Here is a 72089-nt window from a genome sequence, read left to right as displayed (position 1 = left end):
TGCCTTTTCCAGAATTCATATAATAGTAATCATGTATCTTGAAGCATTTTTCAGATTGGCTTCTTTCATTTAAGTCTCCTCCATGTCTTCCCATAGCTTAATATCTCTTTTTTTTTTTAGCGTGAATAATACACCATTGTCCGTAGGAATCACAGTTTATCTACTCACCTACCGAAGGACAGCCTGGCTGTTTTGGCAGTTATGAATAACACTGTTATAAATAACTGTGTGCAGGTTTTTGTATAGACATAAGTTTTCAATGTGTTTGGGTAAATTCCAAAGAGTGTGATTGCAGAATCATACAGTAAAAGCACGCTTACTTACTTTTCTATGAAATTCCTAAACTGTCTTCCAAAGTGGCTGCACTATTTTGCATTTCCACCAGCAAGGAATCAGAATTCCTGTTCTGCACATCCTTGCCAGCACTAGGTGTTCTCAGTGTTTTGGATTTTGGTCATTCTAACAGGTAGCTCATTATTTTAACTTGTAATTTCCTAACAACATATGCTGATGAACATCTTCTCATATGCTGAATTTCAATCCATGTATCTACTTTGATTTGGTGTTTGTTCAGGCCTTTTGTCTACTTGTTAAATTGAGTTTCTCATTTCCTTATTGTTGAATTCTAAGAATTCTTTGTGTATTTTGGATAGCAGTCTTTATCAAATATACCTTTTTAAAATATTGTCTCCCAATCTGTGGCTTGTCTTCCTTATTTTCTTGACATTATATTTACTACTTTGTCTCATCTACAACATTATAAGCTTCATCCAGAAGTCACGTATATTTTATTAATCTATGTATAGACAGCCCCTATTACCGTATTTGGAATTTAATGGGTGCTCAATTTATAACCTTTTGAAAAAAATTCTGAACTTTTTTTTATATTGTGGAGGCTTCAAAATTTTGATTTTTTTACTTTGCTTCCAAATATTTCAACATAGAAATGAATAATAATGTATCTAGTTGTTTATTATTAAATATTTACTTTTTGCAGTTCTTCAAATAAGAATGCTAATGTACTGAAATATTTTTTATTTTTTAAATTTAATTTTATTGTAAGAAGAGATCTACCCTCTTAAAAATTTTAAGTGTGCTGTGTAGTATTATTGACTATTGGTACAGTGTTACACTTCATATCTCTAGAGTTTATTTGTCTTATTTAACTGAAAGTTTATGCCCATTGATTACCAATTGCCCATTTCTCCCTTCCCCCAGCACCTGGCAACCGTGTCTATGAGTCTGACTATTTTAGAAAACTCACATAAGAAGAATCATGCAGTATTTGTCTTTCTGTGGCTGTCATATTTACCTTAGCATAAGGCCCTTTAAGTCATCATGATTTTCTTCTTTTTAAATGCTGAGTAGTATTCCATTGTATGTATATAACACATTTTCTTCACCATTCATCTGTTGATGAACAATTAGGTTGTTTTAACTTTTTGACTAATACGAATTGTGGAGCAGCTAACAACATCGTGCTATATCTCTTCAAGATCCTTATTTCTATTCCTTTGGATAAATATCCGAAAGTGGGATTGCTGGATTATATGGTTGCTCTACTTTTAATTTTTTTTAGGAAATCCCACACTATTTTTCATTGCAGCTGCACTGTTTTGCATTCCTATTAACAGTGTGCAAGGATTCCTCACCAATACTTGTCTTTTGTTTTCTTCATAGTAGCTAACTTGACAGGTGTGAGTTGATATCTCACGTTGTGGTTTTAACTGACGTTGCCCTGATGATTATAGTGTTGAGCAATTTTCATATATTCATTGGCCATTTGCATGTCTTTTTTTGGAGAAATATCTATTCAAGTCTCTAGACCATTTTAAAATCAGGTTATTAGTTTTTTTCTATTGAATTGTAGAAGTTTCTCATATATTTTGGAGATACATAGTTTGCAAATATATTCTCCCATTCTGTAAATTGCCTTTCCACTCTTTTGATTGTTTCCTTTCCTTTGCCGAGCTTTTTAGTTAGATGTTGTCCCACTTGTCTAGTTTTGCCCTTGTTGCCTGTGCTTTTGGTTTCATGTTAATGAAGTCATTGGCAAGACCAGTGTTATGAAGCTTTTCTCCTATGTTTTCTTTTTGGAATTCTACAGATTAGGTCATATGTTTAAGTCCCTAATCCATTTTGAGTTGATTTTTAGGTATGATGTAAGATGCAGGTCCAATTATTATTTTGCATGTGGATATCCAGTTTTCCTAGCACATTTGTTGAAGAGGCTATCCTTTTTGTGCATTTCTGGCACCCTTCTCAAAAATCACATTTATTTCTGGACTCTCTATTCTGTTTCATTGGTCTATGTGTCTGTCTCATGCTAGTACCATACTCTTTTGATTACCATAGCTTTGTAAAATAATTTGAAATCGGAAAGTGTGATGTCTCCAGCTTTGTAATATACTTTGAAATCAGGAAATCAGGAACTGTGGTTTTTCCAGCTTTATTATCCTTTCTCAGGATTGATTTGGCTCTTCATGGTTTTTTGTAATCCCATATGAATTGTAGAATTATTTTGTCTACTTTTTATTTAAAAATGGCATTGAGATTTGGATAGAGATAGGTAGGGGTTGAATTGAATTTCTAGATCTCTTTGAGTAGTATATGTATTTTAACAGTATTAATTTTTCTAATCCATAAACATGGGGTGTCTTTTTATTTGTTTGTGTCTTAATTTCTTCTTTCATTAATGTTTTGTAGTTCTCAGTATATGTCTTTCACCTCTTTAGCTAAGTTTCTTCCTCAGTATTTTTTTTGATGCTATTATAAATGGAATTATCTTTATAATTTTCTTTTTAGATAGTTCATTATTATGATATGGAAACACAACTGATTTTTGTATGTCGATTTTGTATCCTGCAACTTTACTGATTCATTTGTTAGTTCTAACAATTTCTTGATGGAGTCTTTAGGGTTTTCTGTATGGAGGTCATGTCATCTGTAAACAGGGACATTTTTTACTTCTTCCTTTCCAATTTGGATGCCTTTAATTTTTTTTTCTTGCCTCATTGCTCTGGCTAGGACTTACAGTACCATGTGGAATAGAAGTGGTGAAGTGCTCATTCTTGTCTTATTCCTGATCTTAGAAGAAAAGCTTTCAATTTTTCATCATCAGTATAATGTTAACTGTGGGCTTGTCATGTATGGTCTTTATTATGTTGAAGTACTTTCCTTCCGTTCTGAATTTGAGATTTTTCATCATGAAAGGGGTTGAATTTTGCCAAATGCTTTTTTTGCATCTTTTGAATGATCATGTGATTTTTATCCATTATTGATGTGGTATATCATGTTAATTGATTTTTGTAGGTTGAGTCATTCTTACATCCCAAGGATAAATCCCACTTGGCAATGGTATATGATCCTTTTCGTGTGGCATTGGATTTGGTTTGCTAGTATTTTGTTGAGGATTTTTGCAATTATATTTATCAGGGGTATTATCCTGTAGATTTCTGTTCTTATGGTATCTTTGTCTGGTTTTGGTATCAGGGTAATGCTGGCCTTATAAAATGAGTTTGGAAGTGTTCCCTCTTCAAATTTTTGGAGGAGTTTGTAAAGATTGGTATTAATTATTCTTTAAAAGTTTGATAGAATTCAACTGGTGAAGCCATCTGGTCCTGTGTTTTTCTTAATTGGGAGGTTTTTGATTACTAATTTAATCTCCATACTAGTTATAGGTCTGTTCAGACTTTCTATTTCTTCATAATTTAGTCTTGGTATATTGTATGTTTTTAGGACTCTATCCATTGCTTTTAAGTTATACAGTTTCCTGGCATATAATTATTCGTAATATTTTATGTTCCTTTTTATTTCTGTAGCATTTGTTTAATTTCTGATTTTATTTTAATATTTTCTCAATCTAGGTAAGGATTTGTTATGTATTTAAATATTCTCAACTTTGACCATATTTAAAATTTTTTCTTACAATAAATGGCTAAAAGTGGGAACTGGGTAAAGTATATAAACATTTAAATAGAGAGATAGAGTATTCTTCAGACTGGTAAATTTGGCTATTTTGCTATATCAGTTTGGGCCAAAACGATTAATTAGCTGAGCTAAATTTTCCAAGATAGATTCCAGTGGGGGCTCTCTATTGCCAGTTACAATAGTAAAAGCTTTGAAAGACCGTTGCTTTTATCCTAACAATGAGAATTAAGTGGCAAGATTTTAGTTTTGTCTAAAAAAATCAGAGCTGAAGGTATAAAGGTATCTAAATGAACTAAATTTTAAATGCAGTGGCCCCATCCTAGGAGAAAAAGATCTATGGATGTTTTCAAATTTGCTGGAACAGTGGAAGGAGAAGAAATATAGTGCAGACCAAGGAATAAACCTGCTAAAATTTTAATTAACATTTAATGCCTCATGAGTAGACAAGGTGGATTATAATACCAAGGATCCCCAGCCATAGAAGAAATCTGCATTTACCCAATAATTCTTTCCTAAAGGCCTAAGCAAGTGCATGGGAGGAGTATGTTGAAGCTTGTTTGTGGAAAAGGAGAGTTAAGAGAAATTCTTCCCCATCACTCTGGGAATTCACTGCCATGGCCTGCTGAAGGTAGGATGTAGGCATGAGAACCAAGAGAGGTCCCCAGACATTCACAAAGTGCCCGGCAGTGGCCTCCTAGAGGCTGAGAGAAGGGCAGAGGAAGTAAAATCCCTCAAAGGCACACTGAACTTTATTGATGGGAAGGTAGCAGATTCTGAATGCTTGGGGCAGAGGAGCAGGGTTGATCGAAGTCTTTCAAAGGCCAGAAAGCCAGGAAGAACTGGAGAGGAAAAATAAATTCCCTACTGAGCCACAAAGCTGTCAGCTATGTTGTAAAACAGAGAAAAGATCTGGCATTTAGGATGTAAAACATAAATAGATATATAAAATCTACCTAGTGCTCAGATCCCATGCACTGCTAAAGTAAAAGTTCTTATTTCTCCCTCAAACCATTTTAAGTCGACATACTAAATTTATATAAAGCTGTAATATAACCCAACCACACTCAGCTACATGTTAGTTGGATGTATCCCTCCACACTAGCAGCATGACAGAAGAAGGCGTATGCCCTTTTCGGGAGGTCAGTAGTATTCATGGGCCAGCATATGATCAAAATGTACCATAAATTGGATAAATAAAGCCAATATCAACACAATACTATTTTTAAATATTACACATACTATTTAAAGACAGAAAATTTGAAAGTAAAACATTTGAGAAAAGGTATACCATTTAAATTCAAAACATAAAAAGGGTATTATTGATAATTTAATATTAGATAATATAAGCTTCTAGACAAAAAGGATAATATGATATAATTAGGAATATTTTATAATAATAATAGGTCAATTTATCAACAATCTATTACAATCTTACAGTATGTACCTCATCCTGAGCTTCAAATTAGCTGGGGAAAAAGACAGAAAAAAAGGAGGAAATAGACAAATGTCCAGTTATAGCTGTAGATTTTGTCACTCCCTCTGAGTAATTGATAAAACAAATAGATAAAAATTGGTATAGATGCAGACTATTTGAAACCCTACAGCTGAAATTATACTTAATTGTGAAATACGGAATACTTTGAAATTGAAATTGGAAACAAAACAAAAACCAGCCTTACAATGTCAGCATTACACTGGGAGTCCTAAGAACAGAATGACAGGAAAAGGAAAGAAAAGGCTTAAAGATGAGAAAGAAAGAGGTAAAATGTCTTATCACAGGTATCATGATTATGTATTCAGAGAACCCTATAAAACCAACACACACAGGAAAACCAATAGAAATATTAAGTGAACTTATCAAGGTCATACTACATAAGTCAGTATACAAAATTCTATTTTATTTCTGAATATTAGCAACAAACTGGAAAATGAAATTGAGAAAACAGTATAATTTACAATAGCATCATAACATTAATCACATAGCAGCAAATTGCCAATATATGTATAACTTTTTTACACTGAAAAGTAATACAATATTGCTGAGAGAAATTAAAGGCATAAGTGAGACACATACCATACCAATGAAGTAGAATACTCAATATTAAGATGTCCATTATCCCAAAATTAACCTATAAGTCAACACTAATCAAAGCGCAGCAGATTTTTAAAAGAAGTTGATTAGCTGATTCTAAAAATTATAAGGAAATAAAAGGTAGTTAAAATAGTCAAAATCTTAAAGAGTAGAACAAAATCATAGGATTTATTTTAACTAATTTGAAGATTAACTATAAAGTTATAAATAATCAAGACAGTGGAAGCTTTGACTTAAGGATAGAGATGTAGATGAATAGAACGGAACTGAGGCAGGGAGTAGATCTACCTACAAATATACAGTAAACTTATTTTTCCATCAAGGCACCAAGTCAGAACAGTGGGGAAAAGAAATTCATTTAAACAGAGAATTATTTTTTGTTTAGCTGTAATAGTTGTATATATTTACAGAGAAAAAAATGAATCTCTACCTACCATACTTTATATCAAAATGTAACTCAAGGTGAATCCTAGGCCTATACATAAAAGCAAGAACTATAAAGTTTCTAGAAGAAAACATAGAATAATACCTATAAGACATTGGAATAGGCAAAGTTTTCACAGAATAAGAGGAAAAAATAAATGAATGACAGTGGTTTAAAATGTTGGTCTTCTGATCCAATCATTTTACTTCTAGTAATGTATATTAAGGAAATTATCAAGATGTGGATAAAAATGCAGATGTATTTTCTGCATTTATAAGATATAAAAAACAGTATTTTGATAGTAGAATCTCTCAAAAAATGCTAATTTTCTAAAACTAGAATTATTAAAGTATAGAATATCCATAAGGTAAAATATCATATGAACTTTTATGTTTTATGGACTTAATTGCATCCTCAACAAAAATCATATGTTGAATGAAGCTCTAACCCCCCCAGGAAATAATATTTGGAGATAGGGCCTTTAAAGAGGTAATTAAGACATGCAGCCATTAAAGTGGGCCATAATCAAATACAACTGATAGTCTTATGAGGCAAGAAAGAGACACTAGGAATACGCACATACAGAGAAAAGGCCATGTGAGGACACAGTTAGAAGGTGGCTGTCCCCAAGCCAAGGAGAGGCCTTAGGAGGAACTAAACCTGCCAACACCTTGATCTTGGACTTCCAGCTTACAGAACTGTGAGAAATATATTTCTGTTGTTTAAGCAAGTCAGTCTCTGCATTTTGTTATGGCAGCCCTAGCAAACTAATATATCATGTGTTCAAAAAGTATGTAAAGTCATAAGAAAAAATATATATTTTTTGCGATATAGACAATATAGAAAACCAAATCTCTGTGAGTATCGCTCATATATGTACATAGACATACATACATATACACATAAACACCAGAGAGATTTATGCCCTAAGTTTACTTTGTTTGTTTTGGTAGGTGTGGTTTTTATTGTCTTCCTCAGTTATGTTTAAATTTTTTCCCAATGAATATACTTTTTAATAATTATAAACAAATTAAACACTTATAAATCATTCAAGTTCAAATTCTTAATTCCTGCAAATTTTAGAACCCTCATGGAAAATGAAACATCCTGTTGATGACAAAGAGAACTTTTTACTACAAAGCTACTTCGTCATTAATAGCTTTTTGCTTCCTCAAACACAATCATTCCCATAAGGCAAGAGTCCTATCTCTGCAATTTTTTTTTAAATAATAAAAGGTGAAATAATGATTGGAAATAATTAGTATAGATGAAAAAGACGTGAAAGCAAAGCTATGATGCCAAAATAGCTATTCTAAACATTTGTGCTTGCTATGGCTTGCAGTTAAAATTTAAAAATAGCACTTAAATATGCGTGTTAATAACATCCAGAAGGCATTTCTTTCAAGCCTGTTTGGGCTGTTGAAGGGTTTAATTTAACCACAGCATTCATTTATGTCTAGCAGTTAAATTTTTCCTTTTAAGCTCAAAGGAACTGTGAGTTGTAACTATGATCTAATTGGTAAGGAATGAAGAATGTTTTTCATGTTTTATAGACAACATGAATCCCGATCATTTTACAGCAGTAAATTATGAAGCAATCCACTTGCTGTGTCTCCCCATGGAAGCCAGGGCCTAGCTCATTAAACTATAAAAATAACTTGCTGGGTTCGGCAGCTCCTAGAAAGGCGCTCTGACAAGGTGGGTTATTTTTATTTCACTAATGCACATTTGCTAGGCAGTCCAGAGCCAGTGAGATTCTTTACGGTCCCCAACTAAATCAATTTATAACTACATCTACATGTTAGAGGGGACGTGCAAAGAGCCGAAACTGCTGTATAGGATGATAATTTATTATTGATTTTTTTCAACTCTTTTTTAAAAGCAGCTACAATTCACTGGTCCCTTGGTTCCTTTCTGAAGCTCAAAAAATCTATACAACACTTGTGATGCATCCAACCAGGTTTCTGTGGCGAAGTTAAAGGATACAGGAGTCAGGAGTGCCTAGCTTCCTGATGACTTAGAGAAAAATAAAGAGTGACAGCGCAGTCATTTAAAACCAAGGAACAAAAACTCATCTGTCAGCTCTGCCCCATTGTGGAAGATCTTACAAAATTAAGTGCTAAGGATCTGTTGTTGTTTAAATATGTGTGTTAAATTACTTCTTGCCTAATAAGTCAGGTACTTAATTTTACTGGAAGAAAAAACTATCATAAATTTTACATTTTTCTTTTGGCCTTAAAAAGTCAAATATCCAATCGCAAGTAATTTTTTTTTTTTTTTTTAAATATATCTTCATTGATTTCAGAGAGAGGAAGGAAAAGGGAGAGAGACAGAGACAGAAACATCAATGATGAGAGTCACTGATGGGCTGCCTCCTGCACACCTCCCACTGGGGATCGAACCCGCAACCCAGGCATGCGCCCTGACCCAGAATCGAACCTCGATCTCCTGGATCCTAGGTCGATGCTCAACCGCTGAGCCACGCCCGGCTGGGCCAATTGCAAGTAATCTGAGACCATGTCCACAGCTCAGGACTGAGGGAAGTTAGAAAATGACTATGACACAAAATCCGTATCCTGCAGAGCTTTCCGTCGAGCCCTGTAAGGACTGATTCTGATCACTTTACGCTGGCGCTGCAGTGAACACACTGTTGTGAGGAATTCACATTTCGGGAGCAATTTCAACAGAACGTGCTTTCTTTCCTATGGTTAGAATGAGGGCAGTGCACTAAGACTGCACTTCTAAGGACCACCTACCACAGAGCTGCTTTACATCTATTCTTTACATTAATAAAAACAATCTTTGCCATCAGAACACTATTCAGATTTAGTGGTAAAATATTAAACAGCATGATGCCATTACTGAGGGCTGTTGTAATATCCTATAATGATTGCGATACGGTGAAACTCAAATACTTATAGACACACCGCAACAAGTTTGGGAAGAGTATCTGCCAAACTTTACCACCATTCCCACTCCCACTCACACTGCCATTCTCATACCCCTTGCCCCCCCACCCCCACTGTCAGTGTTTTTGTTTTACAGATTTTTGGTAAACTTGTTAAAGGCTAAAACTTACCCTTACAAATAAATTGTACACTTTTTTCCTTAAGTTAGAAAACTTTTATACCATGTATAATGCTTACACAAGTAAACGGGGATTATGGTGTAGTATATTCAGCATATCTGGGTTTGAATCCTGGATTTCCAGGTTCTTTTTCTTTTTTTATTCTAGGATATCCCTCTTTATTTCAGTTTCCTAATGTGTGAAATAGCAATAATAAAAAATACTATTTTTATATATCATTCAAATATTTTTTGAAAATTAAATAAGGTAAAATACAGTGGTCCCTTGGTTTTCAAATGTGATCCGTTCCTGAAGACCATTCGAGTTCTGAAATGTTCGCAAACCGAGGGATCCACAGATGAAAGCGAGGCCTCAGGGTCTTGCCCTCAGCAGAAGCCGTGTAGCCTGTTCGACTTCTGAGGCATCTTCGAAAACTGAAGCATTTCCTTCTGGGTTTACAACGTTTGTAACTCGAAATGTTCATCAACGGAGATGTTGGAAAACCGAGGGACCACTGTATATGAAAATGTTGGTATCTCACAGCACTATGCACATATCAGCAGTTATTAATATGTTGGCCCTTGTCTTATTCTACTTATTAGATGGCCATCTTTGGCTAACCAAACCGTCTGAAAAATTGTAAGAAACCTGTGAACAAAGACTGTTGTACTCATATGGCTCATAGAAAAAATGTGAGTAAACCCAGAGTCTATTGATGAAAGAAGATGGCATAGAATAGCTACTATGCTTTCTGAAGACAGTATTACTAGTATTAGTCAAGAGAGAAAACATAGGATTTTTATGATCTATAAAAGTGATCACTGTCCCACAGGATGGAGACAAAAGAATTATGAAAGGCTAACAAAAAAAGCTGTCCATCCTGCCAACCTCTGCACCTGCACACTCCTGTAAGTGTGGCTGGAGTGTCCCTCCTCTTGCCCAGACCAATCCAAAAATTGTGGACCTCCCATCCTCTCTCTCTCATTAAAGAGAGTGGCTGCAGCAATCATTAGGTTTTTTTTCCTCTTTAATGAGGAAATATTACCAATAGCAATAAAATACGTTACTATTTTCCCATTTAAAAAAAATCTCTTTTTAAACCATACTCCCCACCCACTGTCAGCTATCACTCCATTTCTCTTTTTACCTTTACATAAAACCTGAAATATTTCTTCATACTGGATATCTCCAATTTATATTTTTCTTTGTTTTTGAGGTATAGTTGAAATATTAGTTTCAGATGTACAATACAATAATTTGGTATGTGTATACATTGTCTCATTAACATTCATCACCATATACAGTTATAAAAATTTTTTTTCCTGTGATGAATTTTAAGATGTACTTTCTTAGCAGCTTTCAAATATGCACTACAAAAGTATAATTAACTATAGTCACTATGCTGTACGTTTTACCCCCAGGACTTATTTATTCTATAGTGAGAAATTAATACCTTTGACATTCTTCACCCATTTCACTTAACTCTGACACCCAGCCTCTGGCAACTAACAATCTATTCTCTGTATCTGTGAGCGTGGTTTTTGTAATTTAGTTTGTTTTTTAGATTTTACATATAAGAGATCATATGGTATTTGTTTTTTCTCTGTCTACTTATTTCACTTAGTATAATGCTGTTAAGGCACTTCCATGTTGTTGCAAATGGCAAGATTTCATTTTTTATCTGTGACTAGTATTCCATGGTATACATACACCACAACTTCTTTTTAATTTTTTGAGGCACCTCCACATACTGTTTTCCATAGTTGATTGTACCAGTTTACATTTCCATCAACAGGGTTCCCTTTTCTCCACATTCTGGTCAGCACTTGATGTTTCTTGTATTTTGATGATAGCCATTCTAACAAGTGTGAGGTGATATCTTGTTTTGATCTGCATTTTCCCGATGATTAGTGATTTGAGCATCTTTTAATGTACCTGTAGGCCATCTATATGTTGTCTTTGGAAAAACATTTGTTCAGATCACCTGCCAACTTTTTAATAAAACATTTTTTGGCTATTGAGTTATGAGATCTTCATATACTTTGGATGTTAACCCATTATCAGATATATAACTTACGATTTTTTTCCTTTTCATTTTATTGATTGTTACCTTTACTGTGCGGAAACATTTTAGTTTGCTGTAGTCCCATTTGTTTATTTTTACTTTTGTTACCTTTTCTTTTGGAGTCAGATCCAAAGAATCATTACCAAAACCCATGTCAAGGAGCTTACCATCTGTTTTCTTCTAGGATTTTTATGGGTTCAGGTCTTATATTCAAGTATTTTATGTTTGGTAGAATTCTCCAGAGAAGCCCTCTAGTCCCAGACTTGTTTGTGAGGAGGTATTTGATTACGGGTTCAATTGCCTTACTAGTAATCTGTTTCTTCATGATTCAGTATTGATAGTTGTATCCATTTCTTCCAGGTTGTCTAATTTGTTGGCATATAATTGTTCATAGCAGGCTTTTATGATCCTTTGTATTTCTGTAGTATGAGTTGCAACATCTTCTCATTCATTTTTGGTTTTACTTGATCTGTGTGTGTGTGTGTGTGTGTGTGTGTGTGTGTGTGTGTGTGTGTGTGTGGTGGGGTGGGGGGTTGTCTGTCTAGCTAAGGCTTTTTTTTTTTTTTTTTTTTTTGGTATTTTCAAAGAACCAGCTCTCTTGATTTTATCTATCTTTTCTATTGCCTTTTAAATCTTCATTTTATTCATTTCTACTCTGGTCTTTGTTTTTTCCTTTCTTTGACTAATTCTGGACTTTTTAAAAAAGGTTCCTTGAGGTGTAAATTAGGTTGCTTATTTGAATTTTTTTTTGTTTTTTCTAGTTTATAAGTTTAAGGTGTACCACATGATGGTTCTGTTTACATATATTGCTAAATGACTGCACAATAGGCTCAGCTGACAGCTGTATCGATAGAATACAAAGAAAAGAAGTAAAGAATCAAAAACACTGTCTCCCTGTGATGAGAACTCTTAGGACTGGCTCTCTTAACAGCTTTTCTATGTATCACCAACAGTGCTAGCGATAGTCACCGTGCTGTACACTGCAGCTGTAGTGCTTATTTATCCTATAAATGAAAGTTTGTACCTTTCACCGTCTTCCTCCAGCTACTCCCTCCCCCCATCTCTGGTAACTGTAAGTCTGATCTCTTTTTCTGTAAGTTTTTTTGCAATAGGCTTTTTTTTGGTTTTTGTTTTATTTTTTTCATTTGATTCTTCATGTAAGTGATATCATACTGTATTTGTTTTTCTCTCTCTGACTTATTTCACTTATTATAATGCCTTTAAGATCTATCTGTTGTTACAAATGGTAGAATTTCCTCATTTTTATGGCTGAGTAGTATATATATCAGAACCTACTTATCAGTTCATTCATTTATGGGCACTTAGGTTGTTACCATGTCTTGGCTATTGTAAATAATGTTGCATTGAACATGGGGGTGCAGAGTTAGTGCCTTTTTTGAGTTAGTGGTTTAATTACCTTTGGATATATTCCTAGAAGTGGAATTGCTGGATCATACAGTAGTTCTATTTTTAGTTTTCTGAGGATCCTTCATACTGCTTTACAATCCCACCAACAGCGCACAGGGGTTACTTTTTCCCCACATCTGCCAGCATTTGTTATCTGTTGTCTTTTTGACACTGGCTATTTTAACAGGCATGCGGGAACTTCCCCCTTAGATCTGGTTTGGCTATAGTCCATAAATTTTGGTATGTTGTATTGCCATTTTCATTTTCCTCAAGGTGTTTTTTAACTTCTCTCTTGATTTCTTTATTGACTCATTGATTCAGGAGCATGTTGTTTAATCTCCACATATTTGTAAATTTTCCATTTTTTTCTCTTGTCATTGATTTCTACTTTCATACTGTGGTCAGAAAAGATATTTGATGTGATTTCAGTCTGCTTACATTTATTAACATTTGTTTTGTGGCCTAACAGATGATCTATCTGGAGAAAGTTTCATGTGTGCTTGAGAAGAGTGTATTCTGCTGCTTTGGGATGGAGTGTTATGTATGTATCTGTTAAGTTTATCTGCTCTATTATATCATTTAAGACTGATTTTTAAATTGATTTTCTGTCTGGATGATGTACCACCAATGTAAGTGAGGTGTTAAAGTCTCCCCTATGGTTATTGTATTGCTTTCTATTTCTCCCTTTAGGTGTGTTAATATTTGCTTTATATATTTAGTTGCTTGTATGTTGGGTACATAAATATTTACAAATGATCTATCTTGGTTTTGGATTGATCCCTTTATCATTATGTAATGCTCTTCATGTCCCTTAATACAGTCTTTGTTTTGTTTTCCTCTTTATTTTATTTTTCCCACCATCATTTATCTCCTTTACTCTCCTCCGTCCCCCGTAATCACTAAACTATTGTCCATGTCCATGAGTTCTCTCTCTTTGCTCGGTCCCTCTGTACCCCCAGTCACCCCCCACCCCAGAGCTGTCAGCCTGCTCTCTCCCTATGAGTCTGTCTCTGTTTTGCTTGTACCATATGATTTCACTCATATATGGAATCTAATGACTTACATATAGTCTTGGTTTTAAAGTTTGTCTGATGTAAGACAGCAAGCACACCTTTCTTTCGGTTTCCATTTGCGTGAAACACCTTTTCCTATTCCTTCGCTCTCAGTCTGTGTATCTGACATGGGAAGCGAGCCTCTTGCAGGAAGCCTAGAGATGAGCGTTGTTTTCTTACCCATTCAGGCACTTGGTGTCTTTTGATTGGAGACTATAGCCCATTAAAGTAAGTATTGACAGTTGTGCTCTCAGTGCCATTTTACTCCTTTCCTGGCTCTTTGGAGTTGCTCTCTTCTTTATTTCTTCTCTCTTTCTTTGTGGTTTGATCGCTTCCTTTAGTGGTTTCTTAAATTCCTTCCTCATTATCTTTGTGTATCTACTATAGGTTTTTGCTTTATGGTTACTGTGAGGCTTACATATAATGAACAACCTATGTTTATAATATACTTTACGTTGATAACTTACACTGCAATGCATTCTAAAGCTCTACATTTTTACTTAGTTTCTCTCCTTACCTTTACAGTACTTGAAATATTTCTTTGTACTGAATATGTCCCATTTCTTTCCTTCCAGTTTTTCTTAAGCCTGCACTATAAGCATTTTACACGTTTAACTGTTTTAGAAGGAATCAATCAATTTTTATCTCCACTACTACCTCCTGGTATAAGGCATCAGTAAATTTTGCCTGTATTAAAGTCCCATCTTTTGATTGGTCTCATCTTTTAACCCTCTTTTCCCTCAAACTGTTGATAGCATAGTGTTCAGAAATTGTGTTGAAACATAAGTTAGATCACATGAACACCCACTCCCACAAAAATAACTAAAAATCTTCAAATATCTTGTTATAGTTCTCAGACAAAAAGGCATATTTCTATGATCAAGAAGGCCCTGTGTGATCTGGCTACCCATTACCTTTCCGATTTTATCTCCTTCTACCCTTCCAAGTATTCACTCTGTTCCAAACATACTAAACCCTTCAGTGTTCCTCAAATAAACTAAGCACAACCCTTCTTGAGGACTTTGCACTTGCATTTCCTACTGCCTGGGGTTCTGATCTCCCAGCACTACATGTAGCTCACCTCCTTCAGAACTTCCCTCAGGCAATACCTGTTCTGGTTCAGTGGGAAGTTGACTGTCTTTTTTTGAATAAGATTGTCTTTGCCTTCATTTTTAAAAGATAGTTTTGCTGGATAGAATTCTTGATTGAAAACTTTTTTCTTTCACTACTTTGAAAATGATTTTCTCCTGCCCTCTGGCTTCTACTCTTTCATTTGAGTAGTCAGCATTAATTATATGGATGCTCTACTGTACATGATCAATTGTTTTCCTCTTGCTGATTTTAATATTTTTTCTTTCTTTGTCTTTTAGTTTCAACAGTATGAAGTGCCTAGGTGTAGATTTCTTTGATTTAGTTTGCTTTGGATTTATGCAACTTTTTTAATATGTAGATTACTTATTTTTATCACATTTGTGAAGTTGGCCAATATTTCTTCAATTTTTTTTCTCTCTGTCTCCTCTCTTTCTGGTCTCTAATCACACATACATTTTTAGTACACTTGATGTGATCCCACACGTCTTTGAGGATCTTCTCACTTTCCTTCAGTCTTTCTCTCTGTTCTTTAAATGTGTTCATTTCTATTTATCTTCTAGTTCATGGTTTCACTTTCCTTCCTTCTCCCATCTGCTTTCGAGTCCCTGTACTTTATTTTTAATTTTATTAATTGTATTTGTCAATGTCAATTTCCATTTGGTTTAAAAAATAATTTTTATCTCCTTATTGATATTCTCTATTGATTTGTTGTCATGCTTTCCTTTAATTTTTTAAACATGATTTCTTGAGTTATTTGCACATACTTATAATGGCCATTTTGAAGTCTTTGGCTGCTAAATTCAACAGCTCTGAACAATTAGGCTGATTTTCTATTGTTTGTTTTTTTCCTGAGTCATATTTTACTTTATCCTTTGAGTAGGTTATATTTTTTGTTGTTGACAACTGTACATTTTAAATAATACATGGTACCAACTGTGGATTATGAATTACCTCCCAGCGTTCTTATTCTTGTTGGTTGGTTGTGTTTTTTATTTGTTTGTTTAGTAACTTGCTTGGTCTAAACCTATTTACCTCACATGCACTGTGTGGCCAATGACATCGCTGCTCAAGTTTTAAAATTATTATTATTGTTTTATTTTTAAGTTTGGCCTATGTGTTGGCATAACTTAGTTGTCCATCATGAAATGACTGGACAGAGGTTGTTCACAAGCACTTTAGACAATAAGGCTTCAGTTTGCTGCTTGTGGATGTAGATATCAATAGGGGAGCACATTCAAAGGTCAGTCTTTAAAACTACCCTGTGTTTACTCTCTGCTGGGTCCTTTTGCATTTCCTGTGTCCATACATTGAGATATGGAAAGGGGATTGAAGGGATATTTATAATATATGTCAGTTTGCCAGGAAATTTGCATTTGTGTCTTTGGTGACATTCTAGGAGGTGGTGTGACAAGGGAAGAATCTGAAGGCAAGAGTAGATTTAAGAACATAGCTCCCAGTAATTAGAGGGGAAACTCCTTCAGGGCATAAACACATACACTTTGTATCTTCCCATGTATGTAGCTCAGAGGACTAAGATGTGAAGATAGGTAGGTTCTCCAGAAAGGTTTATTTTCTTATTGATGACAATAATGATGAAAATTATGTGAAAAATCACAGATGCATTATGCTAGGTTAACAGAAGAACTTTGTTTAGGAGAGAGGAGCAGAGTAAAAAGTGAAAACAAATCTTCTATGTTGAAAATAAACAGTTTGGATTGGTTCATGCTAAACACAGTCTAATTTGAGCTGGCAATTCGTTTTTTAGGGATTAGGAAGTAATATAAAATGCCAAGAATGTTTTTCAGCTTGAACAAGAAAGCTGCTCAGGGAAGCCTTAGGAAAATCATTTTTTAATCTCACACTGGGCCACCAAAAGAGAATTTCTATAAGTGCTCTTTGCAAAAGCACATTTTAAAATTCACATTTCCTACTGGATTGAATAAAGGGTCATGTCCTTGCAGCTCAATTGTCCCCTCTCTGAAACCTCATTTGTTTATAATAGATATAAGTGTGTATGCTTTCAGAAGACCTTTCATGAGTTTCTATTATAGTTTGAAGTCATTCACTTTACATTAGTCAAAGACTTACACATGGCTTCCTTAGATCTCAGATAATTCATGTCCAACTGAGTGAAGCCATTGAATAAAATATTCTTAAAATAAAACATCATAGAGAGCTGCTATACTCTGTCTAAGGATTTTAAATATGTATGATATATTGCAAAGATATCTTTAGGGGAATTTTTTGGACTTAAAAATCAGCTGTAAATTATTTTACTATATTAGCTCTAACTCTATTTATATTCTTGAGACTGTGACCATAACATTTTTCAGTGCACCTATGGATAGCATTTTTCTAATTCTTTAGGCTTTCTCCAAGGACCATTTCTTTATTCACAATTCTTTTCTAAAATGTGAGAAAGACATTGAGACTACTTTATTTTAGATTTTTAAGTTGCAAAGAAACCGATTTGCTTTTGCTTTGGTACCACAAGCAATTTAAGTCTCACTACTCTTGTCCCCAGTGGTACATAAGCAATACAGCTGCCTTTCAAAGACATATCAATAACCATCTTCTTGGCAAAGTTTTATTGAACACATCTTTCTTCTGCAGCAAAATGCAATCTGGTTTTGATGAGTAAGAAGGATGGTAGACAGAAAGGTGAAAGTATCACTCAGTTAAAAAACAAGTATTGGCCAAAAGGAATAAAAGGAATTTTAAATTATGCTCTGAATACTGCAAGATGGATGAAAGCTATGGGACTAAGGGATTGGTATCCAACCACATAATAAAAGCAATAGTAGAGTATAATTATCCCAAGCACATAAGCAGTAACATGACATACAGAGAATGAGATATAAATTTAGGAAATCTTGATTAATATTGGCTCAGTATTACAAAGCATAATCATCAAGCAAGAGCCAAGGTAATTATTGTTTGCAAAATTATAATTTACTCAAATTTGAAAAGGCATTGACACAGTATGTCATAAAAATATACAGATGCACCCACCAAAACAATCTTAGCGCCTTAAACACTTATAAGGTGTATTATATTTAATTTTTTGTGTGCTCATATATCTGTAATCTGAGATTTCTATATGTGTGAGTCTGAAATAAATTCAGTTCCAGCTGAGCAAGATGCCTGCTGACCGTTAATGAGACAGATTGTCTGTTTTAATATATGTTTCCATACAAACTGATTACATTAAAGTATGTTGTAGTGGAATTATTTTCTAGACTATTATTTAGGAGTACTTGTTACTTTAGAGCTCTGGTTTTTAGCATATCAGCGGTGATCTTGAAATATTTAAAATAACATGGTTTAAAGAGAAAGAGGATCCTATTCCCAATAGGGTTATTTGTAGAACAGGTAAAAATAAACTTCTTGGGGAATTTTTTATTTCTGTTTGGAGGTTGTTTCCCTTGTCCTTTTCTGTAGGTGCAACATTTATTTAGACCAAGAGCCAAACATTTTAAATTAGTTAAATCTGTGGTCACATTAAAAGCAATTGTGTCATTAAAGTTCTGATTTTATTCACCCGCCACATTCTCTCACATGGACAATGTTCTGACTTATAAAGCCATCTGCATACATACAATTGAATCTGGTTTCCCACAGTTGGCTCTCCTAATTTGTGAAAGTTCCATTCTAAGCTAGTAAAATTGATTTTATTTGCTTCTGGAAAGGCAGCAGAGCAGTAGAGACCTTTCTAATTTTCTTCATAAAATAATGTTTTTAACTTACCCACTTAACAACACAAATATATCTAATATTAAAAGTAAACAATATCAATAATGATAATAAGTATCATTTAATGAATACTAACTATGCTATGGGCAAATGTTAAGTGCATTATAAATATTATTTCATTTAATCTTCCCAACACAAGCTTGTCATATATCTATTAATATCCCTGCACATCCCCGGATTTTTACCAGAAGGAAATAGGCTTAGAGAGGTTTTGTGATGTGTTCAGCTTAAACCAAGTAGATGTAGCCTATTGGTGACAAAAAGAAAAAAAAAGAAAGCATATGTGTATTTTGAAAGGAACCTTGATAAACCAATAAGGAAAGTCTCCAGCCTCAAGATATAATACATTTTCAAACTATATTCTACAGGTACTTGGGATGTCCCACAAAGCACTTGATTTAAACATCGGTAGATGATAGATTTATATATTAATCCATATTATTAAACTGTAGAAAGTACAATTTATTACATAATATTAACATATGGGTGGACTTGCATTTTAATTTTTAACTCAGTTTTGGAATAGAAGCTTCAGTAAATGTGTCATTTATTGGGAGGTTTATAGCTCAGGACTGGCTGTTTGGAAATTTTAGTTTGGTGAATGTTTGTGCTTAAATACCTTACTCTGGTTCATAATGCCACTCTAATAATGCTCAGGAAGGTTAAGGTAGATCTGCTTAGGAAACAAGTTCCTCCTAATATAACAGCTAATATCTGGAGAGTCCTAATAATATGTTCATTTTACTGATAAAAAAATGAAGGTTCAAAAAGTTTAAGTAATTTGCCCAAGGTCAACTCTTAGAGTTAATATTTGAAGGCCAGCCGTCTGATTAAAGAGCACCTCCAGCCCCTCCCATCTCTCTGGGATGGGAACGTGAGCCCTTTGTATTGTTAATGACTGAACTTGGGAACAATAGTCCTACTATTTCATTTTGAAGCTACTGAATCAGTTTAATTGAATAGTACCCTCAGATTAGAAGGTGAACTATTAGAAAGGTCTACAGATTCATACTTAAAGCATAAGAAAATTAATTTGATACCCTGAGATGTGACTGTAAATGCTGTTTATAACCACAAACTCAAAATTTGTGTTCAGCATCGAAGAAGTTTCATTGTTCTTAATAATTTTGGAGTAAGTTAATGTTACAAAGTTAACTCGTAAACTACAGATTGCTTACTGTTAAATGCCACCTTCCTCTGCTTTAGACATTGAGTTCCACACATGACTTTATTTGACTACATGATTCAAAGACTTTAAAAAGCACTAGTGGAAAAAAAAGAGGCTTTGGAAGCTGAAGAGCTGATGCTGAGTCTTAAACCACATGGTTGGGCAATTACTTAATTGCTGTAAACTTGCATTTAAAATGGAGGAAAGAAAGGGGGGTACATTTATTAAGGGCTCACTGTAAGCCAGGTCTTGTGCTATACCCCTTCATCATTTTCTTATTTAATGGGAGCAGTAACATCTTCAGAGAATTACTGCAAGAAATAAAAAACAAAATGCATGTAGAAAAGACTTAGTAAAGTGATATCGCTCAAGTTAGAGGGCTGCTCCAAGGCCAGCAGACCAGGAACTGCCCACTGCACAAGGTGATGGACCACCTACTGTGCGCAAAGGACGAGGCAGCAAACTGACACCTGAGCGTAAGCTCCGTCTGCCAGTGATGTTCTCATTCATGAGGAGGGACAGTGGAGTCCAGGAGGTGGTTCACGGGTCTGAGATCAACTTGATGTGAAATCACTGAAAAAGATCCTTGGGGTTATAAGAAAAACACAAATAGACTCAATGACATGGAAGCATAGAGGAGACTGACGAATGTCAGAGGGATAGAGGAGGGCGGGTGGGTGGAGGGGGAGAGAGTAACCAAAGAATTTATGTGCATATATGCACAACCCAAGGACACAGACAATGGTGGGGAGAGGGGCTGGGGAGAAGGATGGGACGGGGTGGAACGGGTCATTGGGGTCATCTGTAATATTTTAAACAAAAATAAAATTTTAAACTTTAAAAAAAAAAAGAAGAAAAAACAAGAAAAACACAAGTTGATCTCAGAAAGGGGAAGTTTTATAATTGGTTTCCTAATTTCTGCCTTTCTGGGGGGAAAATGAGATTTACTCCTTGGAGCCAGAGAGGCAACAAATGATCTGAGAGTATTTTTGTAGAAAAGAAAATAGCATAAAATGGTAACTGTCTTAAAGTGTTTAAAGGTTTATCAAATGAAAAAAGAACTGGAGTTTTTCCGTTTCTTTCCAAGATAGATATGGATGGATGGTTAGATATTAATTATAGAGACAGCTTGGAACATAATCACTGCCTTGCAATTAGAATTCTTCAGGTGTGGAATGAGTTCTAGACAAACCCGTTTCTAGTGAAGTAAGGCTGTCGAGTTTTTCTAATGCACAGGGCAGGCTGACTTGCTGAAATCAATTTATTTGCAAGTATCTGAAAGCCCCTTGCAGAGGAGTCCAATTGTATTCCTGGTGACTGGCAAAGGGGAAATGCAGTCCCTTAAATGCATTTTTCAAAAGGGAAATTGATAACCCAGAAAAATAAAGGTCATTGGGAGGCAGAATTTTGTTTTGATTTTGAGCCTAGGATTTAGAGTCAGACTACCTATAAGTCATTTTTGGTTCTGCCAACACTTTGCTCTCATTAATTGACTTTGAAGTAAGTAAATGTCTTACCTTACATTCGGTGTCATTTCCCTCATCTATTAAATGGGAGTGATACCTACCTCTCAGGGTTGGAATAAGGATAATAGGAGAAAATTTATGTAAAGCACTTCATCGTTTTATGACACTGACTTTGTATTTTGAAGAATCTAGTCCAACATCCAACTTTATTTTTTATTTATTAGTTTTTTAAATATGTTTTTATTGATTTTAGAGAGAGGAAGGGAGAGGGAGAGAGAGATAGAAACATCAATGATGAGAGTCATCGATTGGCTGCTTCCTGCACGCACCCTCCTGCAGATATGTGCAACCGGGCCTGTGCCCTGACCAGGAATCAAACTGTGACCTTCTGGTTCATAGGTCAGCACTCAACCACTGAGCCACGCCTGGCTGGGCCCAACATTTTATTTTAATATAATATTAGGAAGAACAATTATTCTGGTCACTTTGGGGTAAGAAAACAATGAAACCTATTTATTTAACATGTACTGTGGGAGTTTATAAATGCAATATCCTCAAGTGTACAAACCACGTAAGGAGACAGTTCTGAAACAAAATAATTTGAGTTCATCAGTAAAGAAAAAGTTAGATTCTGGTGGGTTATGTTTCAGAGCCAAACATAGTTCATAAGTGGGGAATGTTGTGGTGAGGGACCTTTTAGGAAGGGTAGTTACCAGTGGTTTGCAAGATGGAAGGTCTAGGGGGAAGCACTGAAACAAGAGAAACGCACAGCAATGGTATCAAGAATCCCTGCCTCTCTTAGTCAGTTACTGGGAATGTTTCAGAGACGTCTCTCTCTTCCAAAGACTTCTGAAATACTGGCAAATTCTCAGGGCAGACATGACAGCTGAGTAGGTGCTAGAATACCGACTTACTCAAATAAAGGAGTTGATGACATTTGTTGAATTTCTTATGTTATCAGCTCAGAGAAATAAAAGCTCATTGAAATTCTCAAGTCCTCTTCATCCCTTTTATACATCAAATATTTATTGAGTTCCTGCTATTACTAAATCTTATTGCCATATGGTCATTTTTTAATGTTCAGATAGATAATTGACATAAAGAACTTATTTTCATTTTTGCTATCTTTTTTACAGATACATCATTTTATTCTTTTGGAAAGAATTTTGGAGGGATAAGATTTTTTAAGGGAGTGCCATTACAATAAAATGACTTTTGCCCTGGCTGGTGTGGCTCAGTGGTTAGAGTGTCAGCCTGTGCAACCAAGTGTCACAAGTTTGATGCCTGGTCAAGGACAGGTGCCTGGGTTGCAAGTTTGATCCCTGCCCTGGTCAGGGCATTTGCAGGAGGCAACCAATAGATGTGTCTCTCACATAGATGCTTCTCTCTCTCTCTGTCTGTCTCTGTCTCTCTCTATCCCTCTCCCTCCCCTTCTCCCTCCCTCCCCCCACACACACTTCTCTCCCCCTCCCTCCCCTTTCTCCCTCTCTCCCTCCCTTCCACTCTCTCTAAAAATAAATGGGAAATACATATATTTATATAAAAAAAAATATATATATATATTTAAAACAATTCCTGGGCCAGTAAACAGTATTTCAAAAACTAAATAATTACAATTAGTACAGCACTCAACTTGGATGATAAATTATTTGTTCCTCCTAAGGTTAATGCACTGTAACTGTGTCCCTTGAATAGAGCTTATCTTCCACAGGTAGCCAACTGATTCAATTTGAGCCAATCAGAATTCTTCCCTGGGAATATTGAAATTGGAACCAAATGAATCAAATTTATTTGATGGGTGATGGGACTACAACATACTAGTGGCATGTTACCTGTCATATGGATTGGAGGGCAAAGTAATCAAGTGTGTAGATAGTGAGACAAAAACCTAAGCAGAGAAGAGCTCTTGCCTATATTATGGCCCCTGGAGCCAGGAGAAGATAGAGGAGAGGGTGAGGAGGGAAAAGGCACACTCGAAGGAATTTTGCTCTAGTCTGTCAGCCATTGGTAATTCTCAATACTCTCAGGCTTGGCCTGCTATTTCTGGTCTCACTTCATATTTCAAACACCTTCTGTTGTCCCAGGGATGTTGCACAGTTGTTATCTTGGTGGGCCCATCAACTTCCCCCTGTTTCTGTGGCTTTAGGTGAAAACTATTAAAAACATTAGCTGCCAGTACATTCACATTTGTAATATATGTAGATACAATGAGGACTTGAGTATTTTTCAGAAAACAGTTCCTGAAGGGAACATAAGCAGGTTCTTCCTCTTCTGTCATTCAATAAGTATTTATTGAGGCCCTACTGTGTGTCAGGCCCCTTCTAGATTTGAGGATTAAACAGTGAACAAAACAAACACTTCTGACCTCTTTCTGGGAGAGATAATAATTAAATAAAACACTTAGTGTGTCACGGAGTGATAAAATAAAGCAGACAAACAGAAGTTGAGAGAGAGAGAGAGAGAGAAACATGGGGGGTATTTCAAATATGGGGGGAGCAAGAGTGAAGGCCCTGAGTTTGCCTGTCAGGAGTTCCTCAAACCTCCACTTTTTTATCCATACTCAATCTGTAACCATTCAAGTATCCCAGCAGCTGCTTTTTTGTTTTGGATTTGGTTTGTTTTTTGTTAGTTTTTTTCTTGTTTGTTTGGTTTTGTGGGGTTTTTTTTGGCTGCAAAAATAAGATCTTGCAATTTATGTTTTTGCTAAACAGATACACATATAAACTCAGCAGAAAATTGCTTTTAGCAAAGAATTGTATCATTCAGACTGATGCTGATTGAAAAGTAAGATTCCCTGTGCATTTTCCAAAAACAGCATCTGAAATGCTTGAGCTTTCACAAGTATTGTAATCTCTGAGTGTTTGTGTGTTTAAAATGATTAATCCATTGTAGATTGTCTGCTTTTCAGAGGCTTTCTTTTTGTTAACAGCTAATATCAAAAACATTATTGTAAAATCTATTTCTGTAGAGCAAGTAACTCGAAACCTGAAAATTATTTCCATTTTGTAAAGATCCCTGCTTAAGATTAATAGTCTATGTAGAAACTGTAGTTTTGCAATTGCAACTGTTCACTGGTTTTTCCAAGCTGAATGAGGCTCATATGAAATAATTCCTAATTACTGTGATTGGCTGACCTTTCCCAAGGGAAGTAGTTGGAAAACAAGCCCCTAGTTGTCAAGTGGAACCACTCACAAGTGCAGCTCTGTTTGGCTGACATTGAAATTCATAGTGTGTCGTGCAGAGTTCATTCTAATCATGGGCATCTGGGGGATCTGCAGTGCTTCCTGGAATCTCACATATTTCCTTCAGTTCCCTTATCTTCTATAAAATTAGACTATGAATACGTAATATTATGCAGAACTGAGTAAACATAAAAAAACACTGTCCAATTACTATACCTCCTGTGTAGGAAATGAATTGAGGTCAAATAAAATCTGAATTCCCAATGATTTTTTGTCCTAATTTTAAAATTGGAGAAACCGGCCTAATTAAGACATTTCTTTTACCCAATATCAGGAGAAAGGCAGGAAAGATATTATATTCAAATTTTGAAAAGCCAAACATCCCTGCTCTCTACCCCCCCCCCCCACTCCTCACGTCCATAGCCTAACCCCTGCCTGTTAAGGAATTGCACGCACTACAGTTCCTGCTCTGTTGGGGTCAACACCTGATTGCTCTAATATTCCTTGCCTTGGCCTTTTCTTAAACTGCAGTTACAACCTGCAGCACTAATTTCACATGTTCTAATTATTGTGTCATAAGCTACTTGCTTCCCAAGTTTAGGAAGCTACCAGTCCCCCGAGTTCTTTGATGACAGCCTCTGCCCTGTCCAGTTTTCAGATTGATTACTTGACTGCATAATGAAATGGAATTTTGTAAAAATGAAAAAGATTTATCACTTACGAGCGAACATGTGCTAAAGGGGGTTATTAGCATCTCTGATGGAGTCATTGCACGCCCTGTGATGAAACAGTGCACAAAACTTCAGAAGACAACATTTTTTTTCTGGTTAGGAATAGTACCTAAAAGTACCCAGGGGAACAGCTCTAAAAACTACAGTGTTGGTTTTTTAAAGAAATAATAAAAAGTAAATAAAGAGAATGAAAAGGCCAGGCTGGAAAAAATTGTACTTGAAGCAGAAAACGTGGTTGTCAATACATAATATGAGGTGGGAATTTTAGTGACAGGTTTCTTGTGACAGTGCAAACCATGAGATAAAGGACAAATAGATGACAAACTCATTTATGCATTTTATTGCTAATAGCAAGATAATTGCCTCTGCATTCTGTACGTTTTTAATAGAGCAGAAATTAAGTCTAGTAGGTTAGGCATTTTCTTTTTTTAAATTTTATTTTCCAATTACAGTTTACATTCCGGATTCTTTTATATCCATTTCAGGTTTATAGCATAGTGGTTAGATAATCATATACTTTACAAAGTGGTCCCCTCAATATTTCAAGTACCCACCTGGCCCCATACATAGTTATTGCAATACTGTGGACTATAGTATTTATTGCGGTGTGTGTGTTTTGATATAGTAGAACTTCAGTCTAGAAGGGTAGGCATTTTTCTGAAGCAGAGCTATTAAAATCTATTGTGAAAATGTATTACTTGATGGTGTATCTAGAAAGGTAAGATGGTCTGTTAGCCCCAGATTTGCTCTTGTGCACATGTTCCTGTGATGCAGGTCGGAAGAGTTCCAAGGTGATATCTCCTTGGAGGAGTATCCCTACAGCTTTTCCTGCCGTTCTCACTGTGACACTTAAAGCTACCTGTCATTGCTAAAGGTATTTCAAGGACAGCTTATACATTCATTTCCTTGTGATGTTTCATTTATTAGGAAGTGACACTGGTGTCAGGATAAGGTAAAGTTATATTTGAGAATCGAGTCTAATGTATTTGACTCATTCAAGAGTTATTAAATATCCACTATGTATTATATTCCCATATAATTAAATGCAAGTTACTTATGTCAGTCAGGTTTCTTATGTGCAACCAACAGAGACTAATTCACACTAATTCATGAGAAAAGGAAATGATTCCAACTTTAACAGGTAGGGCACAGACTGCTGAGAGGACTGGACAACCTGATTCAGAATAGGGGGAGACTATACAGTCAGATTTACAGCCCAAATACGAGAACGGCTTGACTGTCACTACAGGCCATAGTTCTCTAGAACCTGTGCCACCAACACCAGTGACTAGATGCTCACACCGCAGCTTGCTCCACCATCCCTGAATAAATGTGTTTCGCCAACACGACCAAAAAAGGTTTCTCCCGCCCATAATTACTTCATTAGCTTCATAAGTAAAGTTAAAAGTGGTGTATCTGATTAGCTGAGTCCTATCCAAATGAGTATCTGGTGTTTTGAAGCTTCTATTTTTGGAAATGAGCAGTGTGCTAAAACTGTTAATCATTGGAATAATCTATCATTTTTACCGTATGATAATCCTAATGCTGTTAATAGGAAAATAGCAATTTTAAGCATAATTGTATCGGATCTGCAAAACATATTTGGACTTACTCTTCATAGTATGACAACAGCAGGCATTTGGATGATCATTGGTTAAACATTTTTTCTCTTTCTTCCTCCCTAAGAACACCTATGGAATGACTGTAAACATAGTCAGATTAAGTAAATAGTTTAATAATTAAACACCTTAGTCAGTAAACATCTGAGACTTTATATTTTAGTCTGATGCTTGTAAAAGGAAACCTGCAAAACAAATATTACAGAACTGACTAGGCAATAAAATGATGGTAAATCATACCTGTAAAAATAATATCCCATTTCCTTTTCCTGTCGAAGGAACTTTTTAAATAAAAGTCATCTCTCTTGAAGCTGATGCTGTTCCTAGCAGTTGCTTCTCTGCTCACTGATTTTCTTTCATTTCCAGGCAGCCAGACATCTCTTCCCCCTTCTCTTTTATTATCGAGTTCATTTAATATCAAATCCATTAGTGGAAATTCCCACTAGTGGGAAAGTTCTTTTCTCATTCTCCAAATTATTTTTATTAATTTAGTGTAAATGTTAATTTAATATCATTCACAAACTTTTCCTATTTGATGTCAAGAAGTCACTGGTTTGCTACTCAAAACAGCACTTAATGTCAATTATTGCAATCAGCCTTTCATTTGAACACTGAATTTTTAAGTGAAACTGATTTTAGTATGCCTTTAAACTTTCTCAGTAATGAATTGAGCAGATTATAAAAGACAATTCTTTAAACTTTTTATTATTTTAGGGAACTGGAAACAGCTACTAAAGTTTTCTAACTGATCAAAACTACATCGAAAACTTACATAAATATGACCTTTTAATGGGTAAATCATTTGATCATTTTGACTATTTTCTTAGTGCTCCTTTGTTAGAGTTCTTTCCAGACCTTTATGCTTTATAAGACTTTGCCATCACATACAGCTTGGTTTTATGAGAAACTTTAAGAAGCATGTTCTGTCTTTAATCATGTAAGCTCTTAATGGACACATTAATTTACATCAAGTCTAATAGCAAATTACAGTTCTGTCTTACAGGAAATGAAAGAGTGGGGAGAAATACCACACCTATATCATGGTACCTATATGAAAATTAGAATAAAAATGTAATATGGAATATTATTATACCAAGAATAGAATATTTCCTCTTTCTCACCTAATTTGACCCTTCATTAACATAAAAATTTAGTAATTATTTTTATAGTTTAATAGTATAATAAATTTAGATTTTTGATTCTTGAAAGAAGTAAATATTTCACATAGAATATAAAGGTCAACTATATATGGTACATCAGATTCTTCACTTTTAATCCAATGATATGCACCAAATTATGTATTCTCTAATATCATTTTGCCTTTTTTATTTGGTTATGTATAGCTTCAAAACGAAATCACGATAAATGGCTTTGGTTGGACGTTACATTTAGTCATTGCTCATAGATAGCTATTAATTAGTGGTCTAGTAGCCTCAGAAATGATACCTGATGATTATGTTTCTTGTTTTCAAGAGTCAGACTACAATATTTCTAATCTTCATCAGTTTATTTGTTTGAAAAGACCAGAGTTTCTCAAAACTATACACAAATCATGTGTAACATAATATATTTTAAAAAGCAATGAGAAAAGCCTGTAATTTTAGTGGAAGAGTTCTGACAAATGTCAGAGTATTGTCAAAACTGTTGATGTCAAGGCCCACATGGCTTGTGTTAACCATTTAACGTCCTCTGAATGACCACAATATATCCTGCCTGATAAAAGGACTTGTCACAATTCATAGCAGCAAAGAATATTTTCACTTTATTAGTAAATGGTCCTTCAGAAAAATGATTTCTTAGTGGGATAACCAAAAAACTTCAGTGATTGCTGCCCAGCCAGCATGGCTCAGTGGTTGAGCATCAACCTATGATCCGGGAGATTGCCATTCAATTCCAGGTCAGGGCACATGCCCTGGTTTCGGGCTCCATCCCTAGTAGGGGGTGTGCAGGAGGCAGCCAATCAGTGACTCTCTCAACACTGATGTTTCTATCTCTCTCCCTCTCCCTTCCTCTCTCTGAAATCATTAAAGACATATTTATGTTTTTAAAAAAAACACTTCAGTGATTGCTGACCCAACCTGAGGTGTCCTCTGTGACTACTGTCATTCCTCAATAATCAGAGAGGGGGTAAAATGAAGATATAGAAAAAATGAAGAGCTGAAAAGATATCCTGGCCTGCCCCAGTTTTTAAAAATCTTTATGCCCCTATATGGCACTGATATATCCAATTATCAAGCTAGAAGGAAAAGTGTGGAGATATGGATCCTAGCTCTAATTGTTTAACCTTTATGAAACACTTTCATTCTTTGAAAAATGGAAAAAATGCACTCAGGTGGTTAATGTAAAATTTTAAAGCTGAGTTCAAATGAAGTAATATAAGAAATTGTGATTTTAATATTAATTGCACATATATAGAAAACAGTCTTTTACATGCTATGAAATTATAAACTTGTATAAATTTATAACAAATGTCCATAAAACACTATCCTTTGCATATGAAAACAATTGTACATTTTATTGCTATAGCATCAATTATTGCACCCATTCAGCATAAGATATCTACTCCACAAATATCATACTTCTCCAACTTTAAAATGCCCACTCAATGTCATCAAACTTTTTATTGGTGATTTATTATGCAATTTAGGAATAGAATTAGATAAGGAGGCAGATAGCTAAATCAGGTTTCAGTTTGCCTCTAACTTTCCATTTTGGCCTTTTGCAAATTACTTTACCTTCTGGGATGCTGCTTCCTCATCTGTAAAATTGGGAGGTTGAATTACATAATCTCTAAAATCCTTTTCAGTGCCACAATTTGAAGATTCTATGTGGCTTTCTGGTCAACTTGATCAATTCAAACTATTTCATAGATATTTATGTGTTTAGTTCAGAAATGTGTTTTCTTTAAAGTTCTGTCACTTATCTAAACTTGGGGGTTGGGATGAAAACGATATAACAGGTGACAGTTTATGTATCAGTGATTTTCCTTCAAAATATGGCTGCAGTTTCTCTCTCATTGGAAACACAAACAGTTCCAATGCTCAGAAAATGAGAATCTTTGCTAAATGTGTACTCAAAGATAGTGTTTTACTGATTGACATGGCATACCAGAGAGTAGGTTTTTTTTAATTTAATTTTTCATTTGCAGTTTACATTCAATATTATCTTGTTTTAGTTTCAAGAGTACAGTATAGTGGTTAAACAATCATATACTTTACAAAGTGATCCCCCCAATATTTCCAGTACCCACTGGGCACCATACATAGTTATTATAATATTATTGACTATATTCCCTAAGATGTACTTTACAACCCTGTAACTATTTTGCAGTGTCTTTATCTGGTTTTGGAATTAGGATAATGCTGGCCTCGTAAAATGAGCTTGGGAGTTTTCCCTCTTCTTGAATTCTTTGGAATACTTTGAGGATAGGTGTTAGTTCTCTGAATGTCTGGTAAAATTCACCTGTGAAACCATCCAGTCTAAGACTGTTTGTTGGGAGATTTTTGATTACTGCTTCAATTTCATTTATTTTAATCAGTCTGTTCAGATTTTCTGTTTTTTCTTGACTCGTTCTTGGGAGGTTGTATGTTTTTAGGAATTTACACATTTCTTCCAGATTGTTCAGTTTGTTTACATATAGTTGTTTATAGTGTTTCCTTATAACCTTTTGTATATCTGTGGTGTCATTTGTTACATCTCCGCTCTCCTTTATGATTTTATTTGGGTTCTCTTTTTTTTCTGGATGAATCGAGTTAAAGTTTATCAATCTTGTTTATCTTTTCAAAGAATCAGCTTTTGGTTTATTGAACTTTTGTATTTTTTTTTTTTTTTAGATTCCTATTTTGTTTATTTCTACTCTGATCTTTATTATTTCCTTCCTTCTACTCACTTTGGGCTTTGTTCTTTTTCTAGTTCCTTTAGATGTAAGGTTAGATTGTTAATTTGAGATTTTTTTGTTTCTTGAGGTAGGCCTGTATTGCTATGAATTTCCCTCTTAGAACTGCTTTTGCTCTGTCCCATAGATTTTGGGTTGTTGTGTTTTCATTTTCATTTGTCTCCAGGTATGTTTTGATTTCTTCTTTGATCTCATTGTTAACCCATTCATTGTTTAGTAACATGTTTTTTAGCTTCCAGGTGTTTGTTTTTCAGTTTTATTTTCTTGTAAATGATTTCTAATTTCACACCATTGCAGTAGGAGAAGATGCTTGATATGATTTCAGTCTTCTTAAATTTAATGAGACATGTTTTATGGCCTAACATGGGGTCTGTCCTAGAAAATGTTCCATGTGTACTTGAAAAGAATATATATTTTGCTGCTTCAGGGTAAAATGCACCAGAGACCAATTTTGATTATTATTTTTGTCTCTCTAAGTAACAAAACAGTTCAATCACACTTAGATTCCCCTTTACTATGGCTGGGACTTAGGAGGCTATACACCAAAGGGAGGTTAATTTCTTCAGTGTGATGTAAGAGCTTTGGATGAGAGTATTGTAAGACATGGCCCTTGTGTGGTCGACAGAAGCTGGGGTCAATGAGAAGCTTTAGTGGGTTGGGTGGGGAGAAGCTTAATAAAATGTTTGAGTTCTAGTCAGACTGAGGCCTGAGGCTGGTAGAGTTGACATTCACTGCGTAGTTCATGGGTGAAACATGATTCCCATATTTGCTCTAATACTTCCTTCCCTAGGGGAGGAATTCCAGAACCTAGACATTGATAACCCTTAGCAATTGATGAGAGTTTAGAGATTCCAGCCCAAATAAATAGTTGCCATTCATTTATTATTCTTTCTATCCACACACCAATAGAAAGGACTTTGTTCCTCTTTCAGTTTCTGAGGTTAAAAATGATCATATTGGTCAATGTACTCTAATAACTAAGAAAAACTAGTTATGTCTTTATGAAAATTACCAGAAGTCATTCCTCAAAGGTCATAAAGTAGACTAGAATGCTTCCATTTATGTCATCCATATAGTTTAACATCTTTAGCATGCAATCTTGGTATGATTTTATGAGGTTATTTAGAGCAGATAACAAGAAAGTTACAAACTCTTGTCCTTTTCTGGAAAACCCTGGCTTATATTAACTTGCTGATTACATAGCAGAAGAATTGTTTTGGTTAGATAACCCAAGTTAATAAAGCAGCTAAAATTGGGTAGGAAAACTTCATAATTTATCTCGGGATACTACCTGGACTAACTAGTTTTCCCATTGGTAATTTTAAAATAACCTTTATGATCATGTGTTATTAAAATATCAAAGTATCTTGGTTCATGCAAAGTTTAGTTTACTTAAAGAGGTTTAATTTCTGCTGGGTCTAGACAATATAAGAATAACTCTTAGTGAAAATTAAATAATGCAAAGTCAGAGAATATCTAGGTGCAGGAATCTGATTAAAATGAACAAGCAATTATGGAGAAAAATCCAAAAGGAGAAAAAAGAGAACACATGCTTACAGAAGTGTCTCAACAGATAGGGAGAGGCATGAGGGCAATACAGAAACAAGAGAAAGAAATAATTGGGAAATTCTAACCACGCTGCCCACTCGTTTATCACCCATCCCCAAACACATAGCTTACTGCAGTTGTTACAAAATAAATTAAACATATATAACCACTGTTGGCTAAAGATACAGCAATTATCTTATGAAGTATAACAATATGGGAGTTAGTTATTGGGTCTTCACCTTGACTCTACCATTTGTCAATAGTGTGATATTGAACTAAGTCACTGAAGATTATTGAATCTGTTTACTCATCTCTAACATGGGGATTACACCATTTTAGCTCAGAGATAGCCAAGAACATCACTAAGTGGAATGCCTGACACAGCAACAGGCGTATATCTGCTCAATAAATGATGGTTTTCCTCTGCCTCTTTCATTCTTACTCTCTCCCCACCTCACCTATCAAAACAGTGGGTAAGGGTTATCCACTAAACAATAAGCTTTCCTTTTAGCTTTAATTTTACTGATTACATAGTAACACATGAATGCATTGCCACTGTGAAAATAACAATACAGAAGTACAGAGAGTAAAATGCCTTCCTAACCCATTTCTCAGCCTCTAAAACCGTCACCACTCCAGAAGGCACCATATTTAGCATTTGAAAATTTATTCTCCTGTGTTTTTCTGACATGTATATAACATGTATAATACGTAAATTTGATGTTTCGCATACATTGAATTGTACTATGTAATATTTTCTGCAGCTTGTTTTTAAAATTTGACAATATGTCTTAAAGATCTTTCAAAGTTAGTGACTACAGCAGGTCTTTGAAAAACATCATTTTGTTATCAATTTGATGAGAAAAAAATCAATTCCTGGTGGCCAGGGCCACGGGCTGCATGGCGTTTTCACTCCCTCCCCGTGTCTGTGTGGGTTTTCTCCAGGTGTCTGGTTTAGATCCGCGTCCCAAAGAGGTGCCTGAGGGGTGTGTCGGAATTGTCCCAGTCTCAACGAGCAGGGGCATGTGGGGGGGTGCCCGGTGACGAAAGGGTGTCCTGTCCAGGGTTGATGCCAGGCTGGCACCCAGAGCTGTCAGGAGAGGCTCCGGCCACCCACGATCCTGACCTGGAATAAGGTGGTTGGAAAAGAAGGCTTTTGCTTGTTTTCATTCACCTTTCTTCAATGTGTGTACAGGTCACATCTATTCTAATGCTTAATTTTACGAGTGTTTTGGATCTTTATTTAGAAGTTTTGTGATGTTTTTGTGGCCGGAATTATGCCACAGGAACTTACCTCTTATTTATATCAATTAGCCTATGGTGAAACTGGTTTTGCTACATGATTTATTTAAAGTCGCAGTTTCCAAATATCGCCAACACTAAGCGAGGGCTTCCTCTGTAAGGCCCGTGCGGGCACAGGGCGCAGCAGTCCGCCTCCCGGAGACCCCACTATCCACTTAACCGTGACCCTGCTAATAAATATCTAATTGTTCCCGACGTCCCGCTGTTACAGGTGAACATGCCGCACTAAACGCTGTCCACACCTCTGTGCTTAGAGCTGAGCAGTGCCTCAGCGCAGGCTTCTGTCAACTCTGCCGGGCAGCACCTAAACTGTTGGACCTGTTCCTCCTTGCTGCCACGTCGCTCTCCCTACACGCCTTCGGCCTGTGGAAGTCTCATGGCCAAACATGAGACGGGAATAATCCTGGGAATAATAATAGAATTCACAGCAGGCAGCAGGACTCTGAATGGCACTGCTGAACTTCAAGATAAAAGAAGTGCTTTGGTAGCTAGTTTTTTAGAAAGCTCCGCCATGGCCTGGTACCCGCAGCAGCTAATCATAAGGCTTTGGCGCAGGGGAGCTTCTAGCCCCTCCTGAATGTCACCCCCATGGCGCCGGAGGCCGCTGTGATCCTCAGCGAAGGCTCCCTGGGGCTTTGGACTTGCCGATCCCCTGCGTTCGGGGTCCCTGGCTGGCCCTGCTGCAGCGCTTTCAGGTGGTTAGCGGCCCTGTGCCTCCCCTGTGCGGCTCGACCCCCGGGAGCCCCGGCTGAGCCTCCATTTCCCCAGTGGACTGGGGCCAGTCCGTGTAGCAGGCACCCCGGTGGATGCAAAACTCGGGAACAACCATCCACAGACACTTTCAGCGAGGACTTAAATATAAAATACAGTTTCAAAAAATAAAAACGGAACATAAGAATAGAGAAATGGATATATAGGAGGAGAGAAATATGGACACAGACTTTAAAAACCGGGGAAGTTTGATTACAGAATATAATGTATATGATGTAAATGTTATAAACCTTGAAAATGTAATATTCAGAATTACCAGAAACCAGGAGGTTAGGGTGAAAGGGCGAGAGGGGCATTTTTAATGTGCTACTGTCCAAATGTCAACATCTTTCATAGCAGGTCATGGAAACATACTGTTTAAAGTTTAGGAATTTGACTTCTAAAATGAACTCCAATCTCTTCAGATTTTTCATAATTTTTTTTTTTGTGTGTGTGAAACATACTTGTGATTTGGACTTAATTCATGTTTATCTAATTTTATTTTTTCCATTAAATTTCAAAAAATTAACTTATTATATTAAAATAACATTTTAATGTATAGTTTTAAAAAAATTCTATTCTTCCTTTATCTGTATATATCCACACTCATCAAAATACTCCATTGGTAATGTATGGATTATTGTATTTTGGTTAATATAAAATTTTTATTTTATATGACTTAAATTATTGTTTAATTTTTAATAATGTCATTAATAGTCATTATTCTTTTTGTATAAAGACAAAAAATAATTAGCATTAGCCTTTTATATCACCCCTATATACATTGCTTTAAAGTTATCAACAATCTTTTTTTCCAAAAGTCATATGAGTAACATTATGCACTTCTATAAAATTGATTGGCTGCATTTGGATTTGAGTTATCTGTCTTTAAATTTTGATGTAATGCAGTATATTTAACTAAAGGACTCCAGAAAGTTTATGGGGGAGGGGGGAGAATGACCTTAAAAATGAAAGTTAAATTAATAACAGAGCATACCAATACAAGAGAAAGGGTTATTTCTAACTATCATCTATGACTTAGTTATAGCTATTAATTTATTGTTAAACAGTTTTATTCTAATCAGTTCACAAATGCTGATAAAGTTCAAACCAAAACTAATAAAATTTTTACATGATTACCTTGAGGAAAAAATAGTGTAGAACCCAGTGATCTGGGTAGATTATTTGCAGCTCTAAGAAAAAAAAAAAAAAAAGGGCAATGAACTCTTAGACTATTGATTTACCTACTCTAGTCTAATCTTTTTTAAAAATAAAGAAAACACCTGTTTGTCTAAGCAACTCCAAAATGTGAACATCAAAGCACACATAAAACAGTATTCTATCTTGTATATTTTCCCATGACATTTATCCTGGTATATCTATCTTGTCAATAAGCATTTATGAGGCATACTGAATCATTGACATACATTAATGTCTCAGGGGTCTGTTCCTGGGAACCACAATGATGAATATATATTACATTCTTAGTTGCTGACTCAATCCTATAAGGAAACACTGGACATATTATGCTCTAAAGGGGAAAATATCATGTATTGGAGAAGATTCTTTGCTTTGCCCTATGTGACTATACTTCCCTGATCACTACTGAAAGATCAGACATGGGGGCCTGCCTGTGAGAGTGTTTAACATAAGAACTCTGTTCAATGGGGAAGATCTAAATTAGAGGTTGATTCATTTAATATTTCACTAATTTTTGAGTTCCTACTAAGTGCTAAATGTTCTACAGGGGAACTGGTGACACATTGCTTAACCCAAACAGACATAGGCTCTACCTTCCTGAATCTTACTGTTTAGTGAGAGAAATAGATAGTAGTCAAAGTATCCTACACGTGTGTCAAAATGTGTCCTTGTTACAAAAGTTTATAGGGAGGGCAGTCGTAGTGAAAGGGAAGACTGGTCAAATGTGGCTTGTTAGAGAAAGTGACATTTGAGCTGATCTCTGAAGGAAGAGAAGCAGTTAAGCAAGTAAAATCGTATGGGTATAGGTATTAGTCAAAGCCAAGAGCAAGGTTGAATGAAATCACCTGGGAGACAATATAGCAGAAAATGAGAAGAGAAATCAGGGTTGATATTCATGAAACCACACACTTAATGATCAGGAAGGTTTTGGATCTGAAAATGAGTCCTCAGAGAAGTGGCCAATGATGGAGATGGAAACCCAGGAAAATGATTAAATCAGTCATAGCCTTTCTCTTGGGAAGAATGGATAGTTGTTAGAAGAGTTAGAGGCCAAAATACATAGATACAGAAATAAATCATCTCCCTGGTTGGAAAACCACGCATAAGCATAAGCTACAAAGTGGAGGGGGGACCACAGAGAAGCTTTTGTTGGAAATTACTGAAACAAAAACAGAGATAAAGTCACCCAAAGATCAGGGCAATGTATGTTTGCTGCTGTGAGGTCAATAACATTATACATTCAAAGGGGATATAATGTATTTTAAACAAAGTCCTATTTCTTGAACAGCATTGCAGCCTCATAACAGTTGGACACATATTGGTTGAAATCATTTCTGGTCCTTCTTTCCTGTGTATTCTTATAATAAATACATTTTAATTGAGCTTACAAAAGTGTATCCATTTTTTAGCAACTTGAAAGGACCCAGCTAGCACATTTAGAAAGTATAAGTTTAATAAAATCAAGTGCTAGCTCATCATGGTACAGAACTACAGAGAATTGTTCCCGTTGCTAAGTCTTTTGTCTAATTGAGCTAAAAAAAAAATTTACAAAAACTATGAAAGAACCTTTTTTAAAAAAATATGTTTTTATTGATTTCAGAGAGAGGATGGGAGAGGGAGAGAGAGAGAGAAACATCAATGATGAGTCATTGATCGGCTGCCTCCTGCATTCCCTCTAATGGGAATCAAGCCTTCAACCCGGGCATGTGCCCTGACTAGGAATCAAACCGTGTTCTCCTGGTTCATGGGTCAATGCTCAACCACTGAGCCATGCCAGCCAGGCTAAAAGAACCCTTTTAAGAGTGAATCATATTAATGTGGAACAAACTCGAGGGGTAATGGGTTATATCAGATGGCTTCAATAGTGATCACAAAATCAGGCCATAACTTCAATTATGGGTTAGATAGAGGTCAAAGAGGGAAACACATAGAGAGGGACTTAGCTTGTGGCATCAATTATAGGATGGTGCAAAGTTGGTCCCTAAAGTTTGGTTCCTTAAAACACTTCATTTGCAATTTTGCATTGTGTGAATCTCACAAAGATACCATGAAACAAATTTATGCTACAGTGCTGCCATGGAAAAACTACTTTCTTCATGTCTTCAGGGTTCTGAATTCAATCTGAACCAACAGTACGCAAAGATAAATGACCTGAAATATTCACATAAATTTTTAATGTAATACCAACTCTACCATTTTTCTTTTCTAGTTGAAAATGACTTTTTATCAGATTAAAGTAGGAGAACTGAACTTTTGATGCTTTTGACATATTTTTCATGTTTCTCCTTTACAAAGTTACAGTTACCTCTACTTCTGTATATATATTTAGATTTGTGAACACAGGCAATCATTGTGTCAGCTATTTAAGGATATTTGAAGTCATCTAGTCCTACCCCAACCCCTTTTTTCTCTTTATAACCTTATATGAATTTGCAAGGCCATGAGTGATTTGCAATCTCTAGAGTGACATTTACTAATACATTTCAGCGCTTACCGAATACACTTGGGCCATTATCTCCTCTCTCTGATGTGTCATCAATGCTTCCATTTCTCCTAGATCATTTTCACCAATTTACAAATGTGCCATAAAATCTCATCTTCGTAACCCTATACAGATCCCTCTCTAGGTACTGCCTATTTTGCTACCCATCTTAACAGTAAAGCTCCTACAAGATATTTGCCAGCTCCTTTCCTCGTACCGTATCTTGAATCCCCTCCCCTCAGGCGTTAGTCTCCATCCACTGATATTGCCTTTGTCACGATCACCGGTGACCTTCACAGAGCCAAACCCCATCGTCATTTCTCCGTTCCACTCTTGCTTCCCGCCTTGGCAGCATCGACATCATGCGTTGCCCCTCGAAGCATTTTCATTTGGTCTGGAGCGACTCTCTCTCCGTTATCTTATCTCACCAGCCATTTTTCTTGATTTTCTTTCCTGGTTCTTCCCCACCTCTCAGCCCTCTAAGCCACAGAGTATCCGAGGCTCAGCTCTCAGAGTTCTCCTCTGTCTCCATCCGCTTCTTGGGTGAGCTCATCAGTGTCATGGGTGGAAGTGCCGTCTGTGTTTGGATGACTTCAAGTTTGCGTCTTCAGCCTGGACCCCTTTCCTGAATTCTAGGTTCCTATATCCAGTTCTCTGCTTGGATGTCTAATAGACGTCTCAGACTTGAGTCCACTGTCAAGCTTTCACACCAGCCACTCCCATCCCTACAGTCCTGCTCCTCTGAGGTCGCCCCAGTCTCTGAAAATGAGAGTTGTATTTTTCCATGTTTGTCAACCAAAAGCCTTAGAGCCATTCTTCTCACATCCCTACATCCAATCTGGGAGTAAACTCTTTAGGTTTCTTCAAAATATATCTAAACTTTGCTTCTCACCTTCTCTGTTGCCAACACTGTGGTCCAAGCCACAGTCATCCCTTCTCTACATGATTGCAATAGTCCCCTAACTATTCTTCCTGTTTCCACCTCTGTTCCCTTAGTCTGTTCTCCACACAGCAAACATATTCATTTTCTAAAAATCTTTGTCAGATCACAGTACTCCTCTGTTCATAATGCTCGAAGTACTTAAAGCGGTCTTCAAGGTGCTACACGATATACCCCAACCATACCCACAGATCGCCTCCCAGCCCGCCCCCACCCTTCTGCCTTCCTCTCCTACCACTTTTCCCCTAACCCAGTCATATTGAGATCTCTACTCTTCTGAACACTCACCCCAGGGCCTTTGTCCTTGCTGTTTTCTCTGTTAGCCATACTTTCCCCCTATATATCCACATGGCCTACTCCCTCACTCTCTTCAGATCTCTGCTCAAATGTCACCTTACTTTTGAGACCTTTCCTGAGCCCCTTAAACAAAACAGTGCCCCTCCTACCTCCTTTTTCTCCATAGCACTAACCCTCATCGGGCATGTATATAATTATGTGTTTATCTGCCTTCTGCCACTAGGATATAAACTCTGTGAGGACATCTACTTTGTTGTGTTAACTCATATATCCCCAGGGCATAGAACTGTGCCTGTCACATAGTAGCTACCCAATGTATATTTATCAAATGAATGAGTTGATGAACTTGGTGGCTAAACATACAATACAATGTACCCCTCCCCTCTTCTCCTCTCTCTTGAACTATGCTGTGGTTTGCTGGTGTGTTAGGATAAGCCAGCCTCATCCTGGTCAGATATTTCTCTGTCATAACCTCCTCTACTCCGCGGCTCAGAGATTTTACAGCAAATTATTGTTGACCCCTCTTATTTTGGAAACTGGGCTTTGTTTAGCTCCTAATTGTACTGGCTCACTAAAGGTAATAAAGCCAAATGCAGTTTACAGTATTTATCTAAAAGTGCATTTAAATGGGTTTTGTTTGAGTGGTTAAAAAAAAAAAATGTGTGTGGTGTGTGTTATGTGATTAATGTTTTTTTCAGTAAATCTAGTTATCTTTGGCCTTGACTAACCCTAATATCTGAGACAATTCTACTGTTTAGTAAAAAACTAATCTACATGGGATTTGTTTTTCTACCTTACATTTGTTACTCAAGAAGTGGAGAAACAATGGTCTTTTCAGATGCTATGCTTGTCCCAAATGAGCAGAAAAGGTATCACTGAACTAACAAAAGAAAGCATGAAGCAGTTTAACTTGAAATATTATTTTGAGAAATGTGAAAGCAACACATCTCATTAGATCTATTTTTTTTTAAAGAAAGAATATAGGACATCCATATCCCATGTCGACTGCAACATCACAGACTTAGATTGACTGAAGTTCAACCTATTTACAAATTATAATGAAATGTAATTGTGGCTTTTGTTTTAATTTTCGACTGGCAAGTAGTAATCTTACCATTGACATCAGCAGAATAAAAAACAGTGTCTCTGCTTGGCAGGAAGCATTCATGGCTGTATGTAATGCAGATAAGTTTGTGTGAGAATACAGACAGCTTTCTAGACGATCACTAGAGATAGGACCTTAATTTAACCCCAAGCCTGAAGCATTTCCTCTGGGATGTGGATGACTGATAATGTGGCGGAGGGCAGAGAAAGTATAGATTTATTGAAAAATGGATGTTACAAGCAGGAGGTGTTAAATTTCTTCCTCTAAATCATTGTTTAAAAGGACAAGCTTAGATTCCTGCTTCAGGATGAAACTGTAAGTATTGCAAGAGAGAGAATTTTTTTAAATCACAGGTAGTTGGCATTTTCGACATTGTATTTCAAAAGATAAGCAGCACACTTACCTCTAGTTCATCTTGCAGTAAGATGGCACGACTACGCTTGCTTTTACTATCCCCTACCTCGGTGAGTTCTAATTTAAAGAAAATGAGTCCTTTACCGACAGCTTGATAATCTTTCCCGTGGGAACAACAGAAGAAGTCTCCTGTTCATGACACTAATGAGCATCATATAATAATACGCAGCTTCTTTAATGGTGGAGTAAATAGATCTTTATTAACTTACCTTTCGAGACAGCATGGGTGGACCTGGAGAGCATTCTGCTAAGTGAAACAAGCCAGTCAGAGAAAGACAAGTGCCATAGGATTTCACTTATATGTGGAATCTAATGAACAAAATAAACGAAGAAACAAAACAGAAACAGACTCAGACACAGAGACAGACTCACAGCTGTCAGAGGGGAGGGGCTGGGGGACTGGGGGAAAAAGGTGAAGGGATTAAGGGGAGAAAAACTCATAGCCACAGACAACAGCGTGGTGATGACCGGAGGGAAGGGTGGGGGGAGGCAGGAGAGGGTGAAGGGGGGTAAATGGGGGTGGAAGCAGACCTGACTGGGGCTGGTGAACACACAGTACAACATACAGATGATGTGTTAGAGAACTGTACACTTGAAACCTATATAATTTAATTAACCAATGTCACCTCCATAAATTCATTTAAAATTTTAAAAACTTTCTGGAAAAAAACAATGATTATGTATTTTGTTTATATATCATAATTTTCAAGAATAACCTTTTAACAAAATGAATTAATAAACCATAATAGGTTTCTTGCCTTTTCCTAAGCAAAATATCAAGAGCTTCTGCAAGGGCAGAGGTTAAGTAACTCCTTTATTTACTAATGATAAAGTTAATTGTGTGAAACCTAATTCTATCAGGTTGGGAAAAGATTTTTGTTTTTTATCTCACACTTGGCCCTCACAGCAATATTTGTCCACTATTGTAATTCTTCAAATGAAGCTAACCTTTATTTTCTGCTATAGTTTTAACCAATTCATAATTATAAGCAAAACACTAGATACATCCTATTTCAAATGACTAGTTAAGAACAGTAAATACCTGATCTTTACCGGGGCTGCTCAGAGTAGTAGGTTTCAAATATCCATTAATATTAAATATTCCTTATGATCCCTTTCACTGGATTGAACTATGCAAGTGGCACAACTCTGCAGCTAATTATAAAATAGCCTATATTATAGAATTAAAAATAGCAATTGAATCATCTGGAGAGCTGCAATAGTTTTTCTAAAATTCTACATGTACACGTGAATTTTAATATATCATTTTAATTACACAATTCTTCCCAGTGAACTCATCGAATTACTTAGGCAGTGTATGTGTGTGCTTCTTTTACCTTGATTACGAAGTCAAACCATTTTAGCTGAAATTAAGAATATCTGTGTATTTATAGAGGAAACAGAGGGCTGTGTTTTGATAAGGACTCCAGAGCAGGAGGACACAATGTTACCCTGGAAGAAAGGAAGGCTGCCGGGTCTTCAGATCAGACACCAGCTAACGAAATCCTAAGAGGGTTTGTTACATGAGCCAGTGGGCTGAGGCAACCTTTAACATGCAGGAAACTGGAGTTAATTAAACCGTTACCGGGATCCTATCTGTCATCCTAGGCGCGTGCTCCATCCCAAATCCATTTACATTTTAGAATTGAAAAAATGTTCTCAGGACTGTTGATAAGTCATGTTTACTGTCTCTATTGATTTGCTACTTTTGCATAACCTTTATGTTTTAATTATCTTATAGTATTTCTTGAAGGCTCTTCTGGAGCATTTGCTATCTGATTAGACTCTACCAGCAATTACTAAACACTAGGTGTACACCCTTTAATGGATTAATCTGCTTCAAAGTTATTAGACGACTGCAGGGGTAAAACAGTTAAGAAAAAAATAATGTTATGTTACTGAAAGGCTATTTCCAAACCACATTGTGTTTACTGGAGAGGAGACATGCTCGGATTATTGGCCAGCTTTATTCAGTGGAATGCCTTGGGGGAACTATTTTATAGATACTATGTCAGGAAAAGCAGACACCACGTAGCTATCAATTGGATAATTAAGATGCAAATTTAACACCTGGTAAGCTTGCATTTCTGTGAAAGATCTGGAGCCAGACCTTTTTGTAATATAAATATTTTTATTGAATGAAATTCCTATTATAGTGTAAATGAATATTGCACAATGTGTGCTTAGCTATTCATTTTACCTAACATTTATTGAGTGTTTAAAGTGTATCAGGCACTGTACTAAGAGCTAATTACATAGACCATCTCATGATCACGGAGTCATATTAGCCCAGTTTAAACCTGAAGAGCCAGAGGCACAGAGAGGTCTAGTAATTGGCCTCAGGTCACATAGCCTGCAAGTGGATTTCCATCTTAGAATATCTGATAACACTGGGCAACACCCTATGGGATGTATTTCAGTAATGGATTCTGAATATCCCTAAAAGAAGGATCAGGCCATATTATACTTTTAACATGTTAATATCCGAATACTAGCCCCGAGCTTTGATTTGAAGATCCAATTGTGACAGCTGTTTCTAAAATTCAAAATAGCTCCAACCTAATTATAATATTAAAGTTTATGTGCACATATTCTATCTCAAGGAGCTTGCCAATAATGAATGGATTTCTATCAGGAGATATAAGAAGGAAAACAGATGAAGGATCTAGTCTGTTCATCTAAAACAGACAAACAACAACAACAAAACACATGATCCTGAATTTGCTTTTTACCACTAATGTGTTAAATACAAACAGTAATATCAGGAAAAGTAGAATATTTGTCCACACATTGTTTGTTGTTGTTAAAAGAAACCTGGAAAGACTTTCCCCAAATACTTCAAAGGCAATCCTGCATTCAACCTTCCATTCATTTATTTCAGTTGTGAATATGAGGGAAAGGAAATCCATACTCTTTCTAGCAAAAGTAAAGGAGTCAGAGCCACTAAGGTTCTGGTCCCACACAGGAGCAGGCACAGGAAGCTCAGTAAATCGCAAGAGCTGCTATTCCACCCATCCATCCGTCCGTCCGTCCGTCCATCTGTATGTCCATCTGTGCCATATTTAGTAAGCAAGGAAGAATAGCATGGTAGTTCTGAACATAGACTCAGGCCAAGCTGCCCAGGTTCTCCAAGGCTCTGCCTCAGGCTGACTACATGACCGTGGGCAAATGCGCCACTGTGGGCTTAGTTTCTCCATCTGTAAAATGAAGATAATATATATTGAAAGTAATTTCTGGTGTGGACTAAATGAATTACTATAGGTAAAGAACTCAGAAGAGTGGCCCTCTGTGTGCTTGTACATCATAAGCACAGTATGTGTCACTATACTTGTATAACTGTAGTAGAAGTAGAGCCGTGTCCTGGGCTGTGCTGGGCCCTTAGATACAGTCATATAACATTATCTACTTAGTCATTTGCTGAAAGACTAACAACAATAGTAAGACACAGTCCTTAATCCCACACTTGTCACATCCTTTCTTTAATTTTCCCAAGCAATACTTATACCCCAAGGGGAGTATAGCTGAAAATAAGAATTATAAAATGAGCAGCCCGGTTCCCAGGGCCCTCCTTAGCCACTCTGGACTCGCTGTTCATGTGCCTCCCCCTCTCCCCCACCCCCTGCCCCCAGCCAGCACCATGGCAGCAGCCAGTCCTGCTGGCCACACCTGGGCCAGCTGCTCAAGCCGCTCAAGCCCTTTCGAGATAACTTTAGGCTTCAGGTAGAAACTCTGCAGAGTCTGCACATTCTCCCAGGAAAACACCTCTCTCTCTTGCTGTGCTTATAGTTTGTAGGCACATGAACAGGAATTATTTACCTAGCCCTTAACACTGGTTTGCTTAACAAGAAAAAAAGACATCTTTTTTTTTGTTTTTTAATCAGCAGATCTCATTCTATTGCCACAGTAGTGGCAAGAGGAAAATAACCTACAGTCTTTCACAAATGCACAGGAAAGTAACAGTGTAGGGGAAGAAAACTATCTGTTCCTCTAATCACTTTTCATTTTAGGATCTCTGGTTGTGGCCCTGTAAATTAGATTAACAAAAGGCAGATTAACTCAAAGGGGTGGCTAAAACGTGGACTTATATAGCATCTCAAATAATAACAATAATAATAATAGTAATAATGAAGTTTGAGAACTGAGAATACAAAGGAGAAAGGCTTTGAGCTTCTAGAGGCAGCCAATTGTGGGAAGGACATACAAGGGGGAACCTAGTGCTCGATGGGGGCTGGTTTTAGTGAGACTGGCCACCTAGATTCCGCGGGTGCTGTTCCTGAGCTGACAAAAGTCTAGAGTTGTCTCCGATGACTAGCTTCTTCCCTGTAGAGAGCGGGGGCGGGGGGCGGGGTGGGGGACGACACCTTTATTAATTTATGTTGCGATTTTAGGCAAATAGCCGGAGGATGGAGGGCTATTCTATCTGCTGCTTCTCAGTTGTCTTCAGCTCAGAATATTCCTTATTCACAGTGGCATGTTCTTCAGTAGGCACTTTCTGCTTCATCTTCCAAAAGCAGTTCATTCTCTCCCTGTTCCTGCAGCAGCCCCGATCCAGAATGAAGGGGGCAAAGGCTGAAGCCCGGGGCCTCAGTGCCAGCTCTGCAGCCTGTGGATTCAGCAGGGCGCTTGGTGAGCCCCTCCTGCCCCCCCCCCCCCCGGGAATTCTGAGAGAAGAGCCAAATTCACTCTCTTCCTGGCCTACCTGTGCCCAAAGCCCTCCCCCTTGGAACTCAATGCGCAGTTTCATCCCTGGGAGTTGCTACCGCCTGCAGAATATAGGCCATCTCACCCGCCTCCTTCCTGTGTGATCAGTGCCTTACCCGCCACTGTAGGACATGATGGTAGGATGTTACCTGTTTTAGGCGTGTTACGGGGGTTTCACAGGACAATTCAGGTGGCAAGTGGAAATTTATTTTTCTATCTTGTATTTTAGAAGTTGTGTACTTACCTATTTCCATAGACTTAGAAACACATCAGCATATCAAAACTATACTTTCATAGACTTTTTTCCTTAGAGTAAGCCCAAGAAAACAAAAATAAGTTAAAGTTATACAATGAAAGATAAAATCAATTTGTACCGGCGATGTATATGAGGATAGCACAAAATGAGTGAGGCGTTTGAGGCTGTTGTCCTATCCTGGATTCAAGGTGATGGCTGAGAATAAGGGTATTATTCTTCCTATGTTATAGCTGAAGAAAATAATTAAGGAAAGGAAGAAGTGACTTACAATGCCTGTGTGTGAACATTAAATATTAGCTGGTTCATTAAAACCTTTAATGAACACTAATGAAATGATACAAGTAGATGCCTAACGTTTTTACCAATTTGTCGTTTTATTATGTTTTGTTGTCACTTTTAAAGGGGAATGAATTGTTGCAATGGAAAAGCTCCATCAGCCCACCCAGGGAGGGTCTGTCACACAGGCCTGATGGGACTCTGCAGTCCCCATGCTAAAGGACCAAGTAGCAGAACCCAGCAGGAACATGTCCTGTTAAACAGACATGCGAACACTGGAGGGGTTTCCTCAGTACTTGTAAGGCTTGTCCTGTGCCTATGCTTACACTTAATTAAAATCTGTTGTTTCCAGTGGGGTCAGAGAGAAAGATAACCTCAGTGGATGGGGTAAATTTGCATTTGCGATCAATTTGTGTTTCTTATTAGTGATTTGTTTTTAACTATATTTTACATACTTGAGGCGGGGGCGGAATCATCCCAAAGGAGATGCTAAATCTCTAGTAGTTGTGGTAGGGACAAAGATGAAAGTCAAGTTTTTCTTTCAGTTAATTTTTTAAAGGCAGCATTAAAAGGCTGCAAGTAAGGGGATGCCCTCCTTAGATTACTTTGCCTCTTTTGAGTAATTTTGAATTAGGACTGAATAAGAAAACAGTCAGAGCTGAGCTTTTAGCAATTCGCTTTGCAACCATTATGTCAAGGACTGGCCCCAGGTCCACCTTCCTCAACTTGGACGTGGCCCACAGGCAAGCAGCCAGGCATCCCCGCAGAGCAAGCGTGGCACCTCTCCCAGAAGCTCAAATTAGCTTCTTTGTAAGTCATTTTAATCGTGTAAATCAAAACAAAGCCTGGAACTGAAAATAAATGACTCAAAAAAATTTAAGATAAACCACTGAATCTGAAAGAAAGAAATATTGAGCTTCTAACAGGTCTCTTTAAGCTAAATCCCTCCCAGTTCCCCAGGGGGACACTTTTCTTCAATTCTTCCCTGACAAGAATTTTGGTGACAAATGTTAAGAAGGCCTTCGCTGTTTCTGGTGCTTCCAGCCACCCTTATCTATGTACATCTTCTAGCTCCTTGCAGCCTTGTGCATTTGGTCTTGAACTGGGGTTCACAAAACTTTTGGGGGTATACAAAGATATCCTCAGCATCTGCAAGGATCTATATTTAATAAATCCCTCCTTGGGACTTCCTCTTCACCCGTAATAAAGCTCAAATATCATTTTATACTTTATTTCTTATAAAATTAAAGACTTTGCCCCAATTAAGGGGATTATGGCTCCCATAAACAAGAGAGAGGACCCACAGCTTAATACAGACACCCTTGCCCAAACATCCCCTCTGCTGGCCCATCCCAGCCTTGACTCTGGAACGTTATTCTGTAGGAAAGCTCACTGTCTGGCAGCAGGCTTAAATTTAGAATTCTGTACTGCTTTACCTAGATAAATCAAGCTACTTGACTATTAAACTTTTTTCTCTGCCCATCTCTCACTCCTTGAGCCGAAGTACTGTCCTGAATGATTTGACGATCTCTAGTTGGTGCCTCAGCACAACTCATGAGGCATAGTATCCATTAAATATTCATATTCTGCTCCTGGGATGATCATTACTATTCCAGATCAGAACCGTTCTGATGCATTTAAACATCAATAATTCTCAGCTTAATTCATCATGCGTCCATTCAGGTAGTTGATCATATATAGCTAGTCTGTGTACATGCCAAGGTCTCCCATCCCCCACCAAGAAAGATGCTTCCTTAGGAATGAGGAAAATGGGATAGAGTCCTTTTTATTTTTAACTGTAAACATGAATTAGATGCTTGGCACACATTAATGGTTTTTAAGTCATCTCTTTGTCATGTAATCTGTCATAGTGTCTTCATCTCCATGCCAACTGGAAGGACTTTATGCTCCCTCTGATACGAAAGTTGAAAACAATGACTAAAAAGAAACCAAACCATATTTATTTACATCTTGTTTCCATAGCAGTGGGGAGCAGGAAATGCTTTGGGTATATTACCTAGCAAGTTGTGAATGCAAAGATGTCAGACCAAGTTAAGTATTTGTCTGCTCTGGCTTAAGCGTGATTTCACAGTGTGCTCTCCCCTCAGCCGTCTCGACCCAAACTCAGAGGCTGTGCCCCACACAAGCCTGTCCTTATGCAGCTTGGCTAGGAAATGCTGCTCGGGCTCAGTTACAGGTCAGCCCTCCTCTGGCAAACCTGCCCAGGCCAGGGGTTTTGTCTCCTTGTGTATGCTGTTATCGCTCTTGCTTTTCCTTTTGATTTTTAATTTTCTCTCCTTCTGTCCTTCCTGAGGGATGTCTATCATCAGCGCTCTCAAGGTCAGCCATGTTATGTGGACCTGACAAGCCACCTTCACTCCCCTTCCCCTAATAGCATCGTCCTCCTGCCCACTCTGGAAGCCTCACTGTTGCTGCTTTTGTCACCAAACCAGCTTCTGTGCGCAGGTTGGCGAGCTAGAGGAGTGATTCTGAGCACCATGCCTGGGAATGCGGGAGAGTCTGTCCAGGGACTGCAGGGGTCTGTATCTTGTTTCCAAGCTGGCTCTTTCCCTCCACACCTACCCCCATTCCCTGAATGAGCACAATGCTATGCCTGTTGGACTTCACACTGCCAGTGGCTAGGCCGGGTTCCAGCATTCGAGTGCACTCGCCACTGTCAGGGAAAGTACAGGACGCAGAGAAGGATGAGACCCTATGTCTATACATCACCTTCCGTTTCCCCAACTTTCAAAGGCACTGCATTTTCTAACAAAGATGATTCCTGAGTAATGGGCTAGGATGGCTTTCTACATACCAATCATAGAATACGACAGATAAAATTTACATGGAGCATTTGTGTCTGTAAGTCCTGAAAAATTGGGGAAATTAAGAAGATCCCCCCCCCCATTTCTTTCAGAAAGCATGTGAAAGCATTCTTTCCCTACTAAATGGATTTAGTCTAACTGCCTAATTCATTATGCTGAAACCATGAAGCAATTTCCTGTTCAAAGCCCAGCTCACAGGCTCTCTGTTGTCAAGTATTTGAATTTCAGATTAGAAATGTGTTCATTTGGATAGCTTGAAAGGAAGGCTTTGTTGTCAGCTTGGCTTTATGTTCTGCCAAAAGCCAAATCCCTCCTCACCAGCAACACCAGACTGAACTCCAGACTCAGTGTCTTGAAACAAATACCAATACCTCTGGCCTCTGTGGTCAAAGCAATGGTTAGAGGTCTACTCTCTCTAATAATACAGTGCTCTTAGCTGACCATTTCTGACAGAAAGAAACAAATATTGAGGGTCTGCACCCTATCTACACCCTTTCATATCACCATCATAAATTTAAAAGAAAAAAGGAGTAGTTTTGCCAGAATACCCTCTGGAGTAGCTTAGCTCTCTTGGTAACTGAGCCATTTGTTACCCAGCAGTGAACTGAATTGGTGGTTGGATTTTTGTCAACCTGTGACTTGTCACTCGCCATCATTTACACTGTGCAGAACTGTCCCATCCACTTATCATTAGTCATGACGTTTTCCCATTATTGATCTTAGAAAAATATACACAGCTGCTCAGAAAGTCAGAGGTCATGTTTTTGAGCTGAAGAAATGAAGTGCAGGAAAAAAACTCTGATACACCTGGAAGGGAAAATCAAAACATACACTTTTGCATTGTCTTTTTAGTTTCTATTTCGTTTATTCCCATTCTGATTTTTATTTCCTTCCTTCCACTCTCTTTGCTTAATTTGTTCTTCTTTTTCTTGTTCTTTGAAGTATAAAGTTAGGTTGTTTATCTAAGATTTACCTTATTTCTTGATGTAGACAATGCTGTGAACTTCTCTCATAGGTCTGCTTTTGCTGCATTACATAATATTTGCTATGATACATATTTTATTTTCATTTATGTCGAGGTATATTTTTATTTCTTTTGAATTCTTTTTTGACCCATTGGTTGTTCAGTTGCATGTATTTTTCTCCATGTTTTTGTGAGTTTTCAAGTTTTCTTCATGTTGAGTTCTAGTTTAATACCTTGGTGATTGGAAAAGAAAATTGATATGATTTAATTATTACTATTAAGTTTATTAAGGCTTGTCTTGTGGCCTGCCATATGATCTATTCTAACAAATGTTCCGTATGTTCTTGAGAAGAATGTGTATTCTGTTGCTTTGGGATGGAATGTTCTGTATATGTCTAAGACTATCCTGTCTACTGTGTCATTTCAGGCCAATGTTTCTTTATTGATTTTCTGCCTGGATGATCTATCCATTGGTGAAGGTGGAGTATTAAAGCTCCCTACCATCACTGTGTTGCTGTTGTATATTTCTCCCTTTAGGTCTGTTAATATTTGCTTCATATATTTAGGTGCTCCTATGTTGAGGACATAAATATTAACAAATGTTATACCTCTTATTTGATTAGTCCCATTATCATTATGTGGTGTCTTCCTTTGTCTCTTATTGTAATCTTTGTCTTAAAGTTTATTTTGTTTGATAAAAGTATAGCTACTCCAGTTTTTTGGGGGTTTTTTTTGCATGGAATATTTACTTTATCCTTTCACTTTCAGTAGGTGTGTGTCCTTACACCTGAAATGAGTTTCTTGTAAGCAGAATATAGATGGATGTTTATTATTATCCATTTAGCAACTCTATTTTTTGATTGAAGAAATAGTCCTTTTATATTGCACACTCCTTTGTGATTTGATGATTTTCTTTAGTGGTATGCTTAAATTCTGTTTTCTTTATCTTTTGTGTATCTACTATAAATCTATGAGGTATATATAAAACAACATTTTAATAACAGTCTATTTTAAGTTGATAATTTAATTTTGAACACATTCTAAAACTCTACATTTTTATTTTCCTCCCATTTTATGTTTTTGGTGTCACAGTTTGCATTTTTATCTTATGTATCCCTTAACAAATTATTGTAGTACATATAATTATTTTACCTCTTTTGCCTTTTGACTTCATCTTAGCTTTAAATGTGATTAACCCACCACTTTTACAATATTAGATTATTTCAAATTTTAATATATATTTACTTGTACCATTGTATTTTATACTTGCATATATTTTCCACTTACTAATAAGTACCCTTTCCTTTCAGCTTAAAGAGCGCCTTTAACATTTCCTGTATGGTCACTCTAATGGTGATGGACTCCTTTAGCTTTTGCTTCTGTGGAAAACTTTCTCTCTCCTTTAATTCTAAATGACATCTTTGCTGAATAGATTATTCTTGATGGAAGTTGTTTTTTTTTCCTTTCAGCACTTTGAATATATTGTGCCACTGCCTTTTTCCCTGCAAAGTTTCTGTTGAAAAAAATCTACTTATGGTCTTATGGAAGTTCCCTTGTACATAACAAGTTGATTTTCTCTTAGCAGCAGCCAAAAACATCAGGGTACAAGAGAAGGGTAGAGGCTCATAACCAGGAAATACCAGTGAACTGGAGAAAGGCAGAGGGGGAGCAAAACTAGAGAGCCACCTGGCCTCCGTCCCCAGAGAGTATTTCTCTAGGCCCCTCAATGTCTGTTAATCAAATGCTTGCCCCTGAGGCTTACACCTTAAAATAAGCAAATCTGCTTTCACAGAAAGTCTGGGCATTTTTCAGTTGGCCGCCTCTGCACTGGGCTGTGGGGCAGGTGACTCCATATGCCAATCCTTTTAAGAACTATTTCTCAGTTCACTATAGCCTTGTTGGTCTCATGCATGCAAGCCCCATTGGTTGTCAAAGCTGGATGTTTTAGGGGCTCACCTCTCAGATGCAGGTCTTAAAAGTTGGGGTGCCCGATGTGGGGTTCAAACCCTTCACTCATCATAGAGAAGCTTGGAGTTTTGAGTTCCCTCTCGATTGTGCGTTGCAACTCTGTGGGTGGGGTTTATCATGAGACTGGGTCTCAGCCTCTCCCACCTGCTTTGATATGGGTTTTCTTGCTCACCCGCTATGGAGGAGTCACTCAGCTTGTCCAAAGGAAATTGTTCCATGTGTAGGTACAGACTCAGTGTGTTCCTGTGAGGTGTGCTCAGTATCTTCCTATGTCACCGTCTTGAAAGAAACCCGGCCAGATGATTCTTATCCATATTTGACTAATAAAGAGACTGGTCTTAATAGTTACTCACACAAGTAGAATTAAGTTGCAGAGGGAGGAGTTTCAAACATAAAACTTTGGCTCTGAATTCCATGAGTGCTTCATGAAACCACCCTAACTCTGATACTGATCTTGACCCCTAAATAGAGATATCTTCTTGGTCTTCTTATTTTGAGGCCAAATAGGATGGAACTGATAGCCTTGCCTCCATTTGGCTTATCTCAGAGGATGGAATGACCGTGCTTCTAAGCAATTTTAGTATGTTCATTACTTTCAGTTTGAAAATAGTGGTTGTATTGGTTTGCTAGAGCCGTCATAACAGATAGCTTAGAACACAGAAATTTATTTTCTCACATTCCTGAAGGCTGGAAGTCTAAGATCAAGGTGTCAGAAAGATTGTTTTTTTTCCTGAGCTTTCTCTCCTTGGCATATAGATGGCTGTCATCTCCATGTGTCTTCACAGGGTCTTCCTGCTGTGTGTCTGTGCGCAAATATCTTCTTATGAGGACACTAGGCATATTGGATTAGAGGCCATTGTAAGACCTCATTTTTATTTAATTGTTGCTTTAAAGGCCCTATCTGCAGATATTGTCAGTCATTTTCTGAGGTACTGGGGGTTAGGTTGCGACTTATGAATTTGGGGAGGGACACAGTTCAGCTCATAAAAGTAGTCTCGGTGCAGATTTAAACTATAAACCAAATTGAATTATGCCAGAGAAAAGTAGAACATTTATTGTATCTCTGATAGAGAAATAATACTAGTCAATTTGTTGTTTTATTGTGGAAATTATCCAGGTCTTATTACAAAGAGAGGAAAAGTAAAATTAGGGAGAAATGAAAGACAATTTAAGAGTCAAAATGGTTCTTAAGGAAATGCTATTGAAGGGCAGGAACTGTTATTCTACTTCAGGGATTTTGATCTCATAACCCTTGGCCTACTTTACTCTGCTGGGTCATTTCTGGAGCTTATTTATGTTCCTGAAGTGGCAATTAAGCTACAGAATTTTTAATGTCATTCTGATGCAGATTATATTCTGAGCCAAGAAATGGTATTGCTGACTCAATATTACAATTTTATTCTGAGTGAACCCACAACTTGACACATTAATCATTTAAAGACAAAAGTCTCAAACACAAGAAAACCTGTTTCTAACACAGTACACAGTTATTTTCAGGCGTGTATATTATCATTTTAGTTGAATTTTTAAATAGATTCAAAATTGCTATATATATTTTCCACCTAACCTTTGTCCTATTTTTTCTTCCTGCGTTATTCTGATCTTAGTCCTTATGAGTTTTTTCTCCTTGTACAGTAGAATTAAATAATTGGACTAGTTTAACCTCTGCCAGTCCTAACATCTAAGGTCACATATTCTTCTCTGGTTCCTAAGGCTGACTGACAGCAATGGCAGATGCTCAGCTTATTATGTCCCTCCCAAAACTTCAAAGCTTTCTCATTTGCCACCACTTCCAAAAACCTGTCACCCAGAGTGCTAACCCACTGTGATTCCCCTCACCCCCCGTGAATGTGGCATTTGTGAAAATCTAATTTTTATTTTCTATTACTGTTAATGTTTAACCTTCCATAACTTTGTCTCCCTTCTCCCACTGGATTGGTGCTCCCTTAACTGCCTTAGAAGTGGCAACTTCCATCTCTGTCTGTTTCTCACGACTAGCACAGTGGCACCTGTAAGTAACTTGCGGGTGGCCCTGACAAGGCTAACTGGTCACCCATCTGAAGGGAGCTGTGCCACAGCTGAGGGGGGAGAGGAAGCGGATAAGCGTGTCATTCTATAGCACGACCAAAGCAGGCGTTATAAAGTTGTAGCTGCAGCCAACCCTCCCTACCGTCTCCTCCTCTGAGGTGAGCGAGGCGCAGTCGTGTCCTCAGGGCGCTCACCGACGTCCGCCTGAAGGCCCCGCTCGGAGGGCGTGATGAGCGCTTCCTCAGCCACCTCCGCGTGAAGGCCACGGGGATTAAACCACGCCGGCTGCTTAGGAGGGAGCACGGCCCGGAAGCCCCTTCCCTGATGCTCGCAGGCCAAGGACTGGCATCAGTTTGGGGAGAAGGCAGTGAAGCAGCAGGTGCTTGTGGTTCAGGGTGGAGAGCTCGGGGGGTCAGTGGGCCCCAGCTTGGCGGCCCGCTCTCCCTCGTGCCTGGCAGCGCAGCCGACCAGCAGCCCAGGCTGCCCACGGGATGCCTGGTTGAGCACCTGCACGGACGGCTGCCCCACGGCCGGTAGCTTCCCACAGGCTCTAACTCGGCTCCCCTTCCCGCCCCACCCTGGCCGCTGGCCGCTGGCCACTGGCCACAGCAGCTTCCCGGGTTCCCTCAAGCTCTTACTGGACCGCCAGCCCGGTGCTTCAGGAAGGCTGGTTGGCAACTGTTCTCTGATCTTGCATTTCTCCCTTCTGGATACATACTTCCCTAGCCTCTCTGACAATTGCATGAGGTCTCGTTGCTGTAATGAATCTTTATTTTGTAATACACTGCTTCGGCTTCAGCCTTCCCAACTGAGTGCTGATGGATTCAGTCACACCCACAGTAAATGTGCCCTTCCTGATGAGCTGTGGCAGAGGAGGCTGTGCTTTCTTAGCGAGTGACAGGTGGTGGAGGTAGATCATTTATATTCAGTTATGTTCCTTGTGATCAGATGTGCTGATTTGGGATAAAATTAAGTAATAGGAATCATGAGTGTTTTGGTTGCCAATTAAAAATACTTACTGCTTTGATTCTTATAATCATATAAATGGTAACTGCTTTTCAACTTCCTCAGCCCACTAAGATAATAGCCCTATGGAAGATTAATGACCAAGTGTCCCCATTTGGAACAGTTTGGAATGATTTAAAAAAAGTGATCCTTTACATCATTAGCAATATAAGTTCTTAGCCTATGCATTGAAAACAATGTATTTTATCTTGAGAACTTACCCATTTCTAGAACTTGGATGTGCTCCACTATCCCTAAGGAGAGTTTTCTCACCAGTAAAATATGCTATCTTTTAGCCAATTTTGCCTCACAGCTTTCCTGTGGGACTCATTGATTTAAATAGAGGGGACATCATGAGGGCATTAAGGTAAGTAACATCAAAGTCAAAAACAGTATAGACTCTGACAGTGACTCTGAGGCATGGAAAACAGGAATGGAGGTTTAGGGATCACTGGATTAGGGTAATGACCAATGTTATAGCGCACTCTGAGCGTGGGTGGAGGAGGGGAGCTAGACTGGAGCTACAAGTAGTGGGCCGGGCATTGAGCATAACCCACAGCTTACTTTGATCTCTGCAAGTGTGTACAATAGAATAGCTAATACTGATGGGCATGTGCCGTGAGTGTGACAGAACATTCCTCTCCAGGTGTGTGCTCCACGAGGTGACAAAGTGTCCACACCCAATGGAAAGAATAGAGCCTCTGTCTTTCTCACATTTATACCCTAGCTCATATCTAGTGCAGAAGCTAACACATTAATGATAGTCAGTAGAAGTTCTTTAAGTGTAGAGAGATGTCTTTGGAAGAGATAAAAGTAAGGGGTGTGAGACACCAATGTGAGGCTCAGGCTCGTTTAAGAGAGATTCAAATACATTCAATAACTATTCCCAGCGTCGTGTACCACTCACTCCCCACGACCTTATGTGTTGACATCCAGCAATCCTATACACTTCCAAAGGATCACCAAATGAGCAAACCTTTTTGCTTTTAAGTACTTTCTGAGCTTACTATATTAAATACCTATACACCTTGACAACAAGAGGGGATTAAAACAGAGATGAGTCTATTTAGTTTCTACAGGTAGAGTTGCCAGGCAACCATCATATTACAACACACAGGACTGTCGTTATGGATCAGTCACCTTCTCCTGAAACTCCTTTACTGCCAAAATGAAAAGCGATGCAGGCAGCAATGTCGTTTGAAAGGATGTATCCCCCAGGTACCCTTACTGGCTACAATCTTCTCTTACAAAAATTGCAGAATACTCCAGAGTTGGCAAAAATGATTCCATGTTATTAGAATATTTTATTTCAGTATAGAAAACACACATTAAGAAAAGATTGTGACTGAAAAGATAATGCAGATTATTAAGCTTTGAAATTAGCAATGTAAATTATTTATCATAAATTAATGTAAGACACCAGGGGTCCCATGTACAGCCAAATAGGTGCTGCCTTGTTCATACTCCAGTTACCGCTGAGTTTTCCTCCGTGGTAATTTCATCCATACCCCTCACAAGATGACAATTTTATATCGTAAGAGGTCCCCTGGTAGTGGATATTAATTTATAATAGAGGGGAACAGCAGGGAGAATTTTTTGTGTGCTCCTTGCCAGTAAAACACAAAAACTGCTCCCTTGAGGCACATACAGTTATATATTAAAACATTAGTGATGGCACTAGAGTTAATAAGAGATATAATATACACCACAACCATATATAGTATGTATTAACAATCCACAAAACAGGTATTATAGATCCTAAAGGAAATCTCCCAGGATAAATTGTGTTCTATACTTTCTGGTGGTTTAAAAACACATAGTCTCTGAAAATATGCAATGCATCTTTAATGGGATTCACAATTATCAGAGGTTAAATATCTGAAAAATTTTTTCCCAATGAAGCATAAAACATCAAAGTTCTTATTGTTGTCTCTAAACTCTAATAGAACCGCCAGTAACCAAGGGATGAAATAAATGATTCCAAAGTAAAAGGAAGCATTAAGCTAGATTAGTGGTTTCCATTGTTCCTTAAATGATTCCTATTCCACATGAAAAACATTTGCAACTTGATTCCGTAAAATGAAAAACGTGTAAGACATGTACTTCAGACTAATTTAGGATCTAGTTCATGTAAGGGACTTTGCATTTTGATTAAGATCTAGCTGTCATCCTGTATAAAACTAACATTTAAAAAATTATGCATTATATTTCAAGGACTTCGAAATATTTTGATATAATAATTTTCCAATGTGAAATTATCATTCTCTATTTAGGAGATCAAGCACCACTAATTCCCAGGTAAAAGTTAAATGGCATAAGAAAGGTCACATAACAAAACAGTGGGCCAACTCGATGCTGTCCTTGAGCAGCCAGTATGAGTGGAGCTCGGGCAGCGGGTCCGGGGGGTAGAGTTGCTCAGGAGTGTATCCAACCTCCTCAGGTTGTCAGCAATGACTGAGCACGTTGTGCTCTGCAGGGCAGTCGGGATACTTCACTCAAGGCAAGGTAAACCTTTAATAATGCGCTAGTTATTGTCATGTCCTAGAGAAAATGTCTTGTTTGTCACAGTAGCTGTTTCCCTTTTTTTAATTGAGTTATAATTGATATATGACATACTACTTTCAGGTGTACATTATAATTATTCAATATTTATACATGTTGAGAAATGATACCCACAATAAGTCTAGTTGACATGTCACCATATCTAGTTCCAAAATTTCTTTCTTGTGATGAGAATTTATCTGTTAACAACTTTCAAATATGTAATACAGCGTTATTAACTATAGTAGCCATGCTGAACATTGCATTGCCATGAATTATTTTACAGATGGAAATTTTAAACTTTCTACTCTACCCATTTTGCCCACCCTCAACACACCCTGTTCCCTGTATCTATGAGCTCAGTTTTTTTTGTTCTTGTTTAGATTCTGGACATAAGTAGGATCATACAGTATGTGTCTTTGACTTATTTCAGTTACCATAATGCCCTCAAGATCAACCCATGTTGTTATATGGCAAAATAACATTCCTGTGTGTGTGTGTGTGTATACATATATGTTATTTTTATATGTTGGCTAGTGTAAATGCTGCAAAGATATTTTTTGAATTGGTGTTTTTATTGGATAAATACCCAGAAGTGGAATTGCTAAGTCATATGTTCTATTTTCCATTTTGGGGGGAACCTCTATGCTGTTTTCCATAGTGGCTGCACTAATTTATTTACATTCTCATGAACAATGCACAAGGGTTCCCTTTTCTCTACATCCTAATACTTGTTATTTCTTATCTTTTTTATAACAGCCATTCTAACAGGTATGAGGTGATAGCTCACTGTGGTTTTGATTGGCATTTTCCTGATGATTAGTGATGTTGAGCATCTTCTCATGTACCTGTTGGCTCTCTCTCTGGGACAATGTCCATTCAGATCCTCTGCTCATTTTTAATATTTAAAAATTAACCCCTTATCAGATACTTGATGTGCAGATATTTTCTCCTATTCAGTAGATTGCATTTTTATTTTGTTTGTTGTTTCCTTTGCTGTGCAGAAGTATTTTAGTTTTATGGAGTCCTTGTGTTACCTTTGCTTTTGGTGTCAAATCCAGAAAATCGCTGCCAAGACCACTGTCAGGAAACTTACCACCTGTTTTTAATTCTAGCAGTTTTATAGTTTCAGGTCAATTTTTACGTATAGTGTAAGAGAGTAATCCAGTTTCATTCTAATGCAGGTGGGTGCCCAATTTTCCCAATACCACTTATTGAAGAGTCTGTATTTTACCCATTGTACATCTTAGCTTATTTGTCATAAATTAATTGACCTTAATGCATGTGTTTACTTCTGGACTCCCTATTCTGTTCTATTAATCTATGTATCTGTTTTTAGGCCAGTAACATACTCTTCTAATTACTACCATTTTATAACATACAGTTTAAAATCAGGGAGCACTATGCCTTCAGTTATTTTTTCCCTCAAGATTCTTTTGGCTGTTTGGAGTCTTCTATGGTTCTATAGAAATTTTAGAATTGTTTATTTTTGTGAAAAATTATTTTGGAATTTTGAAAGTAATTGCAATGAATCTGTTGATTGCTTCGGGTAGTATAGACACTTAAACAATATTCTTTCAATCCATGAACACATATCTTTCCTTTCCATTTATCTGTGTCTTTACTTTACTTGAATGACCTCAGAATGGGGCAGGAGGTGCGGGTGGTAAAATGGCTGGGAAGCTGGTTGACCCAGCTCCTCTGAGGGGCTGAGTCAGGTGAGTTATCTCAGGACTGGGGAAACTTACCCTAGACCGTGATCTCCGCCCAGGCTGAAGATTGCCTTGTCTCCAGAGTGTGTTCAGAGGAGGTAAGTTCAGGATCTTCTTACATCACTATGTTGAACCAGAACTTCTGTTTTTAAAGTAGTAAACTGTGTGTCCTTACAAGTCCAGGACAGCTAGAATGACAATGAGACCAAATTGGAGAGGCCAATTATATCAAAACAGAAATCATTACATGTAGCAGTCTTTTTTTCCTTTAACCATCTGACATTTTTTTAGCTCTGTTATGAATACTCCTTGTCCTATGGCGGTACTGTTTCTTCTCATTCAGTATACACCCTGGTCAGTCTCATATAGTCTGTGATTGCAGCTCTCATATCAACACTGGGATGTCTCCCATGGTCCCAGCAGGTCCATATCCCAAGAGCTTAGTGGTTAGGACTCACTGTATGTCCCACTGGTAACTTTAAACATTCTACCTTGATTCCTGGTATCACCCACCCAAACATTTTTATTTCTTATGTTGTCATTGTTAGGTGATTTTGTCATTGTTTCAACATCGTAGAGCATACATACACAAACCTAAATAATGTAACCTGCTACGTTCCTAGGCTACAACCCTGTGCAGCCTGCTCCTGTCCTGAGTACCGCTGGCAATTGTAGCGCCATGGTAAGTATCTGTGTCTACACATAGAAAAGATACAGGGACAAGGGCCCACCTAGATAGGGCACTTCCCGTGAGTGGAGCTCGCAGGACTGCAGTTTGTGAAGACTTCGGGCATTGTAAACGCTACTATAGACTTTATAAACACTGTAGTCGAGCATTATCACAAACACATGAATACTATGTTGTGCTACGACGTTATGATGGCTACAACATCCTAGGCAATAGGAATTTTTCAACTGTATTATACTCTTATGGGTCCATACTCATATGTGGTCCATCACTGACCAAAAAGTTATGTAACACATGACCGTAATTAAAACTAATTATAACACCTGACAGTTTCTCTGAAGATGGAGATCTCTAATCTCGTGTCAACTTATAGGTACCCGCTACCTGTTAGCTGCCATGATCAATAATGCCAGTTATTAAGCCTCCAGCATCTTTGACCTCTGCCTAATTTTTAAATGCCCCAAATGACTCTTGCCTTCCATCTCCCTCTACCTTTGCCTTGAACTGTTGCAATAACGACCTGACTTCCATTTCTTTTGCCGTTCTGCTTCATCGATCTTTTTTTTCTGCAACACTCATCTCTTTATGTGACCCCCCCCCACTTAAAACTTTGTCTGCAGAAGTTGGAGCTCTCCCCAATTTCTTCACTTGGTGTGGTTGTGATATTTTGTTTTCTCTGTTCCCCCCGAAGGGAGTGATCACTTCCTCAACCTATCACCACCACGGGAAAGGCAGTTCAGGACCCTCAGGACCCTCTGGAGTCGGATGATAGAAGTATCAGCACCCACAACTGCTCTGTCGGTAGGCCAGCCTCTCACTACATGGGGCTTGTCCAAATGTACACAAGTGCTGTGAGTATAATATACACATAAGAATGTATTATGAAAAAAGACTGAATATGTCATAGTATTTTTTTCATTGATTTCCTACTTAAATGACATTTTTGATGTATTAGTTTCAATAAAATGTATTAAAATTAATTTTGTTTCTTTTTTAATGTGGCAACTATGAATTTACATGTAGCTCACATATTTCTTTAGGCTAGTGCTGGTCTATGCAGATGAGCAAGTTACTAATTAAGCTACTTTGCTGATTCTGATTTTTCTATGACAAGAATAGCAAATAGTTTGAAAAAGGCAAGAATTAAGTATAAAGCCTACTGGGGCCGTGTTCTTGAACTTCAGTGTACTGCCAGCGAGCATCTTGTTAAAATGTGGATTCTGATCCGTAGGTCTGGGCCTGTGACTCAGCATTTCAAACAAGCTCTCAGGTGGTACTGGGCCATATTGTGAACGGCGAGGGACTAAGGCATGCCAGGCTGTAATGTGACACAGGTGTTGCATATAAATATTTCTCTAACCTAAGGAAAGTCTGTACTTTAGGAACTCTAATTACTGCTAACCACCTCTGGTTATATCTATCACATTGTCATAAGAACATGAGTTCCCCAAACCAACAATATAACTTAACACACTATTATTAAACTGCTAACAAATGTAAACAGACCTTTCTATTTCTATATAAGATACAGAATTATGCTAGTGCTTTTCTATAAACACAAACCGAATTTTAACAATCCTGGTTGTGCCTCAGGGGACATCATAGGAAGCTAGACCTAAGATGACCCTGAATTCTGGTATGATGGATGGACTTAAAAATTATCACTGGATTACAAAAAGACTATGCTCCTCCTAGGTGCACAGGTTTCCATCTAAATAGTTCTGTATCAACATAATTTTTTAATGAAAGAATCTCTTATTTATTTCTGGATAATAACCCGTTCACGGTAATGCAGGCCAGGTACTACGTTGTAAGACAGGACAAGCAGCAACCACAGCTGGAGCAGTCAAAAGAAAGGTCTCTAAGCTGTTCAGCCAAACCAGATGTGTGGGGAGCTTGTGACACACCCTGGGGAACAAGGAATTGTCAACAGTGTTGTGCAGTAATATTAGTATTACCTTTCATCACACGGTAAGGTAAAGATGATTCTTCTCCTGCTGTAGAAGAGGAAACATCAGATTAGATGAGAGTTGAGACTTGAGTTCAGGACAGGAAAACTAAGTCCCCTTTCATTTCCAAGCACCGCACGAACCTTTGGTAAGAAACAAAGGAAGCAAGTTGGGGTGTAGAGCCAGCTGCAGGCAGAAGCCTGAGTCCTCAGATACACCCAATACCTTGTACTCCCTCTTTCCCCTCAAACACTTCCCATAGAGAAGTATCTAAGAAACACTTTATACTAAAGGAGGAATATAATTACTAAATCTCATGCAGCAGAGCAGGTAAGAGGATGGGGGCAGAGGAGGAAGCCTGACCATCACCCTGAAGTCATGTCTCCTTAAGCGATGCCATGTAAGGCAAACTCTGCTTAATTCATTCACACACCTAAAAGATTCTACCATGATTTACTAACAGAAAGATAAATCATTTATTTATAGCTGTCCTGAAAATAAACTCACAGACAGATGACAGTTACCTCAAAAAATAAAAAATGGAACTGCTTTACGACCCAGTGATTCCACTTCTGGGACTATCTGCAAAGAATCCTGAAACACTAATTCAGAACAATGTTGCATATTCATGGCAGTGCAATTTATAATAGCTAAGATCTAGAAACAGCCCAAGTGCCCATCAGTGGATAAAAACGCTGTAGTGCATGGAATACTACTCAGCTGTAAAAAAGAAGGAAATCTTACCCTTTGCGACAACATGGATGGACCTGGAGAGCATTATGCTAAGTGAAGTAAGCCAGTCGGAGAAAGGCAAGTACCATAGGTTTTCACCTATGTGGAACCTAATGAACAAAATAGAAACAGACTCATGGAGGGGGGCTGGGTGAAAAAGGTGATGGGATTAAGAAAAAAAAAACCTCATAGACAACACTCTGGTGATTACCAGAAGTAAAGGGGGTAGGGGGAGGTAAAAAGAGCTATAGGGGAGATAAATGGTGATAGGAGACTTGACTTGGGGTGGGGAACACACAATACAATATACAGATGATGTGTTATAGAATTGTACACCTGAAACCTATATAATTTTATTAACCAATGTTACCCCAATAAATGCAATAAACATAAAAAGGAAAGAAGAACCAATTTCAAAAAAAAAAAAGATTTGGGGCCATTTACTGTTGAGCCTTCACTTCTACTCAGTGCCCAGGCATGGTAAATGGTTAATAAATGTTCATTTAACATTAAGAAAACAAAATAAAAATGGATTTGAGATGAGCCTACACCGACTATTCTTTTTGCTGTTTTTTTAATTTGTTTCCTAAACGTGGTTATTAATGAGCAAAGCTTTGAGAAAACAGGTGCTTGCTGAAGCAACCTTGATGCCTATTTTCACCCAGCTCCTGATAGGTGAGGTCAGCCGGGAGGCAGAAGAAACAAGTGGATGTTTCTGTAGAAAATCAGCAGGTCATGCGGATTTTCATTTAAGTACTAAGTTCTTCAAACCAGTTATAAAGAAAGAAGTATTTATTCAGATGATTTATCCCAAGACTCTCAAAATAATATGCTAAGTCCAGTAAGGTGTCATCTGTAATTAAGATTCTTATCTGCCTAAGAGAACTACTCTTCCATTTCTAAATTTTGCTGACCCTTTTGGGGCTCTCATACTGGGCAAAGGAGAAATCTATCATTGAACAATAAGAAATTAGCAGGTGACTTATCATAGAGTCAAACTTACCCAGTACAGACAAGGCTCCGAATCATGGTGCATGAATTGCTTTAACCTGTGTTGGTGCAGCTCTTAGGGGACCATCATTCCATCTCTGTTGGGAAGTGAAGTTCTCCTCTCTGGAGCCCCTGGAATGCACAAAAGAAAGGCCTCAAGTGAAATAGATGTTTGCATCAATTGCAAAAAAGATAAGAGTTTTAAGTAGTTTCTAAGAAATGGAGACAATGCTTCCAAGCTAATCAACCTTGTTCTCAAGGTTGAGTAGCTCTATAAACATTCAGAGAGTAAATTGCATTCTAGCAGTACAATTTCCAAAAAAATTCTCCCACAGGCTCCTGATTATCCCCAGACGGGATCTTGCCTTGCAGAATATTGATAGGTTTCAATATCATGCCCACTCACAAATTGATAAATAGCAGAATTTTAAAAATCCCCTTTCTCTACCCACTCTCAGAACTCTTCCTGGCTGTTAGGGGAAAATACGGCTTAAAAGTCCTCTGGCTAAGCAGTAGCATAAAAGGCACATAGCACAAAAAAAGCCATGTATATTTATTACCCAAATTAAAGGCCCATGACATGGGCATAAAAAGAGAAAAACCAGAGCTGACCATAAATGAACACAGATGTGCAATTTGGCTGCATCATCAAGTTCCCTGACTCAACATCAAACCTTTTCCTGGGGAACATGCTAGGGCATTGTTATCGCAAATGAGGTAGAGAGATGCTAGTGGAACCTTGAAGCCCCTGGGGTAGCTATTATACTGGTCTTGCTTTTGTATCAGAGAGATTACCTATCTATAAGAAGCAACTGACCAAGCTCTAGACACATTTTTCCTACTAGTACCATACAAACATTCTCTCTTTAAAGGAAAATTATCCCAGAACTGTTTCAACACTGATTTTAATATGCTTCCTGCTATTCAGTCAGTCCACTTTTCCCTAAGGAATTCAGCTGCAGAATCTTCCATTGGCAAAACTCAAGGGATGCTTGAAAACTCAAATTAAAATTGAAAAATTAATTAGGTGTAATGTGTACACATAGCAGTATTTATTAAAACATTCATGTTGCTAAGAAAACATAAAAGGATAGAGGAAGAGGAGAACTGAAGGGCTAAGAACAGCAAGAGGGACTATTTGGAGGTCAGTGCCCATTTTTGTAAATTAAACACACACACACCACCCACCGTTTCTTGTTCTATAAGATTGCCAAATTATTTTTATATACCTAGCACAGACCAGACACATGTACAAAAAAAAGTTAGATGAATTAATGATTTTACATTATCCATTGAGAACAAGAAAACACAAAAACAGGCACAAAACAAACATCATGAGGATGGAAAAGGAAAGTGTAATTCTGAACAACACATTTTTCCTTTAATGCCAATAATGTTAGTGCAAAGTAAAACAAATTAAAATAATATCCTGGAGCCCGTTCCGTAGCCTCACTTGGGTACAGAACCAAGACAAGTCTTACCTAACTATTCTCAACCACTGGCACCCCCCCCCCCACCTCGGAGCTTGAACTGTGGCTTCACACAAGAAACAGAGCGTAGCAGCTGGCACCACCTACCTACGGGCAGTGCCAGCAGACACGCCATAGGCCCGGAGCGGACTGGCAATAGCGTGTCTGCCAAGGCAACCCTGTGACGTCTGGAAGGGTCGCCCAGTTATGCAATCGCACAGATAACATACCAAAAATCAGGCAAATGTGACGCCACCAAAGGAAATGAACAAGCTTCCATAACTGACTAAAGAAATGGAGATCTATGAGCTGTCAAAGAATTCAAAATAACTCTCTCAAGGAAGTTTAGTAAGGTCCAGGAACACAAACAAAAACAACTAAATGACGTTAGGAAAATAATGCATGAACAAAAGGAGAAGTTTGACAAAGAAATAGAAACCATTAAAAAACAACCACCCACAAATAGAAATCCTGTAATTAAAAAATACAATAACTGGCCATGGCTGGTGTGGCTCAGGTTGTTGAGCAACGTCATGTGCACCAAAAGGTCACTGGTTCAAGGTGCAATTCCCGGTCAGGGCTCATGCCCAGGTTGTGGGTTCAGTCTGGCCAAGGTGCATACAGGAGGCAACAGGTCAGTGTTTCTCTCTCTCCCTCTTCCTTCCTCTCTCTAAAATCAATTAAAAAACATTTTGGGGGGAAAAAATACAATTACTGAACTGAATGAATCAATAGAGAATTTCAAAAGCAGATTCAACCATGAATAAAAATCAGTGGCCTGGAGGATATGGATTTGAAATGATCTAGTCAGAAGAACAAAAAGAATGGAGAAGAGTAAACAAATCCTAAGGGACTTAGGAGACACAAAACAATCGCATTAAGGTAATTTCAGGAGGGGGGAGAGAGACAGACAAAAATGGCAGAAAATGTCCCAAATCTGGGAAGAGAAACATCCAGATCCACGAGGTGCAAAGGACTCCAGATAGATTTAATCTGAACAAAACTATATACTGAGGTGCATTATAGTTAAATGATCAAAAGTCAAAGAAAGAATTTTAAAGGCAGTAAGAGAAAAAAGTTACATACAAAGAAACCTCCATAAGGCCACTGGTAGATTATTCACTAGAAACTTCTCAGGCCAGGAGAGAATAGGATGGCATATTAAAAATACTGAAAGAAAACAAAAACTGTGAGCCAAGATCTCTGCACCTGGTGCAGCTCTCCTTCAGCAATGAAGGAGGGGTGAACAGTGTCCCCAACTCCACCTGCCTTACAAGAAATGCTAAAGGGAGTTCTTGTAGTGGAAGTAAAAGGACACTAATTAACATCATAAAAACATGAAAAGGTGATATAAAACTCACTGCTAATGCTCCATATATAGTCAAAGTTAGATTCTGTAATATAGTAATGATGGTACATAATACACTTAAGGCTCTAAAGTTTAAAAAAATGAATGTAGTAAAAATAACATAACTACAATAATGTTATTAGTTACACAATATAAAACATATGTAAATTATAACAATAAACCTAAAATGTGAGGGAGGAAGCAAAAGTGTCAAATTTCAGAATTCTATTGAAGTTGTTGTCAGCTTAGAATATAGAGCTATAATATTAAGATATTTTATGTAAGCCTCATGGCAACAAGGGGAAAACCCTTAGCAAGTACACAAAAGAACATCGTTAAGAAGTCAATGTATACTGATACCAAAAGACAGCAGGTTGAGAAACAAGGAAGGATGGAGCTTCAGAACAACCAGAAAACAACAAAATGGCAATAGTGAGTCCTTACCTATCAATAATTGCTAAAGGTAAGTGGATTAAAGTATCCAACCAAAACACATATAATGGCTGAATGAATAAAGAAATATACAGCGGTCCCTCGGTTTGCGAATGGGATGCGCTCCGGAAGCCCGTCCGAGCTCTGAAACGTTCGCAAACCGAGGCATCCACAGCCCCCAGCCGGGCCTCGGGGCCCTGCCCTCAGCGGGAGCCGCGGGGCCTGTTCCACTTCCGAGGCGTGTTCGGAAACCGAAGCATTTTTTTGCAGGTTCACAGCGTTCGTAACCCAAAATGCTCGTCAACAGAGACATTCGGAAACCAAGGTCCACTGTATATCCAAAGATACGCTGCCTACAGGAGACTCGTTTTAACCTTGGAGATACGCATAGGCTGAGAGTGAAGGCCTGGAAAAAGACATTTCGAACAAAGGTAACCGAAAAAAAAAAAAGGGCATAGTAGCTACATTATATCAGACAAAATGGACTTTAAATTAAAAATGGGAAAGAGACAAAGAAAGACATTATATAATGATAAAGAGGCCAATCCATCAAGAAGATATAACAGTTTTAACTATCTATGCATCTAACATTGGGGCATCTAAATATATAAAGCAAAAACTAACGGCTAAAGGAGAAATGAACAGTAATATGTACAGTACTAGCTGGGGACTTTACTACCCCACTTTCAACAATGGATAGGTCATCCAGACCGAGAAGCAAGGAAACAGTGGAGCTGGACAAAACTATAGACTGAATGAACCTAACAGACATATACAGAGCATTCTGACAGCAGGGGAATATACATTCCTCTCAAGTACACATGGAACATCTAGGATAGATCATCTATCAGGACACAAAAAAGGTTGTAGCAAATACAAGAAGATTGAAATTACAAGTATCCTCTCAGACCACAATAGTGTGAAACTAGAAATCAATAACAAAAGGAAAACTGGAAAATTCAGTCATATATAGAAATTAAAAACTCTCCTAAAAACCAATAGATCAAAGAATTAAGTTAAAGGGGAAATAAAGTTTCTTGAAACAAACAAAAATAGAAATATAAAATACTAGAATTTATTCAATGCAGAAAAAGCACTTTTAAGAGGGGAAGTTCATAGCAATAAATGCCTACAATAAGACGTAAGAAAGATCATAAATAAACCAAACTCTAAGCCTTAAAAAAAAAAAAACTGAGTTAGCAGAAGGAAGGAAATAATACAGATCAGAGCAGAAAGAAATGAAATAGAGAACAGGAAAACAATAGGAAGGATTAACCAAACTAAGAATTAGTTCTTTGAAAATATAAACAAAATTGACAAAACCTTCACTAGACTAACCAAGGGGAAAAAAACAGGGGACCTGAATCAACAAAATTATAAATGAAAAATGAGACATTACAACTAATACCATAGATATACAAAGGATTTTAAGTGGCTACTATGAACATATAAGGTGGAAGCATACAATGTACCAAGAATGAATCAGGAAGAAATAGAAAACCTGAATAGACTAGTTACTAGTAAGGAAATTGAATGAGAAATCAAAAATTGCACAAAGAGAAAAGCCCAGGGCCACAATGTGTCACTGATGAATTACCAAACCCTTCAAAGCAACTGAAGAGGAGGGAAGACTCCTAAACTCATTTTACAAGGTCCACTTTATCCTGATACCAAAACCAGATAGACACCACTAGAAAACTACAGGCCAGTGTCCCTGAGGAATGTAGATGCAAAAATTCTCAACAAAGTACTAGAAAACCAAATAAGCAGCTCATTAAAATGATCATTCACCATGATCAAGTGGGATTAATCCCTGGGATGCAAGGATGGTTGACCATTTGCAAATCAGTCAATGTAATACATCACATTAATAGAATAAGAGAATCATATGACCTTCTCAATAGATGGAAAAAAAACCAAACCACATCCATTTGACAAAATTTAGTATTTGTTCATGACAAAAAACACTTAAGAAATTAGGCATAGGAGGACTGGATAAAGAAGTTGTGGTACATATATGCAATGGAATATTACTGAGCCATAAAAATGAATATTACCATTTGTGATAACATGGATGGACCTAGAGGATATTAATTATGTTAAGTGAAATAAGCCAGACAGAGAAAGACAAATACCATATGATATCACTTATATGTGGAATATAAAGAATAAAATATAACAAAATTGAAACAAACTTATAAATACAGAGAACAAATTGATAAAGTCCAGAGGGGAGGACTGTTGAGGACAGAGTGAAATAAAGTGGTGGGATTAAGAAATACTAATTGGTAGTTACAAAATAGGCTTGGTGATATAAGAGAAAGCATAGGGAATATAGTTATAATACTGTAATAACTATCTATGATGCCAAGTGGGCACAAATGATCGCACGGAACACTTTGTAACCTGTATGAACCTCTATCTGTTGTGCTATACATCTGAAACTAATACAAAATAGTGCTAATGCAAACTGTAATAGAAAAATAAAAAATACTCACCTAAAAATATTATAGAATTTTTAAAATAATTTATGTGCAAAAAAAAGAATTAAAATAATCCTTAATAGGTTCACAAGTATTTAATCTTGTGAAAGGGATGATCAGATCAAAGTAAAAAATAAACAAATCGTAAATCGATACAGTAGAAAGAGTATGAATTTTGGAGAGTACTTATTCTTACAAAACTGAAGTGTACAACCTATGAAGTAGGAATAATAATTACCTTGCAGGACTTCTGAAAGAATTAAATGAATTCATCAGCTCACCTATCCTTAAGATTCTGCTTGGATACCATTAGTTCCCTGACACCTTCCTCCCCCACCACCCAGCTCCCATAGGTGCTATCACAGCCTTCAGTATAGCTGATCTCCCCTTATCTACTAATATTTTAGTATCTCTTACTCGAACCTCCCTAATATATTTATGTATCATTCATGCCCAGGAATACCTTTTGGAAAAGATGTCTGATGCATTCATCAAAAGTGCAATGGTTTTAAGCAGAGCTTAGCGAATTTCATCTCTATGTTACTTTCTTTCCTTCTAGAGACAAATGCAAAAAAGAATGTCCAAAGGATTTGTTCTTGCTGCTTGCCACCTTTAAAAGGCCACCTGTAAATTGTCACTTCAGGCGCTTTTGATTAAGACAATGGTCTCTAGATAGAGTCCATTAATGAGGACTATAGTATGTGGGCGGAGTTCTCTGCTCACTTTCCTTCTTTCTGTCATTAAGAGCTACTGGCCATTTTAATTCACCATCAGGATCTCTTAGGTTACTTAGGGGTAAGTTTAGTAAACTTGGAAAAGCTTTTGCCTGACATAAATTACTGAAGAACAAACATAACAGAGAGAAAACTGGTTTTGCATCTTCCTAAGTACACAGCCAACAGGCATCGATTCATTTGTTCAGCACAGACTCTGTGCCCAGCACTGGGACACAGCAGTGAACCAGAGGGACCTGCTCTCTGCCCTCAGGGGCTCTCAGACTAGCAGGAAAGTACGCGACTGAATGAGGCAGAACGGCAGAGACTTCACATGCGTTATCCGTTTAATCCTGCAAATGATGGACTGAGAAAGGTCTTCATGGCCTGTTTCTCAGATGTCAAAGCTGAGGATCCAAAACGCAAAGGTAACAGTTCATCTTCTTTGTTCCCACTTCCTCCCTCTACCCCCAGCCCCCCAGCTCAAGGTGCCTCCATGTGTCTCCAGTCTGCCCCTTATCTCTCCAACTCCCAGTTTGACCACAGGACTGACTGGGGAAGGGACAATGACTTAGGGGAGCAATTCTCCTAAGTGGCTCTGCATAGCACCTACTAGGAAATTAAGATGAAAAAAAACCTGCCTTTTTCATGAGTATTTTTAAATCTATAATAAATATTTAATTTTTCACTGCACTATTAAAAAAACATTATATGGCCATCCTTTTCAATTTGCCTACAAATGCATTTTCTTCTCCCAAAGAATCACCAGAATTTTAATACTGAGCCTGTTCTATTCGTTGATTGGGGGTGGGAAGCTTAACTTGCAGCTCTAGAAATAGCTTATTTCCCTGCACACACTCATTCAAACTCTATACAGGCCTTCCTGAAACCTTCAAGGACCTTTTATCCCCATTTACCCTTGGTTAGATTTTGATATTTTGCTTCCTCATAAGCTCTTCATTTCCAACCCTATCGTCTTTCCCTGCAGCCTGAAATTCTTTGTTCTGTTAGACACTTGTGACAACCAGGGATGCTACAATTTCCTGGCTGGCAGCCATCAAATTTGCAACACTTTTTGGAAAATGTTCTTGCAATTTTTACTCTTGTCATTTTCTTCACATCTGTGGCTGATGTGGGACGAACAAAGCTCAGGCAATTTGCTCCTGCTATCTGGCTTATGGCAATGCCATCTAAATTTCCACTTACCCTATCCACCTCCCCAAATGATGCTGAGCTGTTTGGAACCTGGGCAGCACCACTGGGCTACTTTGAGGGCTGATTTCCCATGCTGTCGAGGCTTTTCAACCCAGCCAATTCACCTTCCTTCAGAACAGGCACTTAGAATGTTTTCCAAGCAGGAAATCCCATGCATTTGATACAGTTTACTGGCTATGAGCTAAGTCTTTGGTGTGAGAGAAACACGGGTTGGAGTCCTCACTCTGCCACTTGCTAGCTGTGAGACTGTGAACAAGATTTTAACTCTACAAGCTTTAATTTGCTGGGTTTTATCCCACCTGCACAAAAGGTGGGATAAAACCCACCTTTACTATCTCCTCGCATTACTGTGAGAACTGAGATGGTACTTATGCCTGGTATCTAATAATTGTTAGATAATAGGTAATAAATGTTACCTAGTGTGATATAGAGACACTGATTACTATACATATCATTCAACAAATATGAACAAGACCCATGCTAGGCGCAATATGAAAGAAGAAATAGTATCTACTGAGTCCATATTATATGTCTGTGCTTTCATACAACCATTTTTATATAATAAGATAGAGTGAACAGTGAACGTTTCCTGTCTTCACAAAGCTTGTAATGACATGCATACAGCTAATTACACTGCAGAATGTGGGAAGCGCTGTAACTAAATGGCATCATGAGGAACTCCACTCAAGCGATGGAAGGGGTAGTGGATAGATGTAAGCGGCATGGACCCTGTCTTACAAAATGTTCATGCTCAACTCCAAATACAGAATCACATTTGCGACAGGCACTCAGGAATTGCCATATTGATTAGGA

The 72089-nt window shown here is 37.5% G+C and overlaps 1 long non-coding RNA gene across 1 annotated transcript; it reads right to left on the bottom strand.

Moving 5' to 3' along the window:
- Nucleotides 1-41201: 41201 nt before the first annotated feature.
- On the bottom strand, nt 41202-63688 carry LOC107540965 (uncharacterized). The gene is made up of 4 exons (XR_015714221.1): nt 63630-63688; nt 61904-62037; nt 59294-59445; nt 41202-41290 (listed from the first exon to the last, which is right to left on the bottom strand). It is a non-coding gene; the product is annotated as an uncharacterized LOC107540965 (long non-coding RNA).
- Between the last annotated feature and the right edge of the window lie 8401 nt (nt 63689-72089).

Source organism: Miniopterus natalensis, chromosome 3 (genome assembly GCF_054644295.1).
Source record: "Miniopterus natalensis isolate mMinNat1 chromosome 3, mMinNat1.hap1, whole genome shotgun sequence".
NCBI classification, from domain to species: domain Eukaryota; kingdom Metazoa; phylum Chordata; class Mammalia; order Chiroptera; family Miniopteridae; genus Miniopterus; species Miniopterus natalensis.
The sequence above is the reverse complement of the archived record's forward strand: the minus strand, read 5'-3'. Positions and strand labels throughout refer to the sequence as shown.